The sequence below is a fragment of the Zea mays genome, chromosome 1, assembly GCF_902167145.1.
Source record: "Zea mays cultivar B73 chromosome 1, Zm-B73-REFERENCE-NAM-5.0, whole genome shotgun sequence".
NCBI lineage: Eukaryota > Viridiplantae > Streptophyta > Magnoliopsida > Poales > Poaceae > Zea > Zea mays.
This window is the reverse complement of record NC_050096.1, coordinates 276,635,072-276,707,160: the sequence shown is the minus strand read 5'-3', so window position 1 is coordinate 276,707,160 and position 72,089 is coordinate 276,635,072. Positions and strand designations below refer to the sequence as shown.

Here is a 72,089-nt window from a genome sequence, read left to right as displayed (position 1 = left end):
TTCTTCCCCTCCGGCCGCTAGCGCATCTTCGTGAAATTGGACGCCACCGCTCACGGACTCTATAAATTGAGCACGCCGTGAGCTTCGTAGGATAATTACGCATCCAAAGCACCAGCAATTGCCTCCAATCGTTCACCAGAGACAAAGAATTGCTCATTTCCCCCAAACTGTGTTTCCACCACCGTGAAAGAGGTCTTGTCGTGGCCAGCTCGATTCAGGTCCGATCTTGCCCTCTGCTTTCTTGTTTCAGCATCCTTAGGTTCTCCTGATACTCCCCGACCCTGCCAATTGGACTAGGACCCCTTAGATCGCCGGGAACGCGCTTGATTGCCCGTAGTGTCCGCTGTCACTGTGGATAGGGCGTGTTAGTGCGTCATTAGTGAAATTAGTTGGGGGGAAACTCTCATTAGGGCTTGAATTTGGTCTCTGCCAAAGTAGAACGCCAGTCACCGAGTAAATCGGCTGGTATAAGCTCACCAGAGCTCGGTTCCCCACCGTTCGCCGTCATGGACTGGAGGTTGTGAAGAGAGAAAAGCGCAGGGGTGTTTCTGCAAGTGTTAGCGAGACAGAGGAATAGTGGGAGGGACTCTTTAAGGAATTTCAAAACGTCAGGGCTCTCTGCGCAAAACTGCCAACGTGGGCGCGCACGGGGGCGCGTCCCCATTTTCTGTTCAGGTTGGGCCGGCTTGGGCCAGTTCAGATCCAACACTGTTCATTTCTTTTCCTTTTCTTTTTCTGTCAGGGTTTAAGAATTTCTAGAAAATTGAAGAAAAATGCTAAAAATACCAAACCAATTTTGCTAGGCTTCTAATTTCTTATAGTATTTAATAAAAATAGTTTCATGATTTTTAGTTCCAATAGGGAATTTTGAGGCATTTAAAATAGGCAAAATCCGTACTTCTGGAATTTTATAGAGTATTTTATAATTTCAAAATTCACCAAACTTTTTTGATGAGCTTTAAATAATATTTAGAAACCTTGGGTAAAGTTTGGTATAATTTGGACCGTGTTTGATACTTAGAACCTAAAACCCTAGCCCCCTGCCCTATGAACTTCACTATAGACTCCGAAAACCCTAGTTTCTCGGAGATCCGTGAAGGAATGTTATATTGAAGACATTAGATAATATACTTTTATTATCTTTGCATTCTCATGAGCATTACATGAGCATTCATGATTATATATGACTATATTTAGAAAATGAAGAAGAGGTAGAGGTTGAAGAAGCCCGGACTACACTACCACCAGAATAAGATAACACACAATGGGAGTGGAGAGATGGCGAGAGTAGCGTGAACCCTCCATGGCAAGAGGCTAGACGGTGGTGTATCTGTGCTCTCGGTTGGCGTGAACCTGATCTGGTCTTAAGAACCCCGGTGGCGAGTTGACATATGCAAGGGTTAAGTGCTACATATGTCGTGCGATTGGAGATCCTCAACTGAGTATAATCGACTCGGATCGCCGTAACTTCGCAGATATGAAGACTTGGTCACTGCCCTACACGTAGCATTCGAGTGAATAAGAAGGGTTGTTGAAAAGAAACTGGCTAGTATAGGTCAAGTGCTTGAACTAGGGTAGAAAGAACTCTAGATGCAGGTAACTTTACTAAACCTGACAAATAAAACTGAATTTTTAAGGATCCATTATTAGTAAGCATTGCTGCAAACAAAGTCTTTGACTATTGATAAGCCTTACCTTGACTCCCTTAAAAGCCAGCATATCCTTGAGAGTCTTTTATGTTGACGGGTAAGACTTGCGAAAGTACGCTTTGTACTCAGGGCTTTGTCCCATGTTGTTTTAGGTGAGGAAGCGGCAAACTTTTGCTGCTTTTGTTCAAAGGTGGTGCCCAAAGAAGAAAACCAGGAGTGAAGCTTCGGGAGGAAGGGTCCTCTGTTAAAAACTTTTGTTTGATGTTTATCGGGAGGGTTTTTTGCCTCCCAATGATGTAATAATAATACTTCAAAACTCTTATATTAGTTCTGGTCTGTAATAAATACTACTCTTTCTTACTTTTCAAAGTAAGTTATTGTAACCACTTCCGCCTTTTCGTACCTCCGATGTATGGTAATGTCTGCGTGACGGGTGAAACGCTCTTGGGAAAGGTAAAGAATACAGATACCGAACTTGTCAAGTGATCAGGGCACCTGCAGGGTTGTCTGAGGTCCGTTGGACAAGGACAACTATAGGTGGGCCTAATGACTTGGAAGGTTCTGTCACAATGATTGGGGGTATCACTAGACTAGCATCCATGGAGCTCAGCATCATAACTTCATCTACAAACTTCTGATCAAAATTTAAGCAAGGGTGAGCTCACTTATGGTCAGGGCTCAGCAAAAGGGGAAAAACTAATGCAAGTTTAACAAGGTGAGGCTAAGGTTGAGTAGTAAGCATTTTAGTTGGTCAATATTTTATTAACAACACCTGTCTTACTAATAAGTGTGAATCCCAAGTGTTCCCTTTAAACAAAGGTATAAGAGTATATCAAAAACACTTAAGTGAAACCACTTAAGCAAATCATTGGCAGATCATCGGATCTTGATTTATTTCCATCTTTAAGTTCAATTATCATGTGAGGAGTCCAAGCCGCTCGTAACTGTGAGCACGGCTGATATATTAGTTTTACACTCTGCAGAGGTGGTACAACTTTACCCACAAGCCGTGTATCCCATCTAGCCCGGGTTGTACAGACCCTTAAACACTGCCGAGGTGAATGGCTAGGGATTCACTATGAGGCTTTCACAAAATACACTTAATACACAACAACCCGCTAAGGTTTCTAAAGTCGATGGTAGAGGCCCCCTGGGTGAGGTACCTTAGCCAAGAATACGCCCCCATGTTAACGTGGGCTGCCAACACCACCGCTCCCCCTCTTGCTCATATTTCAGGTAAGGTTGCTAGGCACTAAGCATATAAAGCTAATTATTAAAGCCAGAGCCATGATAGCACTCGTGGTTGCACTGTTATCCTGGATGGTCACTCCATGTTCCAATTAATTTGAAATAATGTTGTTTAACCATCGAGTTAATGTCATAATTGCCAATTTCAATTTTGGAACATTAATATCGATTAATGAGTGACTTCAAAATTATTAAGTTGAGCGGTAGCATAGATTTGCAAAGCTTAATAATTTCTCAAGGTAAACAAGGAATACAGTTGATAAATCTAGGAAATCCTTAATTAATTAAAACTCGTCAAATTATGCAGTATAACAAAAAGTAAACATTATTATATGCATTGATTAGATACAAAAAGAATATGCAGAGGGAGAATCCACTTGCCTTGCTTATAGAAACTTGAGGTTCTTCCATGTATAGGAATAGATCTTGATTCTTAACTACTAGATCAACCACTAAATATCACACAAACAAACAAGAAGAAACAAACACCACTCAATAACATACAACATTGACCATACGCAAAGCTAAAAGAAAGCTTAACAAAAAGAGCATTCGTTTTCCAAGAACGTCGCAAGTAATGGCTATAATAAGAGGGTATTCTTTTCAAAAATGTGTGATCTATACTTTATAAAACAAGACATGAGCTTAAAATATTTTAATTAAAATATACAAATATTAGGTTCACCAAATTAATCTTTTATAAAACGTCATATGTGATATGTCTAAGATTAAGGGTTTATAAGCTGATAAAACACGTTATAACAATATTAAACCTTTTTAATCTTTTAGAAAAGATATATGTTATATCTAAGGTTAATGGGCTACGAAACACGTTATTAATTTTTAGAAGCATTATAGAACATCTTATAAATCATTGTTAAACATTCACTTATGATAAACTAAGATATAAGTATAAATAGGTTTTATGTGAAAAGATCATTATTATTAAACACCTATTTTATGAAAAGCTAGTTTATAGGCCTTTAAGTGGATTTTCATGCAAAGGATAATGAACAAATAACTATCTTTTATTTTTATTAGAAGGTACATGGTCTATATTCTTTATTAAGAAAACAATATGTATACTAACATTTTAATTATAAAAAGAACATGGACACTAATTAAAATGCTTATCACATAATTGTGAAACTAACAAAATCATTTCTTATTTGAGTTCCAAATGTACATTTTATAATAAACAGTAACATGCATCTACACATAAATAAAGGTAGACTACGAGGGGTTGCTAATACATTTACATTTTTGTATGCATGTCATTATAAATAATTATCTCTTGTTTTCTTTATTACAAAACATAAGGCTATAAATCTTTTTAATTTCTTAATTTCAAAACTACACGTTACAACAAACACAATACAAATTAATTTACAAAAACATATAAATCGTCGCAACTATAAATTCAAACTGATCAGCGCACTAGTACATAGCTATGTAAATACTATTTAATTTATTTAGATAATGAATACACATTTTATAAATAAATCAATGTCGCAAGAATTAATACATTATTAACCATAACTTCTAGGAGGTAGATTAGAAATATGACATTTTTATACCTTTGGGGGACGCGAGGAAGGTGAGCGCAACAACAACAAGGCAACAGCGAGGGCACGACACCGGGCGATGCAGGGGGCTCTGGTGAGGTTGTCGTAGGTCGACGACGTCACAGTGTAGGGCGAAGTCACGATGCTGGCGAGTGGCGTCACAGTGATGAGCGGCAGGGTGCACGGCGAGACAGGACAACAACGTCACGGGAAGGGGCTCCGGCGGCGTCGCAACGACGACGAGCAGCAACGACGACGAAGCAGTAGCGAACGGACGCATCAATGTCGATCAACGGTGGGCGGCGTTGCGAACAGAGATGATCGGGTGCATGGAAGCTCGACACCGGCAGACAGAGCTCCAGCGAACGGCGAGGTGAGACGGGTGGGCTCGGGCACAAGGTCCTGGCGACGTGCACAAGGCTCTAGCGAGCTGCGAAGGTTGCTGGCGACGGCGAGCGGCTGCCACAACGAACGCAGGCGGTGTGGGCAGGACTACCCGGCGTGTTGGAGTCGCTGCGCGAGTGAGGATCTCCAGCGAGGTGGCAGAGCGACGCAATGGCGGGCGGTAGCATATGAGCGCGGCACCAGCAGCACGACGCGGAGGAAGGCAACGCGAACGGAGGCAGCAGAGTGAAGAGCGTGCGGAGAGAGAAGAATGGCATGCTCCTCCTTTTATATAGGTGGAAAGGGAAGGAGAAAGGATGCCTGATTAACGTAGATTTGATGGCTAATTGATGTGTCGTGAATTTACAGATAAATGAAAGCTTCAAACTCCATTAATGGAGAAGCAGGAAACGCTCGACACAGTGGAGAAGAAACAGATGGAAACATACACATCAAATGGAAGAGGAGGAAGAGCAAGGGCGGCAGATGGTCTGAGAGCAGCACGGAGATTTATAGGCCAAGGAAAGAGTAATTGCTGGGAAGGGAACCAGCACGAGCAGCCGCCATTGATAGCGAGGGCAGAAACGGTGAGATAGTGGGGAGGGGGAAAACAACCGTCGCAGAAGCTTAGACGTCACAACCATCGAGGAGACGAGGAGCCGAGTGGTGCTATCCTCAGTAGAGATTAGGAGCGAGAGGCGAGGAGGCCGACGACTCTATCAAGCTATGGTGACCACGCTACTACAGAGAAGACGAACGAACAAAAAAATGAGAAATGATGATGACGTGATGGTCCCACATGTAAGGGAGAGAGATGTGATAGTAGTGTCTAGTGTGTTTCTTGGCTGAGAGAGACTTGGTGAACCGATTGGTCTTCAAGTGTGAGGTGAGTTCGTTGTTTCTTGTTTTTTTTTTCAAAATTCTCTTTTTTTCGTTTTCTTTTTATTTTATTTTCGAAATTATTTTTTAAATAGGTAATTCATAAAAATTATAATAATATTTTCATAAATAGAATACACAATTTTAAAGAATGGATAATTTTAGGCAAAAATCTACTATTTAAAAAGATTGGGTTCCACAAAAATGAATAAATCAAAATGAAACCTATGCATAATCCAAAAACAATATTTTAACGACTCCTTATTATTTTATAAAATGAGATTTTCTCACCAAATTAAATTTAAGTATTAGATTTATAAATCGAGTCAACAAAATTTGTGCTTTGGTATGAATGCATCAAACAATTGACAACATTTTACCCAATTAAGAAATCACCATTTCATTACTTGAAAACATAATTTTTTTCTTTCTACTAGAAATTAATAATATAAACTAAGTTATTTTCAATTGACGGATTAGGGTGTTACAGAAGTTTAGGGACCAAAGCAATGAAAACTGTATCAAACACCAAACACCACAATTTAAAAATTTTATTTCTTCAAGTGGTTTTGGTTCTTTGGTCTAAAATAGGAAGTAAGTGAGTTATGGAGTTAGGGGGAGGCTTAAGTCCATAATATCACATTGTGGGGACAAATATGCATCGTAGCAAGTAGATTGCATATCTTCATTCAATTGTTTATTATATTTGCTTGCTTTGGTTGTGCTGTCATCAATCACCAAAAAGGGAGAGATTGTAAGGAAAATGGACCCCGGGCCATTTGGCTAAATAAGTTTTGGTGTTTGATGATTAACACAACCTGTGAACTAATGTGTTTGCTAGTATTTGTGTTTTGTAGTTCACATGATGCTAGAGTAACTTGGACCAAGACATTGAGGAAAGCAACACATCAAAAGAAGACATTATGAAGATCAAGTGAAGTCCAAGAGAAGAAAGAAGTGTTGCCTGCGGACTGTCTGTGCGAGGAGCACCGGACTGTCCGGTGCCACACGCCGGACTGTCCAGTGCATCAGGAACAGGAACCCTAACGGCTAGTTCCAGGTGGCACTATGGAGAGAAGACCATCGGACTGTCCGGTGTGAAAAGCCTGTAGCGCCAACGGTCACCTACGGTGTCAAGGCAACGGCTAGGCGCAGCGGACAATGAATAGTGCACTGTCCGGTGGTGCCCCGGACTGTCCGGTGTGCCACAGAGAGCACAACTTTTCTCCAACGGCTAGTTTTGTGTTGGGGGCTATAAATACACCTCCAACCAGCCATTTCCAAGTGTGGGAGCCCAAGCAAAATACCAAGGCATATTGTAGACATTTCCAAGTGCTCAAACACCCAAGTGTTTAATAGAATCACTCGGTGATTAGCGTAGGTGCTTTGTGAAGTACTTAGGTTAGTCAGACCGCATTAGCGCTTGCTCTAGGTGAATCCTAGTTAGTTGAGTGAGTTTAGATAAACCACACAACCCCTCGGCTCTTGCGCGAGCCATTGTAATTGTACCGAGTGGGACGAGAGTCTTGCGAGACCGTGGTAACCGCGTTTATGTCATGGCCGCCACCGTGTACCAGAGGGAACGAGGCCCGTGGCGTTTCGGACGGAAGCTCAATAGTGGAGACGGCGGGGAGCGTCCGAGAAGAGCCGAAAGCGGAGCACCACTTGCACGTGGAGAAGGCCCATGGCTCTCTACGGAGTTACTCGACCGAGGTGCTTGGCCCTCACGTGGGCTTCCCTTTGCGTAGGGGCACCAACGAGGATTAGTCGGGACCTTGCACGGTTCCGGATACGTCGGTAAAAATACCGGCGCCATCCACGAGAGTTTGCATCTCTACCTTGCTCTTTAACTTCCGCATTTATATTAAGCATTTAAGTTTCAATCTTGTCTTTATGCTTATATAGTGTAGATTGAAACTTAGACATTGCGGTAGAGATAACAACATTTAGACAAAACCTAGTTTGCACATTCTAGTTTGATTATTTGCATAGGCTTTGCTCTAGGGATTTATTTGTGGCCTAGTTTAGTAAAAGTTTTAGAAGTCCTAATTCACCCCCTCTTAGACGGCACTCGTTTCCTACACGCAGTAAGTAAAATGGACAAGAGACACAACGATTTTTACCGTGATTCGGCTAATGCCTACTCCACGTTGCGGTGACCTCCTTTGGTCAAGGGTCACACTCAACCCCTCTCAAGTGATCCAAAAATCAAACTTGAGTGCACAATTGTCTTCCTTATGTCAATATCCCTTTGTGAGGAATCTCCACAAATTGGAGTCTCTCACGCCTTACACAAATGATCACAATCAAATCCGGAGTAAGGAGGGAAGTAGAAATGCACATAAGAGCACAACCGCAGCGACACCACACACACAAGCAAAGAAGAGAGCACAAGAATCAAAACGACAGAGTCACAGCTCAAGAACACGCTCAAATCTCTATTTAACAAATAAAAAACGTGGTCATGGAGTTTCGAAGTTGTAATGTGCTCAAAGTATGCTTGAGTACTGCTCCATGGAACCTAGAGGATCCTTTTATAGCCCCAAGGGACCAAGGAGCTTCATTTGGAAGCTCCCAGCCTTCCCTGTCTGTGGATGCACCAGACTGTCTGGTGGCTCACCGGACACTCCACAATGCAGCGATTGACAGATCCCTGATTGGCCACTTTCCATTTCAGGCGGGCACCGGACTATCCGGTGGGGGGCACCAGACTGTCTAGTGCACCATATGACCGTTGGTTGTGGCTGATGTGGCAGATAGCTGTTGGTTGTCTTCACACCGGACTGTCCAATGCTCCACATGGACTGTATGATTATTTTTAGCTAAGGAGGCCTGACCGAGCCTGATAGCAGCCAGTATGGCCAGACGGACATCGGATTGTCCAGTGGGTGGCACCGGACCGTCCGGTGCTGCCCAGTCGAGCCCAGCTTGTTCCTTTTTGTGCCAACTTTCTTTTGCTCCTTTTGGCTCGACTTCATATGGTCCCTAGAACTTAGACAAACATGATTAGTACCTAAAACAGTTTACTAAGTGCTAGAAGCATACTTTTATCACTTTGATCCATAGAGGTTTCAATATGCCCATTTTTAAGCCCAAAGGGTGCTTTTTTCTTGTAATCCTTAATTTGCTTTACAAACACCTATGCTCATGCTCATATGAGGAGATGTTAGTTTATAGTGATGTGTTGAGCATTTAATCACCAATACAAATAGAAATGGCCCAATGGCACATTTCCCTTTCACAACTCCACAGTTTTAGCTCAACACAAGTGTTCAATCACTTTTCTAATGAAGGATGGCTATGGATAAGCACACTACTCAATTTAAGGCACTTGGGACACTTGGATCACTTGGTGATGTTGCTCTAGCTTGTATGCTTTGTTTCTTAGTTTATGGATGTTGTATCAATAGGTTGAAGTTGTATTTATAGGCTCCCAATGCCCATATAGCCGTTTGAAACCCGTTCACAAAACTACACAGAGTCTGGTCACATCAAACACGTCCAGTGGTGCACCAGACATCCCACTATTCCATTGACTAGCCAACAACTGTTATAGTCAGTTGTCAGTTGTAACTGCATCGGACACATGATTTCATTGTGTGTCCCTTGGCACACTGGTCAATTTTAGTGTGCATGACTACTGAAGTCCAAAATATATCCTCTCTGCATGCCCTGTCCGGAGAGATGTGCAGTGGCTCTATCAGTGCCATGTCTAATGACTTGTTTGGTGTCACACCGCACACGTCCGGTGCAATTAGAGCAGCTTGAACTTTTCTAACTTGGGCATAACTCATTTGGCTTCATTTGGCTGGTGTCTTGGGAACTTATATGACTTAGACAAATATATCTTTAGTTTATATAAACACTCTAAGTCATAGGTCTTGGCTCATCAGTTCTTCTAAATCATTTGCTCTCTTTCTCTTAGACTTTGCTTTAATTGACCCCTAGAACTTCAAAATCTAAATATGATCTTTTTCGGTTGTTCCAATTGGCTACCAGATGTTGCTAGGGCCTTTTAGAACTTATCCAAATGTTGAAATGGCCCAAAGTTCATTCCCAACTCAATATGTCCTTTTTCTCTAAGTCTAAGCTATATATCTACATTTGATCTTCTAAATTCAATCTTTTAATCATATGACCAAGCACTTAGCAAAACTAGCTAGTCCAATAAGTTGTGAAGGTAATCAAACACAAAAAGCAATATAGAAATTGTTCAAGGCCCATTTCCCTTTCAGTTATAATCAAACTAGGCTTATATGGAAAGGATAGTCTATGCCTCAAGGTGGGTTAGGTTGACAAGACCCCTTTAAAGAGACAACAAAATATGTGGCCAGGACCACTGCCATGTGGCAACGTGAGGGGCCCCTTACCACTCAAGCCTTCATCAGACTACATTCTGCAACGACCCTTGCCAACCTATTTGAAAGGGAAATGGGCTTAAAACATTTCCTATAATCAATTTTGGTGTTTGGCGTCCATCACAAACCACATGGACTAACTAGTTTGCCTAGTTGTCATTTATCTCAGGTGCATAAGGTTCAACATAAACCAAGTAAGAAATTAAGTTCGGGACTCAACTAAGTTTGGAGCAAGAGACAAGTAGAGGTGCTTCCAGTGGCGCACCGGACACTGTCCGGTGCCCAGGCCGAGCACCTCCCAAACTGGCCACTCTCGTGTTTCTCATGGACGCGCTCCGCTAAAATTCATCGGACTGTCCGGTGTACACCGGACATGTCCGGTGAGCCAACGGAGCAACGGTCAGATGCGCCAATGGTCGACTATGTGAATAGTAAAAAGCGCATGGTGTAGAAGTCAGAAGTCAGAGCTGCGAAGTCAGAACACACCGGACATGTCCAGTGTTTCACCGGACTGTCCGGTGCAGCTAGAAGACAAAAACTTCAATGGTGAACCACTCCAAACCCTAACGGTCTGCTGACATGGCAGGCACCGGACAGTGAACAGTGCCTTGTCCGATGCGCCACCGGACTGTCCGGTGCGCCATCGACAACAACAACTAGAATATTGGTTGGAGCTATAAATACCCTGAACCACCTCCATTCATGTTATCCAAGTTTTCTGAACTCAACATTCAATACAAGAGCAAAAGACTACACTCCAAGACACAATCAATAGATCAAATCCTCTCCAAGCCTTCAAATCAACTCAATTGCTTAGTGACTTGAGAGAGGGTGTTTTGTGTTCTTTTGTTGCTCTTGTTGCTTGGATTGCTTTCTTCTCATTCTTATTCTCTAAGTGCTTTGTAAAGCTAGCAAGAGACACCTAAGTGTGTGGTGATCCTTGCGGGGTCTTAGTGACCCAAGTGATTAAGGAGAAGCCTCGACCGGTCTGTGTGACCGATTGAGAGAGGGAAAGGGTTGAAATAGACCCGACCTTTGTGGCCTCCTCAACGGGGACTAGGTTCCTTGAAACCGAACCTCGGTAAACAAATCACCGTGTTCATTTGTGTTGACTTCCACTTGATTTGTTTTCCCTATTTCCTCTCTCTAAAAGGTCCCTTGCTCATATTGATTTGAGTTTGCTCCAAAAGTTATCCGCATTGATTGAGCAACTCATAGCAAGGAGAACTATCTTCCACAGTCCGAATTATTTCTAACATTAACCCCGAGCATAGTGCGTGTTTAAAGTTTGTAAATTTCAGGTTTCTCGTATTCACCCCCTCTAGGCGACTTTCAATTGGTATCAAAGCCCGATGCTTCATTAAGAGTCTAACACTCAAAGTGATGTCGGGAGATCATGCCAAGAGGGAGATAGTCACCGGCGACAAGGTCGAAGGCTCGGGAAGGAAGAACAATGAATGGACTCCGTCAAGAGAGTCAGGTGACAAGTACAAGGAGGAATCCGCTTCATCCATCAAGTCACATAGGAAGGGTGACAAGAAGAAAAAGAAAATGAAGAAGGTGGTCTACTACGAGACCGACTCTTCATCACCTTCCACATCCGACGCCGAGTCTACCACTTCGAAGCGCCAAGAGCGCAAGAAGTATAGTAAGATGCCTTTACGCTATCATCGCATTCCAAAACGCGTTCCTCTATTTTTGGTACCCCTAGGGAAACCACCATATTTTGATGGTGAGGATTATTGTATGTGGAGTGATAAAATCAGGCACCATCTAACCTCACTCCACGAAAGCATATGGGATATTGTTGAGTTTGGAGCGTAGGCACCACAGCCCACAGGTGGGCGACGAGGACTACGACTTGGATGAGGCCACCCAAATTAGGCATTTTAATTCCCAAGCAACTTATATACTCCTCACTTCCTTGTGTCGAGAGGAGTATAATAAGGTGCAAGGATTGAAAATGCCAAAGAAATTTGGGATGTCCTCAAAACAGCGCACGAAGGGGACGAGGTGACTAAGATCACCAAGTGTGAAACAATCGAGGGAGAACTCGGTCGATTCGTCCTCAACAAAGGAGAGGAGCCACAAGCAAATTATAACCGGCTCAAGACGATGGTCAATTAAGTGCGCAACCTCGGGAGCACCAAATGGGATGACCATGAAATGGTCAAGGTTATTCTTAGATCTCTTGTCTTTCGTAATCCCACTCAAGTACAACTAATCCGTGGAGATCTAAGATATAAACAGATGTCTCCCGAGAAGGTAATTAGCAAGTTTGTGAGCTTTGAACTCATGATCAAAGACTCCAAACATATTGTCAGCTTGGAGAAAGGCGCCACCTCCACACCCAAGGTACAACCCGTTGCATTCAAAGCAACGGAAGAGAAGAAGGAAGAGTCTACACCAAGTAGATTCCCAATCGACACATCCAAGCTCGACAATGAGGAGATGGCTCTTATCATTAAGAGTTTTCGTCAAATCCTCAAACAAGAGAAGGGGAAGGACTACAAGCCCTGTTCCAAAAGGGTGTGCTACATGTGTGGTAAGTCAGGTCACTTTATTGCAAAATGTCCATATACAAGTGACAGTGACAGGGACGATGACAAGAAGGGGAAAAAGATGGAGAAGAAAAGATACTACAATAAGAAGGGTGGCGAGGCGCACATGGGGCGTGAATGGGACTCCAACGAGAGCTCCACCGACTCCTCCTCCAACGAGGACGCCGCCAACATCGCCATCAACAAAGGACTTCTCTTCCCCAACATCGGCCACAAGTGTCTAATGGCTAAGGACGGCAAGAAGAAGAAGGTACATTCTAGAGATACCCCCAAATACACTACTTCTGATGATGAGGGTAGCTCTAGTGATGATAATGATGACTTAACTTCTCTTTTTGCTAACCTTACCAAAGACCAAAAGAAGAAAATAAATGAATTGATAGAAACCATTAACAAGAAGGATGATACCTTGGAAAGCCAAGAGGACTTGCTCGTTAAGGAAAATAAAAAATTTATTAAGTTGAAAAATGCTTATGCTCTAAAGGTAGAAAAATGTCACACCCGGTTTTGGAAGGCAAACCGAATGCGAACTATGTACGTGCCAGGATCAGAACTCACGTACACAGCGATTACATAAATGAACATCATCACACAATGCTCGAATAATAACATAAAAGAGTATTAACTGATTACATCACAGAGTCATAGACATCCACATAGACATTGTCTTAACAGGTAAATCAAAGTACTAGCGAAACGCAGTAAAGATAAGGCCTTCACAGGCAGCTGACTGGGGGTTTCCGCCAACCCACACCTAGAATTCGTCGTAGTCTTGGAACTCCTGGAAGTCTCCTTCCACGGCTTCACCTTCTCCTGAGCAGTGGTTACAATGCGGACAACCTGGTGTTTCGTGGTAAAGCAAGGATGAGTACACATCAACGTACTCAGCAAATGTCCCGTTTGGCTGAGGTGGACTAGCTTTATGTGGGGTTAAGCTCAAGCAGTTGCTTTTAGTTGGTCAGGTATTTATCATTAGTAGAAGCCAGATTTTAGCATTAACCAACCCGTAAACCATTTCCTCATCGAGGAACAACATCATCATAGTCGAACCAAAACCATAACATAACCATTGTATCTCAGATCATATGTATCTCTAATCAAAGAGGATCCCAAGGCTGCTCTTAACCGTGAGCACGGCTGATATATCAGTTTCACTACCCTCTGCAGAGGTCGCACACTTTACCCATGAGCCATGATTCCCGTTTTGCCCGGGGAGAGCTAATCCCCATTGATCACTTCCTAGGTGATCCAGCAGGGTATCACTACGTAGCTGTTACAAAGATTCCCTAGAGATCATAGCTGCCCGTTAGGTTTCTCCAGTTTGATAAACACAGTACTCCTCCCCGCAGGAGAGTGACTAACAAAAAGCAAAAACGAAAGAACCTCGGCACTCAGCCTCGGCAGAGCAAGCACTGTGCCTGGACCCCATTGACGGCACGACGGCGAAGCAACTACACCTCTAGTTCCTCTAATTAATTAGCTAAGGGCGCCCCATTTCACCCTCATGGTTGCACTGTTATCCCGGGTGGTCTCTCAACGAACAAGTCCTTACGGAGAGGTACTCAGGAAACAGCCTGAGCCCCCTAGAGTATCACAAGCTCATCAACATCATCAGGATAACAGTATCTTAAATAGTCACATCATGTTCATTGATTAAGTTAAGGCAATAGCAGAGTGCTAACCATAACAGCCCATAAGGTCATCAAGGATAAAGTAAAGTGTAAAGCTAGTCAATCCTTAGATTTCAAGTAAGTAATGCGGGGTGGTAAGTTATAAATGAATAGGACATAATGGGACAGAGGACACTTGCCTTCACCAAACTGCTGATTAGGGACTTCCTCTGCAACTTCCTCAGGAAACACAGTCTGCTCGTTGTCTACGTAAAGTAATCATTCACACTATGCACTTGGGAAAATAACAAACAGAAAGCAACATACCAATCATATGCAGCAGAGAGAGATCACAAGTTCATAGCAGAAAAGGATGGGCACTCTGGTGTTCCCTAGGTCTGGGGTAGAGGACTATACAAAGTGATTCATTATCCACTAATCAGGTTTAAGTCAGGGGTGGGATTAAATCATTACATGGTTTTAAGTTCCTAAACCTAGGTGTTTAAGTCCATAAACTTAAGTACTCTAACTTTTATTAAAGTCTACCAACTTCTAATTATCTCAAATAGGGTTCCAATAACCTTAATCCCATCCTAATGATTAACCATTAATTGGTACATGGAAACAGCAGGGAAACATTGTTTAAATAGATAGGCAAAAACATCATGAGCATTTTGCAATTTGAAGCACCTAATTTGGAGTTCATATGACAAAGTTATGAATTTTACAAGTTTAGGGGTTAAAAATATACCCTAAATACCTATTTTGAATTAAATAAATGTCCCAGGGACCTAACCGAGAGAAACCAGGGACGGTGGGTTCAAATTCCATAAAACCGGGGGTCTCTTTAAGAAAACGCGCGGGCGAAGGGGTATCGGGCTACTACGGCCGTTAGATCTAACGCGAACGGCCAGGATTAGATCCTGCGGGCGGGCGCGCGAGCGCGCGGCGGCCTGGGCGGCTGACAGGCGGGACCGGGCGGGCAGCGCGGGGCGCGGGCAGGCTGACAGGCGGGGCCGGCGGGCAGAGCGAGCGCGCGGGCGGGCTGACAGGCGGGGCCGGCGGGCAGAGCGAGCGCGCGGGCGGGCTGACAGGCGGGGCCCAAACGGCAGGGAGACGGGGTGTGGGGGAAGCGGGCCTGGGCCGCTGGATCTCCGGCGGACGGCCAGGATTAGGCTTGACCTAATTAAAACAGGACTGCCCGATCTGGGACGGACGGTGGGGATCGGGTGGCCGGCCTGGGCTTCTCCTACGGCTAGCTGGGGCGGCGGCGCTCGTCCCCGCGGCGGAGGACTCGCCGGAGACGAAGGGCGCGGGCGTTTGGCGGGCCTCCGAGGCGACCTGAGCGGCCGAGAAGGTTGGGGAGGGCACGGGGAGTCCTCTGGTGGGGTCTGGGTCGGGGCAGGGGCACCGGAGGGGGGCGGTCCACGGCGGAGCGGCTCGGCGGCGGCATAAATCTACTCCGGCGAGGAATTACACACGGCAGATGGCAAAACACGGGTCGATAGGGGCGGGAGAGGTTCTTTACCTCAAGGCGGGCTTCGGGGACTCCTCGGCGGCGGCAATGGCGCGACGGTGGTCCGGGGCGACGGTGGCGGACCTCCACGGCTGCACGGAGGACGGCGGGTGAGCGCGGGCAGAGAGAAATAGGGAGGGGAGAGGGAATTGGGGCGCGTCCCGGGTTGCGGACGCCGGGGCGAAGCTCACCGTGGCAACGGACACGGCGAAGCTCCAACGGCGGCCGGGAAACGAGCTCGGGACGGCGGGGATTTGTGGCGGCGGCGCTCGGGCGTGCGCGCAGCGAGGGAGAGGTGGAAGAGGGGTCTGCCGGTGCGCAAATGAGGGAGGGGGAGAGGGCGAGTGGGGCTCGGGGCTCAAGTGGCCAGGGGCGGGGCGGTTGCGAGCTCCACGCGTGACGTGGGCGCGGAGAAGGCGGCCGCGCGCAGCTCGAGCGGCGGTTACGCGAGGACGACGGGGCTGACAGGCCGGGCCCGCGAGCAGAGAGAGAGGGGAAGGCGGGTGCGGGCGCGCGGAAGGCGGCCGCGCTGACGAGCGGGCCCGCCAGGGCAGAGAGAGCGGGGGGGGGGGGGGGGAAGGCGCGCGCGCGGGATGGGCTTAGTGGGCCGAAAGGCCGAGGGGGGCGGGGGAGTGGGCTTCTTTCCTCTTTTCTTTTATTCTGGAATTGTTTTCTCTTTTCTTTTTATTTTCTCTATTTGATTCAAATCCAAATAAGCCACAAATTCAAATTAGACTTTCCAAGAATTATGCACCAAGCAAAAGTGAAATCTAGGGTTCAACATGATGCAACAATTCATACTCCCTTAGGGTTTAACCTATTAAACTATAGTTACAAATAAAATAAGCACTTTTCTCCTATAGAAATGAGAAAGAAAAGAATGAGGAAGGATGAGAAAAGGGAAGTAACACCTGAATTTGTGAATATGAGCAAAGAAATTTTATACCCCCAAATTCAGGGTGTTACAAACCTATCCCCCTTAAAAGAATCTCGCCCCGAGATTCAAGGTTGGTTAGCAAAGAGTTCAGGGTATTTGGCCTTCAGGTCATCTTCTCGTTCCCAGGTTGCTTCTTCTTCAGAGTGGTGACCCCATCTGACTTTGCACATTCTGATGGTATTCCTCCGGGTGACTCTGTCTGCAAACTCCAGAATCTGCGTTGGCTTCTCTATGTAGGTCAAATCCTCTTGGACTTCCAAACCCTCCACTGGCAACTGTTCTTCTGGTACTCGCAAACACTTCTTCAGTTGGGACACGTGGAACACATTATGCACTGCTGACAAGCTCTCTGGTAGGTTGAGCTGGTAGGCCACTTCTCCATGCTTGGCTTGGATCTGATATGGTCCGACGTACCGGGGTGCTAGCTTGCCTTTGACTCCGAACCTTCTGACTCCCCTGATAGGTGACACCTTCAGATAGACGTAATCTCCCACTTCAAAACTCAGTTCTCTCCTCCTTCGGTCCGCATAGCTTCGCTGCCTTGATTGTGCTATCTTCAGGTTCTCCCGAACCATCTTGATATTCTCTTCGGCTTCAAGTATGATGTCGGGGCCAAACACCTGTCTCTCTCCAGGCTGGTCCCAGTGCAGCGGAGTCCTGCAACTCCACCCATAGAGTGCCTGAAATGGTGACATCTTCAAGCTGGCCTGGTAGCTATTGTTGTAGGAGAATTCTGCATAAGGTAACCTTTTGTCCCATCCTGACTTGTCTTGCAACGCACAGGCTCTCAACATATCTTCTAGGATCTGATTAGTTCTTTCAGTCTGACCGTCTGTCTGCGGGTGATAAGCTGAGCTGAAGTTCAAATGTGTGCCCAAAGCTTCTTGTAGCTGCTACCAAAAATGAGAAGTGAACTGCGTTCCTCGATCTGACACTATCTTCTTCGGCACACCATGAAGGCAGACTATCCGTGACATGTATAACTCAGCTAACGTTGCTCCGGTGTACGTTGTCTTCACAGGTATAAAGTGGGCCACCTTCGTTAAGCGGTCCACAACCACCCAGATGGAATCATAGCCGGCCCGGGTACGTGGTAGGCCAACTATAAAATCCATCCCGATCTCATCCCACTTCCACTGAGGAATCCGCAATGGCTGCAACAATCCGGCAGGCCTTTGATGCTCCGCTTTGGTTCTTTGACAGCTATCACAGATGGCGACATATTCTGCGATTTCTCTTTTCATGCCATACCACCAAAACCTCCTTTTTAAATCCTGATACATCTTTTCACTTCCAGGGTGTATGGAGTAGGCTGTCTCATGAGCTTCCTTTAGGATCAATTCCCGAATAGGTTTGAGGTCGGGGACACACAATCGGTCCTTGAACCATATTACTCCCTCTTCATCCTCTCGAAAGTCTTTGCCTCTTCCTTCTAAGATCAGCTGCCGAATCTTGTTGATGTTTTCATCATCCTTCTGCCCTTCTTTGATCTCCCGCTCTAGGGTGGGCTCTAATTCCACCGTTACTCCTTGCGTACTGTTCAGGAAACCGAGGCTCAGTCTGTCGAACTCTTTGGCTAACTCATACGGCATCGGATACGTGGCCATCATATTGACTTGACTCTTTCTGCTCAGAGCATCTGCAACAACATTGGCTTTGCCTGGATGGTAATGTATCTCCAACTCATAGTCTTTGATCAATTCCAACCATCTTCGCTGCCTCATGTTTAACTCTGACTGGGTGAATATGTACTTCAGACTTTTATGATCTGTGTAGATGTCACACTTCTGCCCATACAGGTAATGTCTCCAGGTCTTTAAAGCATGAACCACTGCTGCCAACTCCAGGTCATGTGTGGGATAATTTTTCTCATGGATCTTCAGCTGTCGAGATGAGTATGCTACAACTCTTCCTTCTTGCATTAGCACACATCCCAATCCGGTGTAAGAAGCGTCACAATACACTGAGAATGGCTTGTGAACATCAGGCAGGACTAACACAGGAGCTGTAGTCAATCTATTTTTCAGTTCTTCAAATGCTTCCTGACACTTTTGGGTCCACTTAAACTCAACTTTCTTCGCTAGCAACGCTGTCATTGGTCTAGCAATCTTTGAGAAGCCTTCAATGAAACGCCTATAGTATCCGGCCATTCCGATGAAGCTCTTGATCCCACGAACATCCTTCGGTGCTTTCCAGTTCAGGATATCTGCTACTTTCTTTGGATCCACTGCTAACCCATCTTGATTTATGATGTGACCCAAAAATAAGACTTCATGAATCCAGAACTCGCATTTGCCCAGCTTGGCATACAACTGATGCTCTCGAAGTCTTTGCAATACCATCTTCAAATGCTCTACATGATCTTCCTCACTTTGAGAGTATATGAGGATGTCATCGATGAACACTACCACAAACTTGTCCAGATAATCCATGAACACACTGTTCATCAGGTACATAAAGAAGGCTGGCGCATTTGTCAAACCAAAGGACATAACTGTGAACTCATATAATCCATACTTGGTGATGAATGCTGTCTTCGGTATGTCCGAGGGTCGAATTCTGAGTTGATGGTAACCTGATCTCAGATCTATCTTCGAGAATACGCTGGCACCTCTGAGCTGGTCGAACAAATCTTCTATCCTTGGTAGGGGGTACTTGTTCTTGACAGTGACTTCGTTCAAGGCTCTGTAGTCTATGCACATCCTTTTGGTGCCATCTTTCTTCTCTACAAACAACACTGGAGCGGCCCAAGGCGAGGTACTTGGCCTGATGTAACCCTTCTCTAACATCTCATCTATCTGCTTCTTGAGTTCCACCAATTCTGGTCCAGACACTCGGTAGGCTCTTTTGGAAATGGGGGCGGTACCAGGGATAAGCTCTATGGCAAATTCAACCTTTCTCTCGGGTGGCATGCCCGTTAGCTCCTCGGGAAATACATCCGGAAAGCCCGACACAACCTTGATAGCCTCGAGCGGGTTGGGCTCCTTACTATCAACTGAAATCTGGTGACAGACTCCCTCTTCTGACTTAGGCATCCTTAGCTCGGCCACTACCTCTTCTCCTGACGGGGACTTCAATGTTACGGTCCTCTTGTCACAGCTAACATTCGCTTCTGAAAGGGAAATAGGCTTTAAACCTTTTCCTAAATGTTTTTGGTGGTTGAATGTCCAACACAAACAATTGGACTAATTAGTTTGCTCTAGATTACATGTTCTACAGGTGCCAAAGATTCAACTCAAAACCAATTAAAAGAACAAGACAAGGTTCAAAAGAAAGGAGCAAAGAGAAACCAAAGTGCTCCCTGGTATGGCGCACCGGACTGTCCGGTGTGCCACCGGACAGTGTCTGGTGCACCACCGGACAGTGTCCGGTGAACCACCGAACCATGTCCGGTGCACCAGGGAGGATTGCCTTCAAACTCTTCACCTTCGGGTTTCTCAGGCGCAGCCCACTATAATTCACCGGACTGTCCGGTGCACCACCGGACAGTGTCCGGTGCTCCAGAGTGAAGCGGCTTTGAACTGGCCAGCTTCGGGAAAGTGGGAGGTCGCTCCGCTAAAATTCACCGGACTGTCCGGTGTACACCGGACTGTCCGGTGTGCCAGCGGAGCAACGGTCATCTGCGCGCAACGGTCGACTCTGCAAAGTGTACAGTTGAATTCAGAGTGTTAGAGCAGAAGTCAGAAGGGCACCGGACTGTCCGGTGCTGCACCAGACTGTCCGGTGCCACATGAGGACAAAGCCTCCAACGGTCGACCAGCTCCAATCTCAACGGATAGGATGACGTGGCTGGCGCACCGGACATGTCCGGTGTGCACCGGACTGTCCGGTGAGCCCATCGCCAGCAGCTTCTCCAACGGCTACAAAATTGGAAGGTGGCTATAAATACCACCCCAACCGGCCACTTCAAAGTGTGGGAGCCCAAGCAACATTCCAAGTCATCTAGTTGACATACTCAAGCCCTCCCAACCACATATATTCATTGATCCATCCTATACACAAGATTTAGACCACTACAACCAACACAAGTGCCACAAAAGAGAGAGCAAGCAAAAGAGAGCTACTCATTTGAGTTTAGCACCAGTGCCTTGTGAGATTCATCGAGAGATAGTGTGTGCTTCATCTTTGTGTTCATTTGCGCGTGGAGTTTTGACTCCCATTGAACTTCCTCCAAAGTTTTGGAGGCTTGTAAAAGCTAGCAAGAGACACCAAAGATTGTGGTGGTCCTTGTGGGATCGAGAGTGATCCTTGAGAAGAAGAAGAGCTCACCGATCCTTGTGTGATCGGGGGAGAGAGGGAAAGGGTTGAAAAAGACCCGTCCTTAAGTGGACTCCTCAACGGGGACTAGGCCTTCGAGGGCCGAACCTCGGTAAAACAAATCACCCGTGTCCATTGTGTTTATTGCTTGTGATTTGTTTGCTTTCCCTTGCTCTAAGTTTTCTTGCACCATTATTTGCTAATTTCATTTGGTATTGCTTCAAGTTAAATTTCCATTTAGTGAAGCAACACGTTGCAAGAAAGAACTTGTTCTAATGCTCTTCTCATCTAAGGGTTCTTGCTTTGTTATTCTATAACTTATTAGTTGTATTGATTTATCTCTCCCGCATTATTTAGCAATACTCCTTTCAAGCAAGAACTTAGTTTCTATTCTCCGATATTTGTATATCTTGTTCTAACCACTAATCAAGGGATCTAGTTGGGGGATAAAGTTTTAATTTTCAGGTTCCGCCTATTCACCCCCCCTCTAGGCGACTTTCAATTGGTATCAGAGCTAGGCACTTCATCTTGAGTCTAACAACTCGAAGTGATGGCTCATAGAAGATCCCAAAAGAACAAGAAGACTCCTCCATCAAACACAACTCAAAAGGAGGTAACTCTTGAAATATTATTTGATGATTGTTCTAATTATGACTCATGGTCCTCTAGTGTGATAAATGCTTTTAGAACCATAGATCCACGATTAGAACAAATTATAGACAAGAGTATTTTTCCCTCTAATTTCAATGGAAAAATTAATTCCGAGGAGGATCAAAGATGTTATCGCTTAAACTATCTAGCTTTTGACATCTTAACTAATTCTCTTAGTAAAGAAGATTATCGTGCCTTCATATCAAATTATGACGAATCAATCCATGATGCGCATGATATTTGGACTAGAATTAGAAGCAAATTTGATGAGTCCTATTATGATAGTCCATTGTGTGCCTCTACTTCCTTTAGTATTTATGATACTAACCCTTGCAAGGAAGAAGAAGAAAATGATCGATGGAGACCAAACGATGAATCCACCTCTCCAAAAGGTTTGTCCTCCCATTTCGATTCCCACATGTGTTGCGTGGCTAATGCAAATGATAGCGGAAGCACAAATGAGGATGAGGAGGAAGAAAGAAGCTTTGTGCAACTCTACGCTCGCCTAAGCCAAGAAGATAAGGCGGTCATGCTCAAACTTCTAGAAAGAGCGAGAGAGCAAGGCGAAGCTCGTCAAAGGCTAGAAAGTATTCTCTCCATGAAGATGCAATGCTTTGACGAGTTGACTAAAGAACATGAGGAGCTAAAGTGCTCTCATGTTGATTTGGTCCAAAGGTATGAAACTATTTCAATTGAGCAAGATAACGCTTTACATTGTATAGCTCAATTAGTAAATAAGAATACCTTGCTTAAGGACCAAGTAGAAAAGCTAAAAATTGAAAATCTAGCTTTTCAAGAAAAATATGATATGCTCCTATGCTCTCATGAAAATCTTAGAGATGATCATATCATATTAAACATTGCTCATGAGGTTGTGATAGAAAATTTAAAATCCCAACAACCTCACTCATGCACATGTATTCAAATTGATACTATATTACCATGTGCTAATGCTTGTTGTCCGTCGACAAGCAAATCTTCCTTTGAGCTAGAATTTGCAGGAACAAACGATGATTCATATCAAAAGCTCAAGGAAGAAAATGAGAGGCTAAAGATGAGCTTGACACAACTAAAAGGGAAATGCATTGCCCAACCTTCTCAAGATAACCGTGATCTCATGGTGAAGAAGCTTGAGACGGGAACAACCGTGGCATGCACTACATCCCTTGAAGAAAATGTCAAGGATTTGAGGATTGCCAAGAGGAAGAAACAAAAGAAGAAATTCAACACCTCCTCCAAAAGCCTCAATCACGCCTCCACAAAAGGTAACATCCAAGGTAATGATCAAGCCACAATTCACATTAAGAGGTGTAGTGAATGCTTTGAAAAGGGGCACTTGATTAGGTCATGTCCCTACATTAAAAATGGCTTGATTATTAACAAAGATGATAGACTTTGTTTTAAATACTTCAAGAAGGGACACTTGCTTAGATCTTGTCCCCATTTAAAACAAAAAGGCATAAGGTTAGAAAAGAAAGTTTTTACTAACCATGTAGCAAGCAACAAGCAAGGAAAGAAGAAAGCTTCAAAACTTGAAAAACGCCTATGCTACACATGCCGAAAGAAGGGACATCAATGCAAGGATTGTCCCATCGGTAACAATTCCACTCCTAGCTTGTCAATTAATTCTCATATAACTAGGCAACCCAAAATTGCAACTTGTGCTAGAAAGGAAATGTTACCTAGTGCTAACACAAAGGACTTTTGGGTTCCTAGATCTTTGTTAACTAACCATGATGGACCCATCAAGCGATGGGTACCAAAATATGCTTGACAAGCTTTGCAGGAAAAGGAGATGATATGAAGCCTTGGGGTGCTTGAGAGAGTCCATTCGATTCTTATCAACTCAAGCTATCAATTTTCAATAATCTATATACATGATTGACCCAAGGTTATTTTTCAAATTGCTATGTCTTAAACTCATATCATCTCGAGGAAAATATTATATGTTGTAGGAAGTGAAGAGACATCATGTGCGAAAAGTCAAGACCTACAACATAGAGGAAAGTCAAAGGATGGTAACTTCTATGCTTTTAAGTGCAGGTATTTTTAAATCATTATCTCTTATGTGTCTTGTGTAGTCACATAGAAATGTGTAGCACTTCAAAAATCTTCAAATTTATATTACCATTCTTTGAAGAAATTTCCTCTCATATGGTAGATTGCATATTCATCATTTCCATTCTATAGCAATCTACATGCTTTAAAATATTGCAAGTATCACATGACATGTTTTTCGCTAAGATATTCTATTATTGCCATGTTTATAGATATAGAGAGATTTTTCAAGTTCCTAAAAGAACAAGGTGTTGTGTAAGGAATTCAAATCCTTAGGACACTTATAAAAGGAAAACTTTCTCTATAACTAGATTAGTGAGACTATTGATTTTATTTAAGTAACCCAAAGTAGTCTCACTAGTAGAGAATAAGTTTCTCTTTGGAAGCGTGTAATCTAACATGAATAGAAAAATCAATCCAATATTTTATGTTGTATTTCTACTTGCTCAAATTGGATATGATTCTTTCACATTTATCGCTTTCCAAATCATGAGTTAGATTTATTCCTATAATCTCAAAGGATTATTTATGCTTGTTTTATGAGTTAAAATTGAGCATAACATCATCTATGGATAATCTAGTTCATGCTATGAAGTTTCCATGTTTTAGTAATCTAGCTTTTTCATTCCTTATCAAAATGGTTACAAAAATGGAAACTAGTGCTTGTGTTACTAACAAAGTATCTCTTGAGCCTACTTATGAATATCTACAAAAAGAAAGTGCACAAGCCTCATGGGTTGTTCTTCACCCAAAAGAAGAAAGGTAAAAACAAAGGTATGGGAACTCATCTTCTTAATCAAATTTAATTCCCAACTCCATGGCTATTTAATCTAAATTATCATATTCTACCCATGTGAGGAATAGATTCTTTATTGAACTCAAATCAGCTAGATGTGCATTCAAATATCATATTCTTAATGCTCATGTCCATTAGAATCTATTTAATGCCTTTGCGATATTTATATATGTTATCATATTGATTTGCTTCCAAGTAATGTTTAGCTAAATTCAATATGATAAAGTAAAATCTCCAATGATTATTAAACTGCTTAAAAGGTGCTCACTCATATTTCTCAAATAAAATGCACTAATGTTAAGGATTTTACTTCATGTCTGTGTGACTTATGAATGATGAACTGTCCATATTTTCTATCTAAAGAGATCATCTTTCATAATATACTCCCTTGTGCTATTAACATCTTTCTTGAGTATTTTCAATAAGTTTGAAAGGAAAAGGAAACAACTACAAAGGGAGGACTCTCAAATGAAAGAGGAGGACATCAAGAACAACAACACCTACTTGGATAATAAGGTCTACAAAACAATCAATGGTGTGGTTGTGAGTATTCTAAATACTTTCATTATGAGATTACTAGGCTTAAGTTGTTATTGCAAAATTTATGAGCCTTGATCAAGATGTACAATGCTTCTCCATATTTGTCCTTAAAGTAAATGCATCCATTCAATTCAAATACTTGATGCATATCTCTAGGGGGAGCCTCTATCTACATCTTGATTGCATTGAGACTATTGCTTTATCTCAGTTATTTCATATAGTCTCTTGCATGAGATTAAGTTTCTCATGAAGTATGCTACTGTTTTTTTTGCCTTGTCTTTCACTCTAAAGTAGCATATATACTGGATTCTCCTACTCTAAGCTTAGTTGATAATTTAATGCATATGTTGTTCGTTTGATCACATCTGTTATTTGTTTGATCATTGAATGACTTCAATCAACAATCATGCTTCTTAGTGCCATATATACTATCAATCGATATCTCTCTTGATATGCACTAAGTTAAAAGGAGAATTCATGATACATTTATGCAACTTGTGATCCATTTGATATATGCCAACAATAACTTGAAAAGATCACTAGTTGTAGAACTCTCCCTTGTGCAAAATATTTTCATATATTGTCATTAAGAATAGGTCTTAAGCATCTAAGACTAAGGACAAAGCACAATGAAGAGAGCGTCCCTATGTAAAGGTACAAAAAGGTAAAACTGTCTCCTTTTCATTTAAGCTTGTACCTAAATCTTCCTTTTCTACACTCTCTTTATATATCTTGTGTAAAAGGAAGAGAAAGCATGTCCTTTGCATTTATCCCTGCTTCATACCTAGTTTAACCTCTTAAAATTTCACTCATGCATTATTGCATCTTTGCTAAAACTAGATGAAGTGGTTCTATTGTCAAAGAGCTTAAAGCTTAACCTTGTAACGAGGATAAGCTACCTTTGTTCCAAAGGTGGATGGTCCTTAAGTCTCTTTGAAATCTTTAAAGGAAAATGCTTAAAATGTTTGCAACATGCTTTCATAAGTGCATAAACTGTCTTGAGCATCACACATATACTATGACACAATGCACTTCACTTTCTCTATGATATAGACTTATTCTCATTAACCTAATTATGTGCACTTGGCATTTAAGGCCAAAATATGTATTCCTCTCAAGGCACATATTTAGGGGGAGAAATCTATATTATATAGAACTATGATCATGCTTAATTAACATATCTCTTGATCATATCTCTTTCATTTTGGTACAAATGCATATATCCTATTATTCCCGTACCATGACTACGACTAATATGTTTCCAAGTATATTACTATGCTAAGTCGTAGATTGAAAGGGAAATGGAGTCTTCGGCGAAGACAAGGCTTCCACTCAACTCTATTGGTATTATCTACCCTTCGCCATCACTCCATACTATCTCTCCACATTGGCATAATCTTTCACTCATATATTATTTACCAAAGGGGGAGACAACTTATAGAATGGGCTCTGATGACTCCGTTTTTGGCGATTCATGCCAAAGGGGGAGAAAGTATTAGCCCAAAGCAAAAGACCGCACCACCACCCTAATTTTAAAATGAGTTCAATTGAAAATTTCAAATTAGTATCTTATTGTGTTCAAAAGGGGGAGAAAGTAGTATTTCAAAAATCAATATCTTAAAACCCTCTTAAACTCTAAGAGGAGGATTTAATCTAGGGGGAGTTTTGTTTAGTCAAAGGAAAAGCATTTGAAACAGGGGGAGAAATTTCCAAATCTTATGATTCATTTACCTTTGACTATTTACAAAAGACTTTGAAAAAGAATTTCCAAAACATTTGCAAAAACAAAACTTGAGGTGCAAGCATGGTCCAAAATGTTAAAAACAAAGAAAAGCATCCATGCATATTTTATGAAATAAATATTGGTTTAATTCCAAGCAATCTTTGCACCTATCCTATGCAAACTAGTTCAATTATTCTCTTATATATTTGCTTTGGTTTGTGTTGGCATCAATCACCAAAAAGGGGGAGATTGAAAGGGAAATAGGCTTTAAACCTTTTCCTAAATGTTTTTGGTGGTTGAATGTCCAACACAAACAATTGGACTAATTAGTTTGCTCTAGATTACATGTTCTACAGGTGCCAAAGATTCAACTCAAAACCAATTAAAAGAACAAGACAAGGTTCAAAAGAAAGGAGCAAAGAGAAACCAAAGTGCTCCCTGGTATGGCGCACCGGACTGTCCGGTGTGCCACCGGACAGTGTCCGGTGCACCACCGGACAGTGTCCGGTGAACCACCGAACCATGTCCGGTGCACCAGGGAGGATTGCCTTCAAACTCTTCACCTTCGGGTTTCTCAGGCGCAGCCCACTATAATTCACCGGACTGTCCGGTGCACCATCGGACAGTGTCCGGTGCTCCAGAGTGAAGCGGCTCTGAACTGGCCAGCTTCGGGAAAGTGGGAGGTCGCTCCGCTAAAATTCACCGGACTGTCCGGTGTGCCAGCGGAGCAACGGTCATCTGCGCGCAACGGTCGACTCTGCAAAGTGTACAGTTGAATTCAGAGTGTCAGAGCAGAAGTCAGAAGGGCACCGGACTGTCCGGTGCTGCACCGGACTGTCCGGTGCCACATGAGGACAAAGCCTCCAACGGTCGACCAGCTCCAATCTCAACGGATAGGATGACGTGGCTGGCGCACCGGACATGTCCGGTGTGCACCGGACTGTCCGGTGAGCCCATCGCCAGCAGCTTCTCCAACGGCTACAAAATTGGAAGGTGGCTATAAATACCACCCCAACCGGCCACTTCAAAGTGTGGGAGCCCAAGCAACATTCCAAGTCATCTAGTTGACATACTCAAGCCCTCCCAACCACATATATTCATTGATCCATCCTATACACAAGATTTAGACCACTACAACCAACACAAGTGCCACAAAAGAGAGAGCAAGCAAAAGAGAGCTACTCATTTGAGTTTAGCACCAGTGCCTTGTGAGATTCATCGAGAGATAGTGTGTGCTTCATCTTTGTGTTCATTTGCGCGTGGAGTTTTGACTCCCATTGAACTTCCTCCAAAGTTTTGGAGGCTTGTAAAAGCTAGCAAGAGACACCAAAGATTGTGGTGGTCCTTGTGGGATCGAGAGTGATCCTTGAGAAGAAGAAGAGCTCACCGATCCTTGTGTGATCGGGGGAGAGAGGGAAAGGGTTGAAAAAGACCCGTCCTTAAGTGGACTCCTCAACGGGGACTAGGCCTTCGAGGGCCGAACCTCGGTAAAACAAATCACCCGTGTCCATTGTGTTTATTGCTTGTGATTTGTTTGCTTTCCCTTGCTCTAAGTTTTCTTGCACCATTATTTGCTAATTTCATTTGGTATTGCTTCAAGTTAAATTTCCATTTAGTGAAGCAACACGTTGCAAGAAAGAACTTGTTCTAATGCTCTTCTCATCTAAGGGTTCTTGCTTTGTTATTCTATAACTTATTAGTTGTATTGATTTATCTCTCCCGCATTATTTAGCAATACTCCTTTCAAGCAAGAACTTAGTTTCTATTCTCTGATATTTGTATATCTTGTTCTAACCACTAATCAAGGGATCTAGTTGGGGGATAAAGTTTTAATTTTCAGGTTCCGCCTATTCACCCCCCCCTCTAGGCGACTTTCAGCTTCATACTTCATTAACCAATTCATCCCTAGGATGATATCTACCCCAAGGGTGTCTATTACTATTAGATCACTGGGGAACCCTATCCCCCTTATTTCCACCCTTACATTTGAGCATATTTTATCTGTTTGCACCTTGCCACCAACCGAATTAATCCTCATGGGCGGCATCATTGCCTCTACTGAGATGTTATGCAATTCTACCCATGTTGCAGTGACAAATGAATGAGTTGCACCAGTATCAAACAGCACTTTTGCGGGATGAGATTCGACTGAGAACATACCTACTGCCACATCTGGTGCATCCTAGATTGCTTCGGCCTCCAAGTGGTTCACCTTTCCACGGTTGTACGCTTGGTTACGATTGCCTGCTACCGGCTGCAGTACACCTTGCCTTGTTGGAGCATTGGGGTTGGTCTGCTGCTGCGCCATCTTCTTTGGGCACTGCATCGCCCAGTGGCCTTGTTCTCCACAGTGGAAGCATCCTCTGCCTCCTCCTTGTGCTGGGGCTGCTTGGTTGCTCTGATTTGCTGCGGGGGCAGGAAGGCGAGGTGCCTGGTTGTTCTGCTTCTGATACTAATTACCTCCCTGCTGGCTGTGCTGACGATACTGCTGCTACTGCTGTGGGTACTGCCTCTGAAACTGCTGCTGATGCGGACGCTGATTCTGATTCTGGTATCCCTGTGGGTGACCGGGCCTGCCTTGCTGAGATGAACTGCCTGAGAAACGCGGACGGCTGATGCTTCCGGACTGGGGTCCACTCATCTTGCGCTTCCGATCTTCCATATCCTTACGCTTCTTCTCGGTCATGATTGCCCTATCGATCAGGTGCTGGAAGGTGGGGAAGGTGTGATTCATCAGCTGGTAATGCAGGGGATCCACCAAACCCCTCATGAACCTGTACTGCCTTTTAGCATCGGTGTTGACATCCTCAGGTGCATAACGAGACAGCTGCAGAAACTTGTCTCTGTATTCACTAACAGACAGGGGTCCCTGCTTCAGAGCCAGAAACTCCTCCTTCTTCACGATCATCAGTCCCTCTGGCACATGGTACCTGCGGAAACTCTCGCTGAATTCTTCCCAGGTGATGGCTTCGGGGTCAGCATGTGTGGCGAGGTAGGACTCCCACCAGGACTGGGCTGCTCCCCTTAGCTGACGGGGACCATACAGAACCTTCTCCCTATCGTCACATTGGGCGGTGCGCAGTTCCCTTTCCACTGCACGCAACCAGTCTTCTGCATCCATGGGGTCAGCGGAATGGGCGAAGGTAGGAGGGTGCCCTCTCATGAACTCACCACGCTTATCCCGTGGCATCTGGGCATCTGCACTTGCAACTGGGGTTGGGGTTGCTGTTGAGCCCGCTGCATGGCTGCTAGAGTCTGCCCAATAGCCTGCACTGCCTGGGTCTGCATCAAGAACATCTGCTCCACTGACATCGGGGGTGGTGGGGGAGGCTGCCTCTGATGTTCCTCTGGCTGGTCCTGCTGCTCTTGCTGAGCACGCCTGTTGCATCGGCGCCTGTTGTCAGACATCTGTGGAAGACATTCATACATCAGCATTGATCTTACAACCCTTCAGCATAAGAAAAGAGAATACAGAGTTCTTCATGACACTGAGTGAACAAAGAGCTTCACTGATCCTCATTATGATTCAACACAGCCTCTCAGATAAGAAGGAAAGTAGAAGTAAATGGCTTCCCCACTAGGCAACTTACTTCATTAACATTACTAGCTAAGCCAAACTGCAGGGGAAACCCACATGTTGGCTACAGTCATTACAAAGATTCAAATCCAGCACAAGTTCATCATAACAAGCATGTAAGCAGCTGATAAGCAAACTAAACTAAATGGAAGCAACTGATAAGCAAACTAAACTGAGTACTTAAGACTGAGACATCTGACTTAAGGATTATTACAAACTTCGACGCTAACGATCTAAGGATCCAGATCTATCCTGGTTTTACAGGCAGGGGAACCATAAGTGTGGTGACCGCGTGGCGGCGAGCGGTATGGGTGCTGAGTCCCAACGGGTGCGGGAGAACCACCCTCCTGGTGATGGCGCTCTGCCAGCTCAGCACGCAACTCCGCAATCTCCGTTCGAGCCCTGCTCAGCTCGTCCAGAGAGTGGTCCAGCTCGGTGTTAAGCACCGCGACTAGGTTGACTGTGCTGCTCAACCTAGGGTTACCCTCACCAACAGGTGAGACAACCACACTCTCGGTGCTGCCAGTAGGGCGTCGGGGGTAGTACCGAAGGTTAAGACCGTCGGCCACCCCACCGAACAAAGAGCAGTACTGGGAGAGTGCACGTCGTGCTGCATCCTGCATAGCCGCCTCTGCAGTGTCCCTCTCGGAGATGGAATAGTGCTCCGAAACGGCCTCCGCACCCCGGAGGTCATCCTCCGGACGGCGAACTAGGCAGGTAGCCTCCCAGCGGTCCGGGTACCTCCCGCGACTGTGCTGGTAGACTACACAACGATACTCGATCGACCAGGTGTGCCGGTCGAAAGCCTGGCGCAGCAAGGTGTCGAGTGCGTCGTGGAAGTGACAACCGCGAGCGGCGTCACGGGTGATGGGTCGGGCAACCCATCCTTCCGCCTCCTGCGGCTCAGAGGACTCCGTGCTGTGGTCTGAGTCGTCGTCATCGGGGTCTCCTCCAGGACCTCCTCCAACAGCCGGGGCGTCCCGCGGTGGTGCAGGGGGCGCCTCCAGCTGGGCCACAGAGGAGCGGGGCCTCACGGACTCCACCTCCTGCTGGGGTGGGGAGGAAGAGCCCTGCTGCTCTCTGTGCTGGCGCCGGCGTTCCTGCTCCTCACGCAGGCGGTGGTGCAGCCTCTCCAGGTGACTCGACTGACCGGACACGGTGCGGCGCAGAGGATGCTCCGCAAGTCGAGACGGCAGGAAAGGAATCACCGACTTATGTGCAGTGTGTCTAAGACGAGCCATCTACAAAAGACACCGTAAGCATAAGAGTAAGAACAGAACTAATATGGCAAGTGAGTAAACCATAGATAGAACAAAATAAAATTTTGACAAGGTATAATATAGTATATATATATGTAGTAAAACATAGGGTTGGTCGAGGTGACCGACTTTTGAAGTAACATCAGAGGTCAAGGTGAGAGGGAAGGTCAATAGTCCTTAGTACGACCAGTGCTACTCTAGGTCAGCGGTCCTACAGTCAGCATGGGCTTTGATACCACTTATGTCACACCCGGTTTTGGAAGGCAAACCGAATGCGAACTATGTACGTGCCAGGATCAGAACTCACGTACACAGCGATTACATAAATGAACATCATCACACAATGCTCGAATAATAACATAAAAGAGTATTAACTGATTACATCACAGAGTCATAGACATCCACATAGACATTGTCTTAACAGGTAAATCAAAGTACTAGCGAAACGCAGTAAAGATAAGGCCTTCATAGGCAGCTGACTGGGGGTTTCCGCCAACCCACACCTAGAATTCGTCGTAGTCTTGGAACTCCTGGAAGTCTCCTTCCACGGCTTCACCTTCTCCTGAGCAGTGGTTACAATGCGGACAACCTGGTGTTTCGTGGTAAAGCAAGGATGAGTACACATCAACGTACTCAGCAAATGTCCCGTTTGGCTGAGGTGGACTAGCTTTATGTGGGGTTAAGCTCAAGCAGTTGCTTTTAGTTGGTCAGGTATTTATCATTAGTAGAAGCCAGGTTTTAGCATTAACCAACCCGTAAACTATTTCCTCATCGAGGAACAACATCATCATAGTCGAACCAAAACCATAACATAACCATTGTATCTCAGATCATATGTATCTCTAATCAAAGAGGATCCCAAGGCTGCTCTTAACCGTGAGCACGACTGATATATCAGTTTCACTACCCTCTGCAGAGGTCGCACACTTTACCCATGAGCCATGATTCCCGTTTTGCCCGGGGAGAGCTAATCCCCATTGATCACTTCCTAGGTGATCCAGCAGGGTATCACTACGTAGCTGTTACAAAGATTCCCTAGAGATCATAGCTGCCCGTTAGGTTTCTCCAGTTTGATAAACACAGTACTCCTCCCCGCAGGAGAGTGACTAACAAAAAGCAAAAACGAAAGAACCTCGGCACTCAGCCTCGGCAGAGCAAGCACTGTGCCTGGACCCCATTGACGGCACGACGGCGAAGCAACTACACCTCTAGTTCCTCTAATTAATTAGCTAAGGGCGCCCCATTTCACCCTCATGGTTGCACTGTTATCCCAGGTGGTCTCTCAACGAACAAGTCCTTACGGAGAGGTACTCAGGAAACAGCCTGAGCCCCCTAGAGTATCACAAGCTCATCAACATCATCAGGATAACAGTATCTTAAATAGTCACATCATGTTCATTGATTAAGTTAAGGCAATAGCAGAGTGCTAACCATAACAGCCCATAAGGTCATCAAGGATAAAGTAAAGTGTAAAGCTAGTCAATCCTTAGATTTCAAGTAAGTAATGCGGGGTGGTAAGTTATAAATGAATAGGACATAATGGGACAGAGGACACTTGCCTTCACCAAACTGCTGATCAGGGACTTCCTCTGCAACTTCCTCAGGAAACACAGACTGCTCGTTGTCTACGTAAAGTAATCATTCACACTATGCACTTGGGAAAATAACAAACAGAAAGCAACATACCAATCATATGCAGCAGAGAGAGATCACAAGTTCATAGCAGAAAAGGATGGGCACTCTGGTGTTCCCTAGGTCTGGGGTAGAGGACTATACAAAGTGATTCATTATCCACTAATCAGGTTTAAGTCAGGGGTGGGATTAAATCATTACATGGTTTTAAGTTCCTAAACCTAGGTGTTTAAGTCCATAAACTTAAGTACTCTAACTTTTATTAAAGTCTACCAACTTCTAATTATCTCAAATAGGGTTCCAATAACCTTAATCCCATCCTAATGATTAACCATTAATTGGTACATGGAAACAGCAGGGAAACATTGTTTAAATAGATAGGCAAAAACATCATGAGCATTTTGCAATTTGAAGCACCTAATTTGGAGTTCATATGACAAAGTTATAAATTTTACAAGTTTAGGGGTTAAAAATATACCCTAAATACCTATTTTGAATTAAATAAATGTCCCAGGGACCTAACCGAGAGAAACCAGGGACGGCGGGTTCAAATTCCATAAAACCGGGGGTCTCTTTAAGAAAACGCGCGGGCGAAGGGGTATCGGGCTACTACGGCCGTCAGATCTAACGCGAACGGCCAGGATTAGATCCTGCGGGCGGGCGCGCGAGCGCGCGGCGGCCTGGGCGGCTGACAGGCGGGACCGGGCGGGCAGCGCGGGGCGCGGGCAGGCTGACAGGCGGGGCCGGCGGGCAGAGCGAGCGCGCGGGCGGGCTGACAGGCGGGGTCGGCGGGCAGAGCGAGCGCGCGGGCGGGCTGACAGGCGGGGCCCAAACGGCAGGGAGACGGGGTGTGGGGGAAGCGGGCCTGGGCCGCTGGATCTCCGGCGGACGGCCAGGATTAGGCTTGACCTAATTAAAACGGGACCGCCCGATCTGGGACGGACGGTGGGGATCGGGTGGCCGGCCTGGGCTTCTCCTACGGCTAGCTGGGGCGGCGGCGCTCGTCCCCGCGGCGGAGGACTCGCCGGAGACGAAGGGCGCGGGCGTTTGGCGGGCCTCCGAGGCGACCTGAGCGGCCGGGAAGGTTGGGGAGGGCACGAGGAGTCCTCTGGTGGGGTCTGGGTCGGGGCAGGGGCACCGGAGGGGGGCGGTCCACGGCGGAGCGGCTCGGCGGCGGCATAAATCTACTCCGGCGAGGAATTACACACGACAGAAGGCAAAACACGGGTCGATAGGGGCGGGAGAGGTTCTTTACCTCAAGGCGGGCTCCGGGGACTCCTCGGCGGCGGCAATGGCGCGACGGTGGTCCGGGGCGACGGTGGCGGACCTCCACGGCTGCACGGAGGACGACGGGTGAGCGCGGGCAGAGAGAAATAGGGAGGGGAGAGGGAATTGGGGCGCGTCCCGGGTTGCGGACGCCGGGGCGAAGCTCACCGTGGCAACGGACACGGCGGAGCTCCAACGGCGGCCGGGAAACGAGCTCGGGACGGTGGGGATTTGTGGCGGCGGCGCTCGGGCGTGCGCGCAGCGAGGGAGAGGTGGAAGAGGGGTCTGCCAGTGCGCAAATGAGGGAGGGGGAGAGGGCGAGTGGGGCTCGGGGCTCAAGTGGTCAGGGGCGGGGCGGTTGCGAGCTCCACGCGCGACGTGGGCGCGGAGAAGGCGGCCGCGCGCAGCTCGGGCGGCGGTTACGCGAGGACGACGGGGCTGACAGGCCGGGCCCGCGAGCAGAGAGAGAGGGGAAGGCGGGTGCGGGTGCGCGGAAGGCGGCCGCGCTGACGAGCGGGCCCGCCAGGGCAGAGAGAGCGGGGGGGGAAAGGCGCGCGCGCGGGATGGGCTTAGTGGGCCGAAAGGCCGAGGGGGCGGGGGAGTGGGCTTCTTTCCTCTTTTCTTTTATTCTGGAATTGTTTTCTCTTTTCTTTTTATTTTCTCTATTTGATTCAAATCCAAATAAGCCACAAATTCAAATTAGACTTTCCAAGAATTATGCACCAAGCAAAAGTGAAATCTAGGGTTCAACATGATGCAACAATTCATACTCCCTTAGGGTTTAACCTATTAAACTATAGTTACAAATAAAATAAGCACTTTTCTCCTATAGAAATGAGAAAGAAAAGAATGAGGAAGGATGATAAAAGGGAAGTAACACCTGAATTTGTGAATATGAGCAAAGAAATTTTATACCCCCAAATTCAGGGTGTTACAAAAAATGTGAAAATTTATCTAAAGATCTTAGTATATGCAATGATTCAATTTCTTGTCTTAGAATTGAGAATGATAATTTGACTGCTAAAATTGAAGAATTGAATGTTTGCAAACCCTCTATATCTACTGTTGAGCATGTCACTATTTGTACTAGATGTAGAGATATTAATATTAAGGCTATTGATGATCACCTTGCCATGATTAAAGAACAAAATGATCGCATAGATAAACTAAATGCTAAAATTGTCGAGCATGAATTAGAAAATGAAAATTTTAAATTTGCTCGTAACTTGCTTTATAATGGGAGACGCCCTGGCATTAAGGATGGCATTGGCTTCCAACAAGTGAGCTAAAGCAACATCAAGCTTAATACCCCCAAGAACAGACTCTCTAATTTTGTTAAGGGTAAGGCTCCCATGGTTCAGGATAGAGAGGGTTACATTTTATATCCTGAGAACCATCCTGAGCATAAAATTAGGAAAATTCATGCTAGAAAACCTTATACTGTTTCTCATCATGCTTATATGTACAGCAATGAGGCATCTAGCTCTAGGCATTCAACTCATATCAAAATGCCTAAAAAATTGTCAATGTATCAAATGAACATTGCATTTCATTTAAGACTTTTGATGCATCTTTTGTGCTAACTAACAAATCAAGTAAAGTAGTTGCCAAATATGTTGGGGCAAGCACAAGAGTCCAAAGACTTGTGTTTGGGTACCCAAAGTGCTTGTTTCTAATGTCAAAGGACCTAAGACCATTTGGGTACCTAAGAACAAGGCCTAAATTTGTTTTGTAGGTTTATGCATTCGGCGGGTCAAGTTGGATAATCGATAGCGGGTGCACAAACCACATGACAGGGGAGAAAGGGATGTTCTCCTTATATGAGAAAAATGATGATCCCCAAAGGGCAATCACATTTGGGGATGAAAATCAAGGTTTGGTCAAATGTTTGGGTAAAATTGCTATATCTCCTGACCATTCTATTTCCAATGTTTTTCTTGTAGATTCTCTAGATTACAACTTGCTTTCTGTTTCTCAATTGTGTAAAATGGGTTACAACTGTCTCTTTACTGATGAAGGTGTTACTATCTTTAGAAGAAGTGATGATTCAGTAGCATTCAAGGGAGTGTTAGATGGTCAACTATATTTAGTTGATTTCAATGATAACAATGCTAAACTAGACACTTGCTTAATTGCTAAGACTAATATGGGATGGCTCTGGTATCGCCGACTTGCTCATGTTGGGATGAAGAATCTTCACAAGCTTCTAAAGGGAGAGCACATTTTAGGACTAACAAATGTTCATTTTGAGAAAGACAGGATTTGTAGCGCATGTCAAACAGGGAAGCAAGTTGGAGCTCATCATCCACGTAAGAACATCATGACGACTGATAGACCGCTTGAGCTACTCCACATGGATCTTTTCGGCCCAATAGCTTACATAAGCATCGGCAGGAGTAAGTATTGTCTTGTAATTATGGATGATTATTCTCGCTTCACTTGGGTATTCTTTTTGTAGGAAAAATCTCAAACCTAAGAGATCTTAAAGAGATTTTTGAGGCGGGCTCAAGATGTGTTCGGATTGAGAATCAAGAAGATTAGAAGCGACAATGGAACGGAGTTCAAAAATTCACAAATTAAAGGATTTCTTGTGGAAGAGGGCATCAAGCATGAGTTCTCTTCTCCCTACACACCTCAACAAAATGATATAGTGGAGAGGAAGAATAGAACTCTATTAGACATGGTAAGGACCATGCTTAATGAGTACAAGACACTGGATCGGTTTTGGGCGGAGGCGATTAACACCGCTTGCTACTCCATCAACCGACTCTACCTTCACCGAATGCTCAAGAAAACATCGTATGAACTCCTCACCGGTAAAAATCCCAATGTTTCTTATTTTAGAGTTTTTGGGAGCAAATGCTTTATTCTTATTAAGTGAGGTAGAAATTCTACATTTTCTCCTAAAGCAGTAGAAGGCTTTTTACTTGGTTATGACTCAAACAGAAGGGCATATAGAGTCTTCAACAAGTCCACTGGATTAGTTGAAGTTTCTTGTGACATTGTGTTTGATGAGACTAATGACTCCCAAGTGGAGCAAGTTCATCTTGATGAATTAGATGATGAAAAGGCTCTGTGCGTCGCGCTAAGGAACATGTCCATTGGGGATGTGTGTCCAAAAGAATTCGAAGAGCCTTCACAAACACAAGATCAACCATCATCTTCCATTCAAGCATCTCCACCAACTCAAGATGAGGACATGGCTCAAGAAGAAGAGGATGAATACCAAGAAGATGAGCCACCTCAAGAGGAGGACATTTTTCAAAGGCAAGATGAAGATGATCAAGACAAGGAAGATGATCAAGAGATTCAAGATCAAAGACCGCCACACCCAAGAGTCCACCAAGCAATTCAAAGAGATCACCTCGTCAACTCCATTCTTGGTGACATTCACAAGGGGGTAACCACTAGATCTCGAGTTGCTCATTTATGTGAACATTACTCTTTTATGTTTTCTATTAAGCCCTATAGGATAGAGGATGCACTTAAAGATCTGGACTAGGTGGTGGCAATGCAAGAGGAGCTCAACAACTTCACGAGGAATGAGGTATGACATTTAGTTCCACGTCCTAACCAAAATGTTGTAGGTACCAAGTGGGTATTCCTCAACAAAAAAGACGAGCATGGTGTGGTGACTATGAACAAAGCCTGACTTGTTGCTAAAGGTTATTCACAAGTCGAAGGTTTGGATTTTGATGAAACCTGCGCATCCGTAGCTAGGCTTGAGTCAATTCGTATACTACTTGCCTATGCTACTTACCATGGCTTTAAGTTATATCAAATAGACGTGAAGAGTGCCTTCCTCAATGGCTCTATCAAGGGAGAGGTATATGTTGAGCAACCTCCCGGCTTTGAAGATAGTGAGTATCCTACACATGTTTATAAGCTCTCAAAGGCGCTTTATGGGCTCAAGCAAGCCCCAAGAGCATGGTATGAATGCCTAAGAGACTTTCTTATCACTAATGGCTTCAAAGTTGGTAAAGTTGATCCTACTCTCTTCACTAAAACAATTGCTAAAGACTTGTTTATATGACAAATTTATGTTGATGATATTTTTTTGGGTCTACTAACAAGTCCTCTTGTGAAGAGTTTAGTAGGATCATGATACAGAAATTCGAGATGTCTATGATGGGGGAGTTGAAGTATTTCCTTGGATTTCAAATCAAGCAACTCCAAGGGGCACCTTCATCAGCCAAACTAAGTATATTCAAGATATTCTCAAGAAGTTTGGAATGAAGAATGCCAAACCCATCAAGACACCCATGGGAACAAATGGGCATCTCGACCTCGACACGGGAGGTAAATCCGTAGATTAAAAGGTATACCGGTCGATGATATGAACCTTACTCTATTTATGTGCTTCACGACCGAACATAATGCTTTTTGTATGCATGTGTGCAAGGTTCCAGGCAAATCTTTAGGAAGATCACCTTAGGGTCGTGAAATGAATCATGAGATATTTAGTATACACTCCTAAGTTTGGGGTATGGTACTCCAAGGGATCTACCTTTGATGTAATTGGGAATTCCGATGCCGATTATGCTGGATGTAAAATTGACTAGAAGAGCACATCAGGGACTTGTTAGTTTCTAGGAAGACCCTTAGTGTCTTGGGCTTCAAAGAAACAAAATTCAGTAGCTATATCCACCGCTGAAGTCGAGTATATTGCTGCAAGCCATTGTTGTGCACAATTACTCTGGATGAGGCAAACCCTTAGGGACTATGGCTATAAATTGAGCAAAGTCCCTCTCCTATATGATAATGAGAGTGCAATCCGCATGGCAGATAATCCCGTTGAATATAGCCGCACTAAGCACATAGACATCTGGTATCACTTTTTGAGAGATCACCAACAAAAGGGGATATTGAAATTGCTTATGTTAGCACCTACAACCAATTAGTCAATATCTTTACCAAGCGACTAGATGAAAACTCTTTTAGCAAACTTAGGAATGAGCTAAACATCTTAGATTCTCGGAACTTTGATTAAAACATTGCACACATAACTCATTTATATACCTTTGATCATGTCTCCTTCATTTGGTACAAATACATATTTCTTATTCTTCTTGTGCCAAAGCTAAGACTAATGTGCTTTCAAGTATACTTCTATGATTAGTCTTAGATTGAAAGGGAAATGGAGATTTCAGCAAAGGCAAGGCTTCCACTCCAACTCTATCGGTATCATTTATCCTTTGCCTTACTCATAAACTCTTAATTGGTATGAATATTTTCCAAAGGGGGAGGAAATAGGCCCCAAAGGGGGAACATCAAAGGCCTCTCAAGTTTCTTCGTTTTTGACGATTAATGCCAAAGGGGAGAAATTAATAGGCCCAAAGCAAAAGGACCGAACCACCACTCCTTTCAAAGATTATCATTTTCAAAAATTATTTCAACTGGTATCTGTTTCACAAATGGGGAAGAAATTATTACAAAAACCCCCTTGACAGCTAAGGGGAGAACTTCTTAAGGGCTTGTTCAGTTATACCTCAATCCATATGGATTGAGGGGGATTGAGGGAGTTTCAGTCTGTAGTAAGTCAAAATCTCTCCCAATCCGTATCAAACCCCTCCAATCCATATGGATTGAAAATAACCGAACAAGCCTTAAGGGGAGCTTTTACTTAGTCAACGGAAAAGCATTTGAAACAGGGGGAGAATTTTCAAAATCTTGTAAGTGCTTTTTGGAAATCATATTCTTAGACTTTGCCTATTTGCAAAAGAATCTGAAAAGACCTTTCCAAAAGATTTGCAAAAATAAGCTAAGTGGAGCATATCTGGTCCAAAATGTTATAATGAAAGAAAGCAATCACATTTACTTAGACATATGTAGAAATTCTTTCAATTGGTTTAAATCTAAGTAACCTATGCACATCTGTCATAATTGCAAACTGCTTACATTTTTACACTTTATATTTGCTTCAGTTTGTGTTGGCATCAATCACCAAAGGGGAGATTGAAAGGGAAATGGGCTTAAAACATTTCCTATAATCGATTTTGGTGTTTGATGTCCATCACAAATCACGTGGACTAACTAGTTTGCCTAGTTGTCATTTATCTCAGGTGCATAAGGTTCAACATAAACCAAGGAAGAAATTAAGTTGGAGACTCAACTAAGTTTGGAGCAAGAGACAAGTAGAGGTGCTGCCAGTGGCGCACCGGACACTGTCCGGTGCCCAGGCCGAGCACCTCCCGAACTGGCCACTCTCGGGTTTCTCAGGGACGCGCTCCGCTAAAATTCATCAGATTGTCCGGTGTGCACTGGACATGTATGGTGAGCCAACGGAGCAACGGTCAGATGCGCCAACGGTCGACTGTGTGAACAGTAAAAAGCGCACAGTGCAGAAGTCAGAAGTCAGAGTTGCGAAGTCAGAACGCACCGGACTATCCGGTGCAGCTAGAAGACAAAAAACTTCGACGGTCAACCGCTCCAAACCCCAACGGTCTGCTGGCGTGGCAGGCACCGGACATTGAACAATGCCCTGTCCGGTGCGCCATCGACAACAACGACTTGAATAGTGGTTGGGGCTATAAATACCCCCAATCACCTCCATTCAAGTTATCCAAGTTTTCCGAACTCAAGTTGCAATACAAGAGCAAAAGACTACACTCCAAGACACAATCAATAGATCAAATCCTCTCCAAGCCTCCAAATCAACTCAATTGCTTAGTGACTTGAGAGAGGGTGTTTTGTGTTCTTTTGTTGCTCTTGTTGCTTGGATTGCTTTCTCCTTCTCATTCTTATTATCTAAGTGCTTTGTAAAGCTAGCAAAAGACACCTAAGTGTGTGGTGATCCTTGCAGGATCTTAGTGACCCAAGTGATTAAGGAGAAGCCTCGACCGGTCTGTGCGACCGATTGAGAGGGGGAAACGGTTGAAATAGACCCGGCCTTTGTGGCCTCCTCAACAGGGACTAGGTTCCTTGGAACCGAACCTCGATAAACAAATCACCATGTTCACTTGTGTTGACTTTCACTTGATTTGTTTTCCCTATTTCCTCTCTCTAAAAGATCATTGCTCATATTGATTTGAGTTTGCTCCAAAAGTTATCTGCATTGATTGAGCAACTCATAGCAAGGAGAACTATCTTCCGCACTCCGAATTATTTCTAACACTAACCCCGATTATAGCGTGTGTTTAAAGTTTGTAAATTTTAGGTTTCGCCTATTCACCCCCCTCTAGGCGACTTTCACTATTAGCAGGGTTCGGTTGCGCCACATGGCCTTACCTGTTAGCAGGGTCTAGTGACGCCACGTGTCCTCAAGGTCCCGCTGGGACCCAAACCCCCTAGGAGGGCTCCGGATCCCTAGGGTGGACTTCCTCAAGCTCTCGATCCGTCGACTACTATGTGGGGCCCAAGACCCCTTGTTTTTGTGCTCTAGGAGGCCCCGTCCTGTTGTGAGGTATGGGCACGCCATATGTCCTCCAGACCTGTGATGACCCTGGTCAATGGTGGCCCTCGATGCCCCTGTCAGGGAGGGCTCCCAATGTGCCACGTGGTCCGGTCGACCACTCCACGATCAGTCAAGGAGTTGGTAGAGTGAGTAGATATGACACGCATGTCCAACGGAATAGGCATGACTGTAGCAGCATCGTGCCCACTTCCTAGTTGTCAGGACCAAACGTTACGAGGCATGGCCCTGATATGACACTATGGCGACATGGACGACATGCGCCACGCCCTGCCACATCCCCTATAACAGCGTAGACGATGTGCGCCTCAACTTTCCATATTCCCAGTCTCCCACAATGTATGCCATGGTGTACTACCTCCCCCGAGCATCTGCGACATGCGCACACCCTAAACACACCCCGATCATCTGCGACATGTAGAGCATGTGTCTATAAGACCTCGATTGACGTCAACAAGACTTTCATTAATGTATGGTGGGACAGGTGCCAACCTGGCCCCATTTGTTAGTTGTAATCCCCTCTCCCTTGGTCTATAAAAGGGAGAGGATGACCTCCTGCGCGAGGACTCTTTCCCATGCTCACACATTGCAAACTCAAACTTTGTTGGCCACCTTTGTGCTCGACACTTAGTTGTTTCTAAGCAACCCAATCCACTCAAAGAGGATGTAGGGTATTACGCTCCAGCGATCCGAACCTGTCTAAGTTATTGTCTCCCTCACGATTCTCACGGTGTTTGTTGTGCTTACTCTTCGGTTAGCCGGACTGGGCCCAAATGGTTATGGTAGGGGTTAGGTTGATTCGCTAAGGCCCATGTTGAGCCTAAAATGGGAGGGGGTACTATTTTGGTATTCTGTCTATCACGCGACGACAAATAACTAACCTAGAAAGTAAACCCTCATAACCATGGTACCCAATATAAATGTGGAAACTAAAAGGCAATAGACATACAAACTCTTGTCGATGACTTCGATATTTTTTACTAAGGTATCAAGAAGCGCAAAAGCTTCACCCTAGTCCTTATTGGAGCCCTTCACAAAGATGCCCACACGAGGACCAAGCTCTCGGTTAGGTAATTCCATAAATAGTCCTCTATCGCTCCCCACCATCTTCACTATTGACTTTCTGATCGAAATGCCACAAGTCTCATTCCCTTTAATACATGATGACATCCACACTATAAACATAATTGGTGTGATCTTTCAAGACTACAAGCTCCTCTGAGTACAACTATAATGGTGCGTGCAAGCACCATGGAACAAGAGGTACTCTAACATCACTCAAACAATAGGCCTAAACCTAGAGTAAGCGTGAACAGTGATCTAATTAACCTAGGCACTTCATAAAGCACCTGCACCAAGGGATCCTTTGAGCATTTGGGTGTTTAGAGCTGCTAAAGATGAATCTTAGCTCTCTTGATATGTTCCTTAGCTCCCACACTACTCAATTGTCAGTTGAGGTTCTATTTATAGCCTGTAATAAGAGATATAGTCATTGCAACATCAATAGTCATCTTTGCATACTCAAATGATCCAATAAGCACCCGTTAGACTATGTGCCAAGATCTGACCTACTATGCTGATACTAGTCATTCCCAACCGTTGGCCAACCTCTATGGCGTATAGTCTGACGTTTACCGTCAGATCACCTGATGCTCCTTTCTCCTCTCAAGAACCTTTATAGTGACAGTCGGACTCCATCTTCGATGGTCTGAGCGTAAATAGTATAATTGTTTAGTCCTTCAATGTCTCCACTGTGAGTTCGATACGCACTTTTGTGTGTACAATGAGATCGTATGGTCCAACGCCCTTACCGCTGCTAGTCCGATGCCCGTTGAGTCCAACACACCTCTGTGTGTACGATGAGATGGTATGGTTTGATGCCCTTACCACTGCTGGTCTGACACTTCAGCTGTTAACTAGTTAGTATTAGCTCGATCATATGGTCGAACCCTCCATAGGATAGTCCAAGCCTTGTTCGACACATGTTGACACCCTCTTTTCTTCCTGACCTTCACGTCCAATCTGGTTCCATTTTGTCTTAAACTCTTACATGTTCTAGTAGATCTTCAATATATCTCGAAATGACTTTTTTGAGGTGTTAATCATCTAGATTATCTTTTTGCCTTAGTCTAAGTTTACTTTACATTCTTTGAATTATATGAAAACACTAGCAAATTATATTAGTCCAAGTAGCTATATTGATCATCGAAGAACAAAATCTAACTATAAATGGGACTCGATTTATTTTCCTTACACCTTAAATAGGAACAAATAAAAACACCTATCTACGCGTAACCTATTTGTGATTTGTCGAGTTTTAACACTACCCTATTTAATTTGCTTGAGGCTAAAATACTCTTGATCCAACTTGCTCGAAACTAAGACCGTATTTAGCAATTCACCTATATAGTTACCTAAAATATTGTTATTGTTCGCAGAATAGGATTTGAATATTGGAACGAGGATAAGTAAGGTGATGGAGATAGCCTAAAAAGCTCTCGGCGGTGGTGCTGTACTGCTGTTGATGGAAGGTTTAAACAGTTGCGGAGGTTTGGTAGAAGCAAGTGCATCAAAATTAAGTGAAAATGGTGAATTTTCATATAAGCAGTTATACAGGCAATTGTACAATGTACTTTCTAAAAAATGCTACAACAAACTGGCAGGTTTGAGGTTTTTGAGGTCCGTATGCTTCTAAATGAATGGAGTATAGACCACTGGGTGTCCGGAATCCGGATTTTCCTCAGCTGGAAGGCCGCGGCATTGCGTTTGGAGACCTCAAAGGAGGGTTGCCATATCCAGGTGGTAACCTGTTGCCGGCTACACCAGGCTGGTTTGGCCTAGACGGCAATGCACCCATACGAGCTGCAATAATCGCATTTCGTTCCATTAGGAGTTTTTTTCTGGTCTTCTCGGTGTACTCTCTTGTTCGAAGGACCACCTGCTCAATCTCTGAAAACAACGACATCTTCACTTCTAATTTCTGGAACTGCACAAAAACAAGAATCACAAATAAGAATCTTAGATACTAGTACTACAGAACACGCAACAGGAAGCAGGTACAGTTCCGTCATTGGGGTTTCATATTACCAGCTTTTCAATCATAAGTGCTGTCAGCCTTCGAATATGATATTCCTCCTGATCACCGAGAAACTTAGCTTTGACAGCAGCTGCTGAAACAGCAGTGGCTGCTGCTCGTTTGAGCCTAGTTATGGAATCATTTTGGTTGGCAGTCACTATAGAGCCCTTCTCATGGACAACTACACGTTCAATATTGTTAGGTTCTGCAAGATAGACAATATATAGAAAAAAGGAAGTCAACAGACAATGGATGAGATGACGGCAATGCCATTTATCTATCACTAACACCCATAAAATAGAGGGAATACAGAAAGAATAAGTTTTTTTTTTTTGCAAAAGGAACGGCGGTGAAAACATAGAAACTGATGTTTTATAGGAGTAGGGACAGCAACAAAAATATTTACTCTCATTAGGTGTTATATTTTGTGTCATGCTGGTCAATCAGGGAAAAAAATACACACAGTAGCAGCTTAACAATCAACAAGGCTTATTCTGGATCTACCTACTGTCGCTTGGATGAAGTTCAATCCAATGTCATACTAGCAAATTTCAATAGACATATTGTAACATAAGGAATCCTAGCCAGTAAAGTCAGCAATATGCCAAACTTGTGAATCAGTCCAGCTGTAAATGTAATTGGGTAGGCAAATAGTGACCTCCAAGTAGGTGTGTCGTTGGCCAAACGGTTTATTACTGTTAGCGTATTATGTGTTTTATCACTATAATGGGTCTTGGCTCAGGCCATGTACTTATCTATATAAATACAGCCCCCTACACACAAATAGGGTTAGGGTTTCTAACATGGTATCAAGCCTTCTTCCCCCCCCCCCACTCCTGCTCCTAGCCGCCAGGGGACTTTGTCCCGCTGGCCTACCCTCCAACCCCCGTCGCTCCTCTCTGCTTTGCCACCCCGTTGCACACAGAGCCCCTCCCCGACGCCCAACACCGCCCGCGAACGCGCTGCTGGCCACCAAGGCAGCGCTTTCTGACCCCACCGGCACGCTCGCGTCCTGCACCGCCGCCTATGTGATCCTAGCCCGGGTGGATGGTGATATTCTGACTCAAGACATAATAGGATTGATAGAATACTCATACCAACAATGTGTATCTTCTTTTTCGAGAGACTGTCTCGAAAGAACCTCTGGGTTAAGCGTGCTTGGCCCTGATCAATCTTGGGATGTGTAGCCGACCGGGAAGTCTTCTCGGGTGCGCTGAGGACAAAGTGCACACAATTATATATGACTAAGGCTACCAGGATAGACTTTAGGCCATCAAAATATTTTTTTTGTGCTCTAGTAAAATTTCGAATACCCATTGTCTAAATCCTGGGCCCACCCCTGTCGCTTACCCTTCCCCTCTTTCATGTCCCAAAGCGCTTGCCACTTTAACCTCGTCCACTGTGACCTTTGGACATCCCCGATATCTGGTCATCCTAGATTACTTCTCTCTCGACATGTGGACATTTCCACTCTGTCGTAAGTCTTACATCTTCACCACCCAATCTCACTTCTTCGCGTGGGTGTTGACTCAGTTTGGTTGCACCATCCGAGGTCTTCAGTGCGACAACGAGCGGTACTTTGATAACTCCACATCTTGTGCCTTCTTTCTCTCGCTTGGCGTGCAACTGTGGACGTTGTGGCCTTACACCTCCCGTCAAGGCCGAGCGTATGATTCGCACCATTACCAACATCATCCTCACCATACTTTTTCAGCCTCCCTTCTTGCTTGCTACTGGGTTGAGGGTCTCCACACTGCCACCCACCTCTTGAATCGTCTCCCTATGAAGGCCATCTGTGCCCCCACTCCGCACTCCGTCCTTTTCGGGGCCTCCCCCTCATACGAGCATCTTTGCGTCTTCAGGTGTGCCTGCTATCCCAACATCTCTGCCACCGCGCTCCATAAGCTAGTGTCGTGCTCCACTCATTGTCTTTTCCTCGGGTACTCCACCGATCACAAGGGGTACCAGTGCCTCAATCTCACCACCCACCATGTCATCATCTCACATCACGTGGTGTTCGACGAGGGTGTTTCCCCTTCCTAGCTCCACCCCACCTACCGACCTTGATTTCCTCCTTGATGCTGGTCCTGTCGACGTCCCCTCTCTTTCCCTACCCTCGGTCCTGACGCCCTCTTCCACGCCAAGCGCGGCCCCATCGCCTTCGACCCCACCTCTTCGACCACCTTTGTCGATCCTGCTCGTATCTACCAGCGACGTGTGCAGCCTGGTTCATCGGTCCCCTCTTCCAATGAGCCACCCCGTGTCCCGACCCAGTCTCATGACGAGCCGTCGGTGCATAATCCGGTCGCCATCCATCGCAACCCTCACCACGTCCACCCGATTGTCACTTGCCGATCCGACAATGTTCTCCGTCCCATCGGCCGCCTAGTGCTCGCAACCGCCACCACTACACGCCTCCCTCATTTGTCCCATCCTCGGTCAGTAGCGTGCACGCTGATCCCCGATCCCCATTGGCGTCGTGCTATGGAAGAATATGAGGCCCTGCTGACAAACCACACCTAGTACTTGGTGTCATGTCCCCCTGGCACCATCATCGACACGTCGTCAATGGCAAGTGGATCTTCTGCCACAAGTTCAAGGCAGACGACACCCTAAATCGGTACACACCTGTTGGGTCCTTAGGTGCTTCACACAACGCCCCGAAGTGGACTACAACGAGACGTGGACTACGACGAGACCATGAGCCCCATCGTGAAGCTGTCATCGTTCGGACCGTCCTCTCCTAGGATTGGACGGTCCACCAGCTGAATGTCAAGAATAACTTCCTTCACGACACTCTGACCGAGACGATGTACTGCAACCAACCGACCAGCTTCGTCGACTCCACTCGCACGGGTATGGTGTGTAAGCTTAACAGCTCTTAGTATGGCCTCAAGCAGGCGCACTGGGCCTGGTACAGGTACAGTCACTTCACCTCCTACTTGGTCTCCCTCGACTTAGTTGAGGCCAAGTTGGACACGTCCCTATTCATCTTCCGGCTCGACGACAACACTGTCTACCTCTTGCTCTATGTCGACGACACCGTGCTCATGGCGTCCAATGTAATACTCCTCCAACACATGATTGCCGCATTGGAGCACGAGTTCGTGATGAAGGACTTGGGCCCTCTCCACTTCCTCGAGGTCATCGTGGAGCGCCGCTCCCACAGACTCTTCCTTCACCAGCGCTAGTACGCCATCAACATTCTGGAGCGGGCCAACATGTCAGACTACAAGCCATACTCCATGCCTATTGACACTCAGACGAAGTTCTCCGACGATGACGACACCCCGATCAGTGATGCGATGGCCTACCGGAGACTCGTCGGGGCTCTCTAGTACCTCACCTTCACCCGGCCCAACATTGCCTACGCCGGTCCAGCAGGTGTGCCTTCACATGCACACACCACGGGAGCCACACCTCATCGCTGCGAAGTAGATTCTTCACTACCTCCATGACACTCTCGACTACGACCTCCTTCGACCCTCTCCGACATCTAAGCTAGTTGTCGACACGTCCATATTCATCTTTCAGCTCAACGACAACACTGTCTACATTTTTCTCTATGTCGACGACACCATGCTCATGGCGTCCAATGTGATACCCCTCCAGCACACGGTTGCCGCATTGGGGCGTGAGTTCGTGATGAAGGACTTGGGCCCTCTCCACCACTTCCTCGGGGTCACCGTGGAACGCCGCTCCCATGGACTCTTCCTTCACCAGCGCCAATACGCCATCAACATTCTGGAGGGGGCCAACATGTTAGACTACAAGCCCTACTCCATGGCTGTTGACACTCAGACGAAGGTCTCCGACGACGACGATGCCCCGTCAGTGACGCGACGGCCTACCGGAGACTCGCCGGGGCTCTCTAGTACCTCACCTTCGCCTGGCCCAACATCGCCTACGCGGTCCAGCAGGTGTGCCTTCACACGCACACCCCGCGGAAGCCACACCTCACCGATGCGAAGTAGATTCTTCACTACCTCCATGACACTCTCGACTATGGCCTCCTTCGACCCTCTTTGACTTCCAAGCTGGTTGTCGACACGTCCCTATTCATCTTTCGGCTCGACGACAACACTGTCTACCTCTTGCTCTATGTCGACGACAACACTGTCTACCTCTTGCTCTATGTCAACGACACCGTGCTCATGGTGTCCAATGTCATACTCCTCGAGCACACGATTGCTGCATTGGAGCGTGAGTTCGTGATGAAGGACTTGGGCCCTCTCCACCACTTCCTCAGGGTCACTGTTGAGCGCCGCTCCCACGGAATCTTCCTTCACCAGCGCCAGTATGCCATCAACGTTCTGGAGTGGGCCAACATGTCATACTACAAGCCCTACTCCATGCCTGTTGATGCTCAGACGAAGGTCTCCGACGAGCGTTGTCGACCCGGTCAGTGACGCAACGACCTACTAGAGACTCAATGGGGCTCTCTAGTACCTCACCTTCACCCGGCCCAACATTGCCTACGCGGTCCAGCGGGTGTGCCTTCACAAGCACACCCCGCGAGAGCCACACCTCACCGCTGTGAAGTAGATTCTTCGCTACCTCCATGACACTCTTGACTACGGCCTCCTTCGACCCTCTCCGACTTCTAAGCTGGTTGTCTATACCGATGCTGATTGGGCCGGCTGCCCCGACACGCGTCGGTCCACCTCTGTCTACACTATGTTCATGGGCGTCAATCTCATCTCCTGGTCCTCGAAGCGTCTGCTCGTCGTCTCCCACTCCAGCGTTAAGGCCGAATATCGCGGCATCGCGCTATAGCCAACGGCGTGGCCGAGGCTTCCTAGCTCCGTCAGCTGCTCTAGGAGCTTCATAGCCCTCTCACGCGTGCCAACCTCGTCTAATGCGACACCATCAGCGTAGTATACCTCTCCACTAATCCTGTGCAACACCAGCGCACGAAGCACGTGGAGATCGACCTTCACTTCGTCCGCAAGCGTGTTGCTGTCAGCGATGTCCACGTTCCTACCACTTCGCAGTTCACCAATATCTTCACCAAGGGGCTTCCATCTATGGTGTTCACGGAGTTTCGGTCTTGTCTCAACATCTGTACAGGATATAGGTGCGACTACGGGGGTAGTGTATTATGTGTTTTACCACTGTAATGAGTCTTGGGCCAGCCCATGTACTTATCTATATTAATGGAGCCCCTACACCCAACTACAGTTAGGGTTTCCAATCTAACAATTACCTCTGTTGCCCAATCCAAAATCTACCCATATCCATTGACTAATTTTACCCATCCTCATGGATATACCTAATGGGTATGAGTATACCCGTTTCTGTCCAGCTCTCTTTGCTCCTATTATTTCAGTCTCTACGTGGACTAATTATCCATGCTCGGTGATTGATTCTCCATGCAGCTGTGGAGCTAAGTCCCAGGCCGGTGACCATGGCCTGGCTGCGGTTGTCGTCGCCAGTACCCGCCGCCAGTATCAGTCTCCATCCTGAACCCACACAGACCACCGTCGGCAACACCCATGGGGCTGGACATCCGGGGCAGCAAAGCAAACGACGCAGGCGAAGGAAAGATAGCAGCCAGAGAATAAGTTGTCACCGGCAAACTCAGAGCGGTGGCCCCATCATTCTTCTGCGCCGCCGATGTGCGTCTCCCAACCTCGACCAACTAGCCGACGCCTACTCCATGCTCATCCACACCATCCTATTCTCTGTTGCCGTCTCCGCCTCCCCAGCCCTGCAGGTCTCCTTCACCATCACCGCCTCTCTCATGTTTAGAGTGAGTATGGGTGTAATGGGTATCACCCGTTGATACCCTTGCCATATTCATATCTTACTAGATAATCCATACCCAGTGGCATCATTACCTCCAGGTTAGTAAATAATTAACTCTGTCCTTTCAGTAAAAGCCAAGAGCTAAAGGCAGCAACCATAAAGCTCTAATTGAAACCAGGTTAAAATGTGTGGTTATCCTTTATTGGTTTCATACAGTTTTATGAGAGAAAAAAACAGATGAAGTACCTGCCTTATCACCATTTTCCAATGTTTGGCTGTGTTTCTGTTCCTGTACGGTAGCTGGTGTCGCCACTGCATCTTCAGTATCATTGAGCTCATCCTTGCTTTTTAAAGAAGAGTCATCAGGAGCCTCCACCTCAACACTAGGTGAGTCGTTCACTTGTTTAGAATTGCCTGCAACAACATCTGGAGAAGCAAATAAAACCAGATTCACTCGCATTATCTACAAGAAACTGAATCTTTCATGGAACTTATCGAACCTTTTGTAGTGCCGATTGCACTCATATCCCCAATACCAGTTGAATCACTTGACTCCTTAGCATTATTGCCTTTTGGCTCCACTGAGGAGCAATCATCACGTGAGACACTCTTAATGTTTGATTCTTGATGGTCATTTTGTGACATGGATGAATTATTTGTCTTTTCCACAGATAAAGACTTATCTTCTTTCTCATTGATCTCTTTTTTCTCATTGGCGATTGAATTTGAAATCATATCCTCATCTTTTGTTTGATCAGCATCTGTATTTTTCTTACTGCTAAGAGCACATTTCATTTATATCGTTAGAAAAAACTTGTGAGCACTTCTATGCAAAATAGGCAGAAGCATTGCTTACCTTACACTAACACAAATGTCTTTGAGTTCATTTGGTGGATCCTCAAGAATAAAACAGTGCCTACTTGCTAATTGGAGTGCAGGAGGCACCTCAGATATAGATTTTAGTGAACTACGGAATGAAGTGGTAGCGTTACCATCTTCCACAAGACCAGCTAAATACGCTGCCTGCATAGACATATCTTAGGTACTTGGGCAGTACATACTGTATGAATAACTATGATCAACAATCAGTATGGTACTTACTAGTGCTATAACTGGATTTCCTGCATCAGCAAATGAACCTTCATATTCTGGGCTGTGACCAGCAGCCTCAAATGCACATTTTAGGATATCAATAGCAACATTTGATAGTTTTTCACCAGAAGTATCTACATCTACAGAATTTTCCTTTACTATAGGTTGATCATCAGAAGATTGCTTTGCCTCTTCAGTGCTTGGAGATGCACCTGAATCTTTGCCACCTGATTTCTGAGTATCTTTATTTACAACATTTGCATCTTCAGTTTTTGTTTCTTCACAGCTTCCCTCTGTTTTCTCCGAGGCCTTCTCATCCGCATTATCTCTTCCTTCCACTTTATCTCCAACTTCCATTTTCTCAGGTGTTTCAACAATGGCTTTCTCAGTTGTGGCTTGCTCTGTACTTACTGGGATGTTTTGATTAATATCGTCACCATCATGGAAGCGGTCTTCGATTTGCATTTGAAGAAAGTGCAACATGCATTGTGCTTTTGTCTTAGTAGCAACATGTTCAGCAATCTCAGCCCATTTTCCACCAAAAATTTCCAAACCTTCTAAAAGAAGTAATGTCTCTTCATCAGTCCAACTAGTACCACTAGCACCTGAAACTTCTGCAGAATCCATGAGGATGAAATCAGTTTTGGCCATGCCTGGATCGAACTTCCCTTCATTATAGCAAACACAACAGAGGTCAAAATCTGCCTGCATAAATAAAAGAAAAAACAATTACCAGTCGATAGATTTAAAACACAACTCTTCCTGTTTCTTGAACAATGACAGTAACAACTAACAAGAAAAAGTTGACATCACAAAGATGAGGTAAGCACTCAGCAGTACAGGCCACAGAAGTATTTCGGAAAGATAGTCACATCAGATTGATGTTTATAGATATCAGAATTCATAAGAATGCAGGTTACTTGCACCCAAATTCCATACTCAATGATGTAATAGTTGTTATTTATGTAGTACAGACTGTGCCCAATCAATTTGGGAAAAGGAAGAGAAAACAACACTGAAAAAATATATGTATACAAGAATCCAGTCTGCCTCCAAATAATACAGTGTGTACCTCCACATACCGTAACCCGTGACACTTATACTGAATCCAAAGTGCAGATACATACATGCTACAGTATACACAGGCTGATGAAATATACAAGAAAATTTCAGGAGGGACTGCAGCACTGAATAAAAAAAATCCAAACCTGGGTTCGACAATGGTAGCGCTTCCGTGAGCAATCAACTGAACAGGAGTTGCAGTGGTACTCAACAGAAGGCTCAGCTGCTGCAACCATATTTTCAATGAGTACAGGTTCAGGAAACAAGCTAGGCAGAGGGGGTGGAGCTCCCACATCTTCTTTGTTCAGTAAAGGTGTCATATATGATTGAACTGATTCAAATTTAAACAGCTGCTCGATCAAAGAAGCTTTCTCATCATTAGAGTTGTCTTGGCTCTCCTCTGGCTTACTCTCTTCATGTCCAGCTGGTGGGAAAGGGTGGAAATTTATCAAGCCCCAATGGTCCAAGAATTCCAAGACTTCCTGTCGAGCATCGCTCTCTCCGATTGACAACTCAGCCAGATCTTTGGACTCCAGCTGCAATTGAGGATTGGCATGAAATTTCATCATGATTGAATTTCTAATCGCCAAATACACCTCAGGTGTCCGCTTCACAGATTTTCCATTAAAAAAAGAAGGCAAGATCTGCTTCTCAACCGAGTGGATTTCTTTCCATGAAAACCATCCTGTGGAAGAAAGGGTTATTATTTGTATTTTTCATTCTGAGGCCCAATTTACCTTAGAGAAGAGAAACAAGATTCACAATTAATACAGTTGAATGTGGGACCTTGAAAGTCAGCATGAATCACTTGAATGCTTTGTCTGCGAGTTTTTTGAATTCTTCAATTCTACCCCAAAGAAAGATTATAATATGCCTTGAGTAGACAATAACCACAATTTACAGATGAGATATTGAGCCCGATATTAATCCTAAAGAAACGGTTGCTAATATGTCTTGAATAGTCAGAAGCTGTACACTAGAAGAAATTAGGAGTTACACAGTGATTAACACATCGCAAAGCAGTTACCGGCCTACTTCAATCACACAACAGATAGAGAAATTACTATCAGATTTATTATGGGTAGAGCAGAGTACTCTCATATTTAATGGCCTAATGCTTTAACTATTTTTTAATCTCTAACAAGCCATTTCTCTTCACGTGCCTTGAACCGTGACTAGGGGCTCTTGTTGGGTTTCAACTCTAGCCTACCCCAACTTGCTTGGGACTAAAAGGTTTTGCTGCTGTTGTTGTCGAACCAGCCATTTTATTGCTTCCATCAGAGAACACATTAAAATGGCACGTAGTAGATACCGGCAACAGAGCAGAACTTTGAATAATGTCTCAAAATCAAACAATTTGACACAAACAAAATGGCTGGAAGCTTTGCATCAGTTATTGCAATACATGCCACAAACCTTGATTTCGTCTAAGCTAGCTATAAGTTAGATAAGTAACATGTATTTGTCTTTACTGAGTGATAGACTAGACATACAGTAAAGCCATAGAGTGGACAACTGGACATAGATACAGATATCGTAGCTATTGAGCAGTTGAGCTTGCTTACATGAACGATGAGAAAAATGCAACATGGATCAGTCCCCCTTGGTACAAGAAACCTCAAAAGCAAATTATTACCATTTAAATTAACAGCATGAAGCTACGTAACAAATTAGCAGTTAAAGCAGCTAGATACTTCAATTAACAGCATGTTATAAAATTCTAGGTCAGACAGTAAAGTACTTAAATTAACAGCATGCCACTAAATAAAGCTATATACCAAAAACACCAGTAATCAACACGTCATGAAGCAACTGCGCACACCAATTTAGCTGGCCTCCGATAACAACGTTCAAATTGCACAACAATAAGCTAAAAGGGGATGGTTCCCAGTGAACTAAAGTACAGAACGCCTCTGCAGAACATCCCCAACTAGTGATGAACATCCCCAATTCACAACCCAAACGAGAGATCACAGCAGTCTTCGTGGCACAAAGGACTCACCAGCAAAGGTAGGGACCACATGGACGCCAGGGCCACGGGATCGGACCGCCTCCAACATCTCGTCCACCAGCGGCAGCTCTGGGGCCGGCGTCTCCTCCGTCTCGGGCCGGATCGCATCAACCTCCGCCTGCCCACCGCTCACCCCGTCTCCAGTTGCGGCCGACGATGACGCTGGCCCCGACTCCGGCGGAGTGCCCGCGAGCTTGTGCGGCGAGTGGCGCGCGGCGCGGGTGAGCGGCCCGCTGTGAAGAAGATGCTGGGGCACGTGGAAGGCAGCGTTCCGCTCCTTGGCCTGCCGCTTCGACGGCGTGAACGAGGACCCGGCCGACTTGCGCTTACCGCCGCTGCCACGGCGGCGGGGGGCCTCGACCGCGGGCGCGTCACCATGTGCCGCTGAAGACGGCTTGGCCTCCATGTCGCGCCGGTGGCTTCGTCCCGACGGTCCCGTCTTACTCCCGGCGATACCAGCCGGGGATGGGGACTGGAAAGGGGAGCGCGCCGCGTCTTCCTCTTCTTCTCTCTTTGCTCTCTTCTTCCTCTGCTGTTCGGTGTGAAGTTGCGGGGACGTGGCGTCAGGTACCCATAGCCGCTCATATGTTTCACTGACTGGTGGGGTACTCGCTACCGGCGGCTAACTTTTCTCCAACCTCCGCCCGTCCAAATCCGGTACTCCGGTCTGGTTTGCGTTTTGCTGCGCCTCATGCCATTGCTCGCGAAGCATGCCCCAGACAGCAGGTAACGACTTGCGGTTTTTTACCAAGTACGTGTTTCATGTTTTGACGAAACAACTTAGACACGGTTTGTTTGCGATCATTTCGAGAAATTATAATCTAACTAATAGAATAGGTTATTTTTTAGAATGTGACATTTCATAAACCTTCAAAGTTTATATCTAAGTATATTTCAAATTCATGGAGCAAAAAAATGAAAATTGATTTTATAGATTTATATGCTACTTTTTTAATATACAACTTATAACATACTCTTCTACTTGTTTCTCTATAAAATAAATGTAGTATATAATTATCTTTCTCATATAATTTAAGATAATATGTAAATATATTATATATATATGTGTTAACTTAATTATTTTGACTAAATTATAATTATTATAATCAAATTCAATTCAACGAAACAAACTGGGCTTTATTGAAAAGTAAATCTAAGAGTTGTTTGTAAGTTTTTATAATTTAATTATAAAACTTATATTAAATACATAAATTTTACTCCGGAACATCGTCATACGTGGCATTTGCTCTTACACTCCACTAAATTGATAATAGACCAAATACCATTATAAATCATTTCTTTACCGCTAGATATAGCAGCCATTAAAACATTTTTTCTTGTTCTAGGAGAGAAAGAGTAATAGTTATATTGACTCTGTCCACTTCTTCCTCCTTACTCCAATTTTCTTTAGACATGATTGGTTGTCTTTTCGACCTACCCTCAATCCTTCCAAGCAGCCAAGCTCCCAGTATCCATGTCGAATACGTGCAAATAGTATATGTTTAGTTGCTTGTTTTCTCTCGCCATGTTAAAAGAATATGTGTTTGGTTGTCTGCATGTACATGCTCGTCAACCCTTTCAGCTGGCCGCTCGCGCAATCCACATGCACATCTCGCCTCCGGCCCTCCATGGCTCCACCCTTCTATAGTATGTCTCATCTTCTCGCCTTCAGTCTCTAGCCTCCTCCATCACGCACTAAAGCACATGCCAGCAAGGCAGCAATTAACCAACTGCAAGTCTGCACTGCACGCCTCGAAGCCAAGGTGTAGGACAGTGCACGAAAGCACATTGTACCTGCACAGATGCATGATGCTACACCTGCACTACACAACACTTGGCCACTTGCCACCATTGCCACTACGATTCATGAATCTCCATGTTGATCTGACATGTTTTGGAATATTATTTTGGAAACACATTTTATTGCAGATTAAAATGTACCATCTTAATTCCGGTTCATGACATTTTGCAGGTTTTGACATACTTGTGGTTGGCTAAACATTTAAGCTTGAATGCTTGATGGTGGATGGTGGCTGGCTTAAAGCCTTGGACGGTTGGACATTTATGCTTAAGTCATGTGAACATTAATGCAATGATGTTTATGTGTGATGAATTGATTATGCTTGTTTGCATATACGTGTGATGATGGTTGTTTGCAATTGTGCACATGGACATTGATCTTGGAATCAATTGTTCTATTGGTTGTTGACCTGTTGTTGTTTTGTTGATGAAGCAACATATATATCAATGTATGCGGTCATGTGAATGTGTGATGGGCCAAATGCAGACGTATGTACATACGTATGCAAGCAAACACAGTGACATGATGTTTCCATTCTGTGTTATCGATTCTTGGTCGTAATCGACATGTTCCCGATCAAAATGTTCCACTACCTATGTCTTGTAATATTGATTTCGTTTTCCCGTCCGACATTTCTGTTCCTGCTTCCGTCCTCGGCTAAAAAATACGGTAACGGGAATGGTTAGAGGGTTTCCCGACCATTCCTGATCGTTTTGAAGCCTAACCTACATCTACGGACTGAAGAAATTTTCTGCATCCACGAAGCCACACACGAGGGTACCTTTTGCATCTGCGAAACCAGACACACTCACTCTTCTAGACATCAACGTACGGACCCTACTGAGAGCACCTAGAGGGGGGTGAATAGGTGATCCTGTAAAAATCGACAACTAAATAGCCACAAAACTTTGTTAAGTGTTAGTGTGGCTAAGTAGCGAGCTCTTGCGACCACAAGTATCACAGAAAAACAATCACACAAGACACGCGAGTTTATCCCGTGGTTCGGCAAGTATAACACTTGCCTACCTCCACGTTGTGGCGTCCCAATGGACGAGGGTTGCACTCAACCCCTCTCAAGTGATCCGATGATCAACTTGAATGCCACGATGTTCTTCTTTGCTTATCTCTTTTCCCGTTTGCGAGGAATCTCCACAAGTTGGAGTCTCTCGCCCTTACAACAAATATCAAAGTGAAAGCACAAGAGTAAGGGTGGGAAGCAACACACACAAATCCGCAGCAATACGCACACACACAAGCCAAGACTTGAGCTCAAATGAAGCGCAACAAGTTCACCACTAGAACGGAGCTCAAATCACTAACAAAGTCAATCGAGTGCACGGAGACGGAGTGTGGAAGACTTAGAATGCTCAAAGTATGCTTAGGTGACTCCTCCATGCGCCTAGGGGACCCTTTTATAGCCCCAAGGCAGCTAGGAGCCGTTGGAGGCAACTTTGGAAGGCAAATCTTGCCTTCTGTCGGGTGGCGCACCGGACAGTCCGGTACGCCACCGGACAGTCCCTGTAGCTGTTCGGTGCGCGATCTCCTTCCTTTTCTGGCGCATCCGACCGTTGCAGATTTGCGGCAGTTGGCGCACCGGACACTGTCCGGTGCCCCCTGCCGATCGTTGGCGCGCCCATGCGTCGCGTGCGGATTGCGCGGCCGACTGTTGGTGCAGTCGACCGTTAGCTCACCGGACAGTCCGGTGAATTTTAGCCATACACCGTTGATCGTTTCTCGAGAGCGACGACTTCACCGTAGACGACTCACCGGACAGTCCGGTGCACCACCGGACAGTCCGGTGAATTATAGCCGTACGCCGCCGCCAAGTCCCGAGAGTGGCCTGTTCACCGGAGGCTAGCCTGCACCACCGGACACTGTCCGGTGCACCACCGGACAGTCCGGTGCTCCCAGACCGAGCTGCATTTGGTTGTACACAGCCAACTCCATTCCAAACCAATTTCTCCTGTTTCTAACACTTAGACATAATACATTAGTACTCAAATCAATGTACTAAGTCTAGAAACATACCTTGTAATATGATTTGCACTTCTTCACTCTTTGGCACAAATTAGCACTTAGAAAATGTGTTGGGCACTTAATCATCAAAACACTTTGGAAACGGCCCAAGGGCACATTTCCCTTTCAATCTCCCCCTTTTTGGTGATTTATGCCAACACATCAAAAAGCAACTAAAAGAAGTGCAATATCAATGCAATTGAGAACCAAATTGTTTTTTACTCATATTTGGCATATTTGGATCATACTTTGCCACCACTTGGTTTGTTTTTGAAATCAAACTCATTTTCCTATCTCTAAGTCAAACACACTTGTTTAGGCACAAAGAGAGATATTCAAATGGAAAAATTGATCAAGAGCCACAAACTCCCCCTTTTTCCCATAATCCTACATTCTCCCCATAAGAGGCCAAATTTTGCAAATAAGAGTATTTTGACAAATCAAAAGTGCTAACTTTACTATTTTCAAATTTCTCAAGTGGTAGCTAATCCATTTGCTTTGGCCTTTAATTTCTCCCCCTTTGGCATTAAGCACCAAAACGGGATCATTCTTGGCCCTTTAACCCCTTTGCCTCACCAAAATTGTCAATTAAGAGCAAAAAGGCAATAAGAGCACAGATATGAACTTAGAGTTATTACCGGAGTGCAGTGGAAGTCTTTGCATGGTCCAAGTTCACCTTTCACTTTCAATTCACTTTTGAGACTAAAACAAGAACTCAAACACAAAGGTTAGTGTCAAAGGGTCAAGTTGTAGCATGCCTCCCCCTAAATAAGTGCATCACTTGCAAATGGACTTGTGAGGTCCGGGGATCATGTGTACAACGTGAGCACCACAAACATAGATTGAAATGCATAAATTACATGATCAAAGGCATAAAACACATGTATGCTATAGATCAATCCAAGTTACGCGAATCTAAGACATTTAGCTCACTACGCAACCTGCAAAATCTTTTCTCATCTAAAGGCTTGGTGAAGATATCGGCTAGCTGGTTCTTGGTGTTAATATGGTACACCTCGATATCCCCCTTTTGCCGGTGGTCTCTCAGGAAGTGATGCCAGATATCTATGTGCTTAGTGCGGCTTTGTTCAACAGGATTATCCGCCATGCGAATTGCACTCTCATTGTCACATAGGAGTGGGACTTTGCTCAGATTGTAGCCAAAGTCCCGGAGGGTTTGCCTCATCCAAAGTAGTTGCGCGCAACACTGTCCTGTGGCAACATACTCGGCCTTAGCGATGGATAGGGCAACGGAAGTTTGTTTCTTTGAACTCAAAGACACCAGGGACCTTCCTAGGAATTGGCACGTCCCTGATGTACTCTTCCTATCAACCTTGCACCCGGCATAATCGGAGTCTGAATATCCAATCAAGTCAAACGTAGACCCCTTTGGATACCAGATCCCGAAGCAAGGCATAGCAACTAAATATCTAAGAATCCGCTTAACGACCACAAGGTGACATTCCCTTGGGTCGGATTGATATCTAGCACACATGCAAACGCTAAGCATAATATCCGGTCTACTAGCACATAAGTAAAGCAAGGAACCTATCATAGACCGGTATGCCTTTTGATCAACGGACTTATCTCCTTTGTTGAGGTAGACATGTCCGTCAGTTCCCATTGGTGTCTTTGCGGGCTTGGCGTCCTTCATCCCAAACCGCTTGAGCAAGTCTTGTGTGTACTTCGTTTGGGAGATGAAGGTGCCATCCTTGAGTTGCTTCACTTGGAACCCAAGGAAGTAGTTCAACTCGCCCATCATCGACATCTCAAATTTCTGAGTCATCACCCTGCTAAACTCCTCACAAGACTTTTGGTTAGTAGAACCAAATATTATGTCATCGACATAAATTTGGCAAACAAATAGGTCACCATCACAAGTCTTAGTGAAAAGAGTTGGATCGGCTTTCCCAACCTTGAAAGCATTTGCAATTAGGAAATCTCTAAGGCATTCATACCATGCTCTTGGGGCTTGTTTAAGTCCATAGAGCGCCTTAGAGAGCTTACACACATGGTCGGGGTACCGTTCATCCTCAAAGACAGGGGGTTGCTCTACGTACACCTCCTCCTTGATTGGCCCGTTGAGGAAAGCGCTCTTCACATCCATTTGGAACAACCTGAAGGAATGATGAGCGGCATAGGCTAACAAAATGCGAATAGACTCTAGCCTAGCCATAGGAGCAAAAGTCTCCTCAAAGTCCAAACCTGCGACTTGGGCATAACCTTTTGCCACAAGTCGAGCCTTATTCCTTGTCACCACCCCGTGCTCGTCCTGTTTGTTGCAGAACACCCACTTGGTTCCCACAACGTTTTGCTTGGGACGTGGCACCAGGGTCCAAACTTCATTTCGCTTGAAGTTGTTGAGCTCTTCCTGCATGGCCAACACCCAGTCCAGATCTAGCAAGGCCTCTTCTACCCTAAAAGGCTCAATAGAAGAGACAAACGAGTAATGCTCACAAAAATTAGCTAGACGTAAGCGAGTTGTTACTCCCTTGCTTATATCACCCAAAATCCGGTCGACGGGATGATTCCTTTGAATCGTCACTCGGACTTGAGTTGGAGGGGCCCGTGGTGCTTCTTCCTCCACAACTTGGTCATCTTGTGCTCCCTCTTGATCACACGCCTCCTCTTGAGGAACCTGTTCATCATCTTGAGTCGGGGGATGCACCATCGTTGAGGAAGAAGGTTGATCTTGCTCTTGGTGTTCCTGTGGTCGCACATCTCCAATCGCCATGGTGCGAATTGCGTCCGTTGGAACGTCATCTTCATCTACATCATCAAGATCAACTTGCTCTCTTGGAGAGCCATTAGTTTCATCAAATACAACGTCGCTAGAGACTTCAACCAAACCCTATGATTTGTTGAAAACTCTATACGCCTTTGTATTTGAGTCATAACCTAGCAAAAACCCTTCTACAGCTTTGGGAGCAAATTTAGAACTTCTACCTTTCTTTACTAGAATATAACATTTACTCCCAAATACACGAAAGTATGACACATTGGGTTTGTTACCGGTTAGAAGTTCATACGATGTCTTCTTGAGGAGGCGATGAAGGTAGACCCGGTTTATGGCGTGGCAAGCTGTGTTCACAACTTCCGACCAAAACCGCTCGAGCGTCTTGAATTCTCCAAGCATCGTCCTCGCCATATCTATAAGCGTCCTATTCTTCCTCTCTACCACACCATCTTGCTGTGGTGTGTAGGGAGCGGAGAATTCGTGCTTGATTCCTTCCTCCTCAAGGTACTCCTCCACTTGTAAGTTCTTGAATTCGGACCCGTTGTCGTTTCTTATCTTTTTCACCTTGAGCTCAAATTCGTTTTGAGCTCTCTTTAGAAAGCGCTTGAGGGTCCCTTGGGTTTCTGATTTATCCTGCAAAAAGAATACCCAAGTGAAGCGGGAAAAGTCATCAACAATAACAAGACCATACTTACTTCCCCCTATGCTGAGGTAGGCGACGGGTCCGAAGAGGTCCATATGAAGTAGCTCCAGAGGTCTTGATGTGGTCATCACATTTTTGCTGTGATGAGCGCTTCCCACCTATTTACCTACTTGACAAGCTGCACAAGGTCTATCTTTTTCGAAAAATACATTGGTTAGACCTAACACATGTTCTCCCTTTAGAAGTTTATGAAGGTTCTTCATCCCAACATGTGCTAGACGGTGATGCCACAGCCAGCCCATGCTAGTCTTAGCAATTAAGCATGCATCTAGATCAGCCTCCTATTTCGAAAAATCCACTAAGTAGAGTTTGTCGTCTAGTGCACCCTTAAAAGCTAATGAACCATCACTCCTTCTAAAGACAGACACATCTACATTGGTAAATAGACAATTGTATCCCATATTACATAGTTGACTGACAGATAATAAATTGTATCCGAGCGATTCAACTAAGAACACATTAGAAATAGAATGCTCGAATGAAATAGCTATCTTTCCTAGTCCTTTAACCTTGCCTTGATTCCCATCTCCAAAGATGATCGAATCTTGGGAATCTTTGTTCTTGACGTAGGAGGTGAACATCTTCTTCTCCCCCGTCATGTGGTTTGTGCATCCGCTGTCGATAATCCAGCTTGAGCCCTCGGATGCATAAACCTGCAAGGCAAATTAGGCTTGGGTTTTAGGTACCCAACTCTTGTTGGGTCCTACAAGGTTAGTTACAATAATCTTTGGGACCCAAATGCAAGTCTTGTCTCCCTTGCATTTGACCCTCAACTTTCTAGCAACCACTTTTTCATTTTTACATGAGAGTACAAATGTAGTGTTGCAAGCATGAAAGACAGTGCTAGGTTTATTACACACTTTCCTAGGAGCATGAGACACAAAATTTCTCCTAAGCCTACCATTAAAATTAGAACATGACGCAATCATAGCATGTGAGTCAAAAGCATTATAACTCCTATTATAATGAGAATTTCTAGAAAATTTTCTATCATGGTACATGAAAGCATGATTCTTTTGACTACTACTAGCCATAGGGGCCTTCCCTTTCTCCTTGTTGGAAATGGGAGCCATTTGACTTATTAAGTTCTTGGCTTCCTTTCGAAAGCCAAGTCCATCCTTAATTGAGGGATGTCTACCAATGGTGTAGGCATCTGGCATCTCTAGCAAATTTTAATTTATCAAAGTCATTTTTGCAAGTCTTAAGTTGGGCATTAAGACTTGCCACTTCACCATTTAATTTTGCAATAGAAGTAAGGTGTTCAACACATGCATCAACATCAAAATCCTTACATCTATTACAAATACTAACATGTTCTACATATGAACTAGACTTATTTGCTTCTTCTAATTTAGCATTTAAATCATCATTAACGCTCTTTAAATTAGACACAGTTTCATGACACACAGATAATTCAGAAGAAAGTATTTCATTTCTTTTAACCTCTAAAGCAAGAGATTTTTGTACACTAACAAACTTATCATGTTCTTCATACAAAATATCCTCTTGCTTTTCTAAGAGTCTATTCCTTTCGTTTAAAGCACCAATCAATTCATTGATCTTATCAACTTTAGTTCTATCTAAACCTTTTGAATAAACTTGTGTAATCTACTTCATCATCACTAGAGTCATCATCACTTGAAGTAGTATACTTAGGGGTATCTCGAGCGCTTACCTTTTTCTCCTTTGCCATGAGGCAGGTGTGGCGCTCATTGGGGAAGAGAGATGACTTGTTGAAGGCCGAGGCGGCGAGTCCTTCATTGTCGGAGTCGGACGAAGAGCAATCCGAATCCCATTCTTTGCCTAGGTGTGCCTCGCCCTTCGCCTTCTTGTAGGCCTTCTTCTTCTCCCTCTTCCCGCTCTTTTCTTGTTCCTGGTCATTAGCATTATCGGGACAATTTGCTATGAAATGACCAGTCTTACCACATTTAAAACAGGAGCGCTTTCCCTTTGCCTTGCTCTTGTTGGGATGCTCCTTGCGTCCTTTTAGCCGTCTTGAAGCGCTTGATAATGAGGGTCATTTCATCTTCATTTAGCCCGGCAGCTTCAACTTGTGCCACCTTGCTAGGTAGCGCCTCCCTGCTGTTTCTTGTTGCCTTGAGTGCAACGGGTTGGGGCTCATAGATGGGCATTGGGCCATTCAATGCATCATCAACATATCTTGCTTCCTTGACCATCATACGCCCGCTTACAAACTTTCCGAGTATCTCCTTGGGCGTCATCTTTGTGTACCTAGGATTCTCGCGAATTAAGTTCACAAGATGAGGGTCAATGACAGTAAAAGACCTGAGCATCAGCTAGACGACGTCGTGGTCTGTCCATCTCGTGCTTCCATAGCTCTTGATCTTGTTGACCAGGGTCTTGAGCCTGTTATACGTTTGCGTTGGCTCCTCTCTCCTGATCATGGCAAACCTTCCTAGCTCGCCTTCCACCAACTCTATTTTGGTGATCATGGTGGTGTCGTTCCCCTCATGCGAGATCTTGAGGGCGTCCCATATTTGCTTGGCGTTGTCCAAGCCGCTCACCTTGTTGTATTCATCCCTGCACAACGATGCTAACAAGACAGTGATAGCTTGTGCATTCTTATGAATTTGTTCATTAATGAAGACAGGGTTATCCGTACTATCAAATCGCATTCCATTCTCAACTATCTCCCAAATACTAGGATGGAGAGAGAAAAGGTGACTACACATTTTATGACTCTAAAAAGCGTAGTCCTCTCCATCAGAGTGTGGAGGTTTACCAAGAGGAATAGAAAGCAAATGGGCATTGGAATTGTACGGGATACGAGAATAATCAAATGAAAAATTTGAGTTAACCGGTTTCTTTTTCTCATCGTAGTCGTCGTCTCTTGGCGAAGAAGAAGATTCATCGCTGTCGTAGTTGACGATCTTCTTGATGCGCCTCTTCTTCTTCCCATCCTTCTTCTTATGACTTGAGCCAGAGTCAGTGGGCTTGTCGTCCCTTGGCTCGTTGAAGATAGACTCCTTCTCCTTATCGTTGACCATCATCCCCTTTCCCTTATGATCCATCTCTTCGGGCGATTAGTCCCTTACGTGAAGAGAACGACTCTGATACCAATTGAGAGCACCTAGAGGGGGGTGAATAGGTGATCCTGTAAAAATTGACAACTAAATAGCCACAAAACTTCGTTAAGTGTTAGTGTGGCTAAGTAGCGAGCTCTTGCGACCAAAAGTATCACAGAAAAACAATCACACAAGACACACGAGTTTATCCCGTGGTTCGGCAAGTATAACACTTGCCTACCTCCACGTTGTGGCGTCCCAATGGACGAGGGTTGCACTCAACCCCTCCCAAGTGATCCGATGATCAACTTGAATACCACAGTGTTCTTCTTTGCTTATCTCTTTTCCCGTTTGCGAGGAATCTCCACAAGTTGGAGTCTCTCGCCCTTACAACAAATATCAAAGTGAAAGCACAAGAGTAAGGGTGGGAAGCAACACACACAAATCCGCAGCAATACGCACACACACAAGCCAAGACTTGAGCTCAAATGAAGCGCAACAAGTTCACCACTAGAACGGAGCTCAAATCACTAACAAAGTCAATCGAGTGCACGGAGACGGAGTGTGGAAGACTTAGAATGCTCAAAGTATGCTTAGGTGACTCCTCCATGCGCCTAGGGGACCCTTTTATAGCTCCAAGGCAGCTAGGAGCCGTTGGAGGCAACTTTGGAAGGCAAATCTTGTCTTCTGTCGGGTGGCGCACCGGACAGTCCGGTGCGCCACCAGACAGCCCCTGTAGCTGTCCGGTGCGCGATCTCCTTCCTTTTCTGGCGCATCCGACCGTTGCAGATTTGCGGCAGTTGGTGCACCAGACACTGTCCGGTGCAGACCGGACAATCTGGTGCCCCCTGCCGACCGTTGGCGCGCCCACGCGTCGCGCGCGGATTGCGCGGCCGACCATTGGTGCAGTCGACCGTTGGCTCACCGGATAGTCCGGTGCCTCACCGGACAGTCTGGTGAATTTTAGCCGTACACCGTTGATCGTTTCCTGAGAGCGATGACTTCACCGCAGACGACTCACCGGACAGTCCGGTGCACCACCGGACAGTCCGGTGCACCACCGGACAGTCTGGTGAATTATAGTCGTACGCCGCTGTCAAGTCCCGAGAGTGGCCTGTTCACCAGAGGCTGGCCTGGCGCACTGGACATTGTCCGGTGCACCACCGGACAATGTCCGGTGCACTACCGGACAGTCCGGTGCTCCCAGACCGAGCTGCATTTGGCTGTACACAGCCAACTCCATTCCAAACCAATTTCTCCTGTTTCTAACACTTAGACACAATACATTAGTACTCAAATCAATGTACTAAGTCTAGAAACGTACCTTGTAATATGATTTGCACTTCTTCACTCTTTGGCATAAATTAGCACTTAGAGAAAATGTGTTGGGCACTTAATCACCAAAACACTTCGGAAATGGCTCAAGGGCACATTTCCCTTTCACCTACATCCATTCGGACCGATTTTAAGTCTCATGCAACCAACCAATCACGCTCTTTCCCTTTGATGCCTAGCTTCCCATTACACGTTGTTGCTATCTACTCTCCGCACTTTGCCCCTATGTCACTGTAGCCCTAACTCTCCACTATGTGTCGCCACTCTTGCCTCCACACCCATTTGCCCCTCCGTATTGCTACGCCCACCTCTACATCATTCCATCATTCGTCCCTCTGCACTGTTGTCACCACACCTCTGCATCATGTGTTGTCTGCCCCTCAAAGCCACCACTAGTCTAGCCCCGCAGTGACATAGGCCATTAGAATTGTCGGGATGCCACTACTCGAAGATCTAGGATTCGCGTGTCTTAGCAGTGGGCCCAATGGCACCAAAGCTAGATACCATCGCGTGCATCGCTGAGGCATTTGTCATGGTCTCTAGCCTTGGCGTGTGGCTAGACTCATTACTGGAAGACTTGTTCGTGTGGGTCATGGGCGTCAGGAGTAGTCAGAGCCAGCCTTAAGGGGCAAGGTGGGTAGCTGCATGCCTTGGGCCCCCAAATACACACCAAGTATACAATATATCTGGTAACCGATCTTGTCTCATTCATTATTTTATAGTCGTTTTGCTAGCTGCAACTTGTTGGGAAGATAAGAAATGAATCGACGAGCCTATCGAAACACAATCGTAGAGGAAAGTTGGTGGATATGGCTATAACTAAACGATGATGATGGATTTGGATTAGTTGTGTTATTTCCATAGTGGAAGGAATAGTATAGTGGGTGAGGCAAATCTTGATAATGAATGACATGATTGATTGTTTTTTACTAAGATGTTGATTTTGCTTCTTCTTGTGCCTCTTTAATGTTTTTATTTACTTTTAGGCATATTTTTATGTGTCCTATTCCTTTTCTATGTAGTACACAAAACATGTCCTTTGATCTTAGTGGTTTATGATTGCTTGACCATCCACCTCTTTGTCCTTTGTAGTTTGTTTTTTCTATCGGTATCTTCTCTTTTGAAAGTTGGTTTCAGTAGTCGATGTGTTATCGCTATCAATGCATTTTTGATAAAAAAAGAGAGGGAAGATTTTGCTTAATTGATCTTGGCTGATTATGACTATGTTTGCTTAGGGCTCAAATGCTTGTTTCTTATTCAAGTATTTTCCTATGGCCTTAGTCTAATTTGCAAAAAAAAATTGCATACCTTCGTATATGGTGGTTCTCTAGCAAAGTATGATGCATATTACCCCATTTGAAGCCCTTGACTGATGGTATGATGACTATGTCGTCTGATACATTAGGCACTTGTGCTATTATTGAGTTGGTCCCTTGACTACAATGGTAAGTGATTTTTCCAATGTTGCTTCATCCCCTTCTCCTAATAGTATTGTTGCTTCAAAACTTATTAAAAGTTGTCTTAGATCAGATTGGCCATCATAGGGTGGGAGCACATTGAATTTGTAACCTAAAGGCCACTACACCATCCGCAAGTTTTTGATAACGGGGAAGTTGAATCAGTGGAGTTGAATGATTGTTGTAAGCTTTTTTTGCGAAGCTTTTGCTGTAGAGCCTAAGTTATCATCGAGTATGTCATCTTGGATAATGTTGTAAATTTCATCATTTAATCGTCAAAGAGTGGCTTTGGCTTTTTCGATTCTTTGCTTTAATGATATTCCCTTTCTCTTTTCTGACGGTCTTCGAGTTCTGTCTCTTTGATTTATAAGTGGTTTTGCTATTTTCAAGTCTTTGTTCTTCTGCTTCATCTTGATTTTGGTTTGTTTGAGCTTAGTCTTGGTTTTCATTATTATCAAAGTTGTTATTTTCATTTACACCTGGTCTTGTCTTCTTCATTGGTCTAGATGTTATGTTTGTGATAGTAGGTGATGTTATGGGTCTAGCTATTTTGTTTGTTTATCATAGGTGATTTTAACAAGCACACATAAATGTTGGACGCTAGATGTTAGGGTGTGGATGAACTGAAACACAGAGTAGAGAAATAAATTGTATTGGATACAATTTCTCATGTCCATGAACAGTACCCCTTCAGGGGTATTTATAGGGATCTCCATCTTCAAAATTTATGTAAAAAGAATTTACTACCCTTAAAATATAAGATTAAAAGTCTTTTTGTTGCGCTCTATTGACGGTCAGTCTTCACGAGCATGTCCATGCATGCGTCTAGCTTTCTTTGACTTCTTTGCTTGATGGCTTGGGGGTCGTAGTTCTTTCCATTGAAGCTTCAAAAATTAAGTGTTTCACACGTGCACGTGCACCTTCCCTTCACTAATGAAGCATTGGGGCCAAAGTCAGACTCATCGCATTTGAGTCAATTAATTCATCCTTCTGTCACTTTTGTTGCTTTGATTAATACAAGCTCTAACAGATGGTTGTTAGTTAATTCTGAATTGTCGAGGGATGTGTTTACCTGTTGTCAAATTCCCAGCAAGAACACAAGTATTAAAACTTTTGAGATCTGTTAAGTTTTCTCTATATGAACTTATGAAAACTAGATCACAAAATTCTAACAACATGTGTTCGAGGTAGTTTAGATTAGACATGTTGGCCTAGTTATTTAGTTGTTTTCGAAGATAGTATGTTAGAAAGTGTAGGTTAGCCTAGTCATTTAGGTGCCTTTTAAAACAGTGTGTTAAGAAGTGTGTGTGTGTGGGGGGGGGGGGGGGGGGGGGGGTATGCAGGAGTAAATTGTTTCTCCTATATTATGTTACCTGGGGTCTTTAGAAAACCCATAATGATTTGGTTTTCAATGACATTATTGTTAATTTGCCAAAAGTTATATCTTACTCCCCTTGTTCTACAATATAAGTTATTTAAAAAAATTTAGGAGTTAAAATATCTTAAAATTTAAATAGAATTTTGTCGGCGTTTCGACCCTGGGGGGTCCCTGGACCGACGAGTGAATTATCGTTGCGTGTCCCTGCCCAGATGGGTTGGCGCGGGATGGAACACAAGATGTGGGACAAGCCTTGTATTATCCTGCACTAGGGGTGCCGCTCGCAGTAGGGGTTACAAGCGCGTCGCGTGAGAGAGAGAGGGACACAGAGCTCGTCCGCCGCCTCCCTCGCGCGAACCCCCCTCAGGGTGGCCCTGGACCTCCCTTTTATAGAGCCAAGGAGAGAGTCTAGGTGTACAACGGGGGGCGCAGCTATGTGCTATCGTGTCCAGCAGTGGAGTGCCTAAGCCCTGTGTACATGCCAACGTGGTCGTTGGGGGAGAGCTTGGGCCCTGTACATGTGATGGTGTGGCCGTCGGAGGAGTGCCTGAGTCTTGTAGGAGCACAGCTGGCAGCGCGGCGTGGATCCTGCTGACGTCTCCTTGCTGTTGTAAGGGGCTGAGAGCCACCGGCGTCATGGCGCACGCGGGGCACCATCATTACCCGTCGCCGGGGTAAGCCAGATGGGACGCCGGTCTTGTTCCTTGTAGCCTGAGCAGGCTAGGAATAGGGAAATGATGCATCCCCTATTAACGCGGTCAGTCCGAGCCCAGAGTCGGCCGAGGCAGAGACTTCTCTTGAGGCCAAGGCTGGGGTCGGGTGAGGACGCGATTCCTCCCGAGATCGGGGTCGAGGCCGAGTCCGAGGATCGGGCGAGGCGGAGACCTCCTCCCGAGGTCGGAGCCTGAGGTCAGGCGAGGCAGAGACCTCCTCCTGAGGCCGGAGCATGAGGTCGGGCAAGGCGGAGCTTCCTGTTGCGCCCGAGGCTGAACTCGGTGGTTGATCATGACTTGTTGTCAGTCGTTGCCGGGGTGGCTGACATGGCAGTCGGAGCGGAGTGGGCGGCGTTGTTTTCCTGTCATGTCGGACAGTAAAGGAGAGGGGCAAAGTGACTGCGGTCACTTCGGCCTGGCCGACTGAGGCGCGTGTGTCAGGATACAACGTCAGGCATCCCCTGCATTTAATGCGCCTGCGAAGCGGTCGGTTGGTGTGGCGGTATGGCCAAGGTTGCTTCACAACGAAGGCTTCCCGAGCCGGGCCTCGGGAGATCCGAGGGGGCGCTCGCTGCCTGAGAAGGGCCTCGGGCGAGGCATGAACTCATCTGGGACCACTGTTCTAACCCGAGGCTGGGCTCGGGTGAGATCGCGTCCTTCGGGTAGACGAAGTCTCGGCTTGAACCGCACCCGTCAGTTGGTCTGAGGGTGTTTACCAGCCATGATTAGGAGCGTTGGGGGTACCCCTAATTATGGTACCCGACAGTAGCCCCCGAGCCTCGAAGGGAGTGATGGTACTCGCTTGGAGGCTTTTGCCGCGTTTTCGGTGAGGGGATCGGCCTTTCTCGGTTTTTGCCTTGTTCTGGTGGGTGCGCGCGAGCGCACCCGCCGGGTGTAGCCCCCGAGGCCTCGGAGGAGTGGTTTGACTCCTCTGAGGTCTGAATGCTTTTCGTGGTACTTCGGCCGGTCTGATCGTTCCCTCATGCGGCCCGGCAGTAGCCCGGGTGCGTGGTCGGGTTCCAAGTTATCAAGCTGGTTTGTTGACGCTGTCAACAGTTTTGGCCGTAGCCAGGTGCGAGAGCAGCCCCCAAGCCCCTGCACGGAGCGAGAGGATGATCAAGGACTTTCCTGACTTTTATTATACGCCCCTGCGTCGCCTTTGCGCAAGGAGGAGGGGGAAAGCGCCATGTTGCCCTCGGAGGGCGCCGAACATGGTGTTTCCAGTGAGCTGCTAACGGGTGATCCGAGTGGATGCCCGTGCCCCGTTCGTTAGGGGTCGGCTATGGCCTAGTGGCGCGCTCCAAAGGTACCTGCGGGTGATTCGCCGGACCCAGACCCCTTCGACAGGGTTCGAGGGCTCGATGCCTCCCTCTGCTGGGATTCCGTTACAAATCGTTCCCACCGGTCTCGGAAATGTCCTAGGGTACCTCGGGAGCATAGCCCGAGCCTTGGTTATGTATCGAACGTACCCAGAGTCATCCCTCACTCTGCGTGCTCTGGGGCGACTGTCGAACCCTTCCGAGGGGCCAGCCTACAAACCCCTGATCAGTAGTGGGCACGGAGCCCGAGCGGTCTGGGGTGGCTATCGAACCCTTTCGAGGGGCCAGCCTTCGAACCCCTGATCAGTAATGGGCTTGAAGTCCGAGTGCTCTGGGGCGGCTGTCGAAACCTTTCCGAGGGGCCAGTCTTCGAACCCCTAATCAGTAGGGGGGCTCGGGGCCCGCTTCCTCCGCCAAGAAGGATCCTTTCCACAACGTCCCATTTCCCGGTCCCTGTGGCAAGAGAGAGAGAGAGGAGGAGGGGAAGGATATGAATTTAAATAAGGTGGCGCACCTTTTTGACGCGGTCATTATGGCGAAGGCGAAGCGACGCCCGCCTCGCCTACTAGAGGTGTTGCCTGCTCCGTCGGGGAGTTAATGCGACGGGACGGGCGATTCGCGTGGCACCCGTTGCGCATGCGAGCCGTTCGAGGAACGGGGCATGGGTGCATCGTCTTCACGCCGTGGCAGAGGGCTCTCCCGTCGCTTCAGGAGGGGACGCGAGCCTACAGGTGACTT

The 72,089-nt window shown here is 45.4% G+C and overlaps 1 protein-coding gene across 6 annotated transcripts; it reads right to left on the bottom strand.

The window, feature by feature from the left end:
- Positions 1–44,452: 44,452 nt before the first annotated feature.
- Positions 44,453–56,812, bottom strand: LOC103643932 (SWI/SNF complex subunit SWI3D). Of its 6 annotated transcripts, none has more exons than XM_035964368.1 (9): positions 54,858–55,512; positions 53,642–53,824; positions 53,002–53,540; positions 51,803–52,498; positions 51,558–51,724; positions 51,202–51,476; positions 50,948–51,127; positions 44,965–45,158; positions 44,453–44,863 (listed from the first exon to the last, which is right to left on the bottom strand). In XM_035964368.1, the coding sequence occupies exons 3-9, from the start codon at positions 53,422–53,424 to the stop codon at positions 44,618–44,620; spliced, it is 2,181 nt and encodes a 726-aa protein (XP_035820261.1). In that variant the 5' UTR covers positions 53,425–53,540; positions 53,642–53,824; positions 54,858–55,512; the 3' UTR covers positions 44,453–44,617. The 6 variants fall into 6 exon arrangements, 5 of the variants coding, with proteins under 5 accessions (XP_035820261.1, XP_035820262.1, XP_035820260.1 ...); XM_035964369.1 differs by having other exon boundaries at positions 53,642–53,831; positions 54,858–55,446; XM_035964367.1 differs by having other exon boundaries at positions 51,202–51,479; positions 53,642–53,831; positions 54,858–55,409.
- Between the last annotated feature and the right edge of the window lie 15,277 nt (positions 56,813–72,089).

Excerpts from the sequence above, each read along its gene's own strand:
- LOC103643932 (XM_008667101.4), bottom strand. The coding sequence starts at position 55,272 with ATGGAGGCCAAGCCGTCTTCAGCGGCACATGGTGACGCGCCCGCGGTC. Across the intron at positions 53,541-54,857 it reads TGTGGTCCCTACCTTTGCTG|GATGGTTTTCATGGAAAGAA; the intron begins GTGAGTCCTTTG and ends TTTCTTCCACAG. Across the intron at positions 51,480-51,557 it reads GACATTTGTGTTAGTGTAAG|CAGTAAGAAAAATACAGATG; the intron begins GTAAGCAATGCT and ends ATGTGCTCTTAG.